The 69,508-nt window shown below is 51.4% G+C and overlaps 3 protein-coding genes across 3 annotated transcripts in view; 2 read left to right on the top strand and 1 right to left on the bottom strand.

Moving 5' to 3' along the window:
• EPS8L1 (EPS8 like 1) overlaps nt 1–2,302 on the bottom strand; it is a 12,255-nt gene extending 9,953 nt beyond the window's left edge. Inside the window, exons 1-2 of the mRNA XM_031659282.1 lie at nt 2,187–2,302; nt 1,302–1,355 (exon numbers count right to left, since the gene is read on the bottom strand). Of these exons, the coding sequence (XP_031515142.1) occupies nt 1,302–1,318 (17 nt within the window). The 5' untranslated portion in view covers nt 1,319–1,355; nt 2,187–2,302. The remainder of the gene's footprint in view (nt 1–1,301; nt 1,356–2,186) is intronic.
• Nucleotides 2,303–18,352: 16,050 nt separating this feature from the next.
• Nucleotides 18,353–40,736, top strand: RDH13 (retinol dehydrogenase 13). Its single transcript, XM_031659281.1, has 7 exons — nt 18,353–18,551; nt 22,494–22,612; nt 25,912–26,067; nt 35,333–35,437; nt 35,556–35,768; nt 36,604–36,705; nt 39,353–40,736. Exons 1-7 carry the CDS (start codon nt 18,487–18,489, stop codon nt 39,586–39,588), a joined length of 996 nt encoding a protein of 331 aa, XP_031515141.1. The 5' UTR covers nt 18,353–18,486; the 3' UTR covers nt 39,589–40,736.
• A 5,762-nt stretch (nt 40,737–46,498) lies between these two features.
• GP6 (glycoprotein VI platelet) lies at nt 46,499–64,881 on the top strand. The gene is made up of 7 exons (XM_003916105.5): nt 46,499–46,635; nt 52,068–52,100; nt 52,213–52,470; nt 56,053–56,337; nt 60,146–60,205; nt 62,870–62,920; nt 63,439–64,881. Exons 1-7 carry the CDS (start codon nt 46,602–46,604, stop codon nt 63,672–63,674), a joined length of 957 nt encoding a protein of 318 aa, XP_003916154.2. The 5' UTR covers nt 46,499–46,601; the 3' UTR covers nt 63,675–64,881.
• Nucleotides 64,882–69,508: the final 4,627 nt, after the last annotated feature.

Below are 69,508 nucleotides of genomic sequence, written 5' to 3'. Positions count from 1 at the left end.
CACTAGCCGGGCGAGGTGGCGGGCGCCTGTAGTCCCAGCTACGTGAGAGGCTGAGGCAGGAGAATCACTTGAACCTGGGAGGCGGAGGTTGCAGTGAGCTCAGATCGCGCCACTGCACTCCAGCCTGGCAACAGCGTGACCCCATCTCGAAAAAAAGAAGACAGGTCAGGCGGTGGTGCTGGGTGGTAGGGGGAGTGTGGTCTCTACCATGGCATAGTCCTGGATTCAAACCTTCTGTCTACTGCCTCCTTGCCATAAGACCTTGAGAAGGGGACTTAATCTCTCCTGCCTCGGTTTCTTTCTGTAACATAGTAACTATCTGGTAGGGCTGTTGGGCAAATTCAGTCAGATGATGCAGGTGAAGTATTTTGAAGCCTCAATAACTGTTATTATCATTCTTAAGATGCTGCCAGGGCTTAGCACACAGAAGTTGCTCAATAAATGGGGATTGTTACAATAGCATTAGTAGCATCTGAAGTAGACAGGGAATTATCTGTTTCCCCTCCCACCCCCATGGGCCAGGCGCTTCCCAGCCGCATCCCTCTCTGTCTCCTCTTGTCCTCGATTTCTTCCTAAGGTTACCTTTCCTAAGAATTCTTGGATCCCCACTTCCACGCACATAACAGAAGCTCAGAGATCAGGTGGCGTCAGGGGAACTGATAAACCCTTTTTCCCAAACTCCTGTTCCTCATCCCGCTCCTGCCAGTCTGATGTCACCAATTTGATTACCTCTGGGCCAGCGAACTCACTACCTACCATGCAGGTATTTTGACTCATCGCTCATTGTTTTTCTCCCTGCTTACTCTGGGGGACTTGAGTCTTCATTATGAACAGTCCTGATTTTCTAGCAAAGGGTTACTATTTACTAACAAGATAACAATCCCAACAGAGGCTCCTGTGAGCTGAGCACCGGCTGTCAGTGAGGTGGCCGGCTAAGTCCTGTAATGCACTATCCCACCAATGTTTCAAAATTGTCCCTGTGTCACAGAGGAGGGGCTGAGGCTCCAAGAGGTGATGTCCTTTGACCGGGGTTACATCAGCACGGAGTGTGAGGGCCGAGCTGGAGCTCAGGCCTGTCTGCTCTACAGTGGGGGCCCCTAACCCCAGGCTGGGCAGGGAGGAGAGTGGCTCTGGCTTCCTCCTGAGTGTCCGGGCTTGGGCCAGAGTCTGGGCTGCCAGAAACAGGATCTACGGGTGTGGGTGAGGAGGCGAGGGGAGGCGGGAGGCGAGGGGAGGCGGGAGGCGTGCTGGGGCTGGGGCTAGGGGCTGGGGCCTGGGGCCTGGGGGCCAGGGGCACTTACCCGGTGGCGGTGCTCATGGTGCTGAGTGGGAGCTCCTGCCCACCTGGAGGTGCCCTGGGAGCCAGCAAAGATGTGAGGGTCTGGCCAGTAGGCACCTCTAATTCCTACCCCAGCCTCACTCCCCCTCCCGGGCATCCAGGCCCAGTCCCTCCTCCAGACCCAGGGTCCAGGCCCCAGCCCCAGGTCAGGCCCCTCCCTGGTCCGGTCCAGGCCCCAGCCTTCCTCCCTCAGACCCAGGGTCGGGGACCCCTCCCTCAGACCCAGGGGTCCCGGGCCCCCAGCCCCACTCCTCCCTGGGCTTGGGGTCCGGCCCCTCCCTCAGACCCGTTGCCCCAGCCCCTCCTCCCTCAGACCCCAGGGTCCAGGCCCCCCAGCCCCTCCTCCCTCAGACCCAGGGTCAGGCCCCCAGCCCTCCACTCCCTCCAGACCCCAGGGTCAGGCCCCAGCCCTTCCTCCCTCCAGACCCCAGGGCCCCCAGTCCCCATTCCTGGAGCCCAGGGGTGGTCCAGGCCCCAGCCCCACTCCTCCCTCAGACCCGGGTCCAGGCCCCAGCCCTCCTCCCCTCGGGCCATTCCAGGCTTCCCCTCCTCCCCTCCATTCCATTCCACCACCCTCCATCCCACTCCCTCCCTCCAGACCCGCCCCCATCCCTCCTACCTCCAGACTCCCATTTCAACCCCTCCCTCCAGACCAGGGTCCAGACCCCAGTCCCCTCCTCCTTCAGACCCAGGAGTCCAGACCCCCAGCCCCTCCTCCCTCAGACCCAGGAGTCCAGACGCCAGTCCCTCCTCCCTCAGACCCAGGAGTCCAGACCCCAGTCCCCTTCTCCCTCAGACCCATTGGTCAAATCCCGGCCTCCTTCTCTCTGAACCCGGATCTCCTCACCTGCCTGCTCAGGCTCTGCCCTGCTCTCCGCTGTCCTTTCCGTTCCAGGCTGCCGGCCCCTCCTCCTGCTCCCTCCCAGGGCCGTCCTGCCTCCGCCTCCGCATACCTGAGCGTTCACCTGGCACAGCCTGGCTGGAGTGACCCAGGGGCGGGGCTGGCAGACAGATCCAGGAGGGGCTGACTGCAGGGGAGCCGGGAAACTAACTCTCTGCCTTGTAACAACAGAATAATAACAAACAGTAAATTTGATGTCACACTTGTTCACAGGTCAGAGTTGAAAGCTCTGTCTTTAAAACTCCCTTGAAATTCTAGCAACGGGAGGAAGTTCGAGGTTTGATTTCTGCTTGACAGATGAGGAAGCCGAAGGCTAGAGAGGTTCAACAACTAGTCCATTTCAGCACTTGGCTAAGGGAGGATTTGAACCCGGGGCTGACCTTCTGTCTCCAGGGCCAGTGGCAGTCCCCGTTCTGTGGACACCTCCTGTCCGTGGTCACTGCCTCTGCCTATGCCCTCAACACCCCCACCCCCACCCATCCCCTTCCCCCTTCCTTTGGAAATTTTCCTCCATGACTTCCCCCTGCCATTCTGACAAAAATTAGACTTAGCTCGATAAGTGCCTGGCCCAGCTCCAAGGATATCACAAAAATGAACAGGCTTCCCAGGCATAAACACCTTTCTAAAATCGCTTTTTGAGAACTCCCTCCATGCCGTAGAGGTTACTAGCAAAGCTTTCCACAGTATTTCTCCCCAGAGCCACGTGAGGGAAGTGTGTCTTGGTGGGAGGCTGTCTTAGTCTTACACATGAGAAAATGAGGCAGAGAAGGGTTAAGAAACTTGCGTGGGTGCTGTAATCCTAGCACTTTGGGAGGCCGAGGCGGGTGGATCATCTGAGGTCAGGAGTTCGAGACTGGCCCGGCCAACATGGCAAAACCCCATCTCTGATAGAAACACAAAAATTAGGCCGGGCGCGGTGGCTCAAGCCTGTAATCCCAGCACTTTGGGAGGCCGAGACGGGTGGATCACGAGGTCAGGAGATCGAGACCATCCTGGCTAACACGGTGAAACCCCGTCTCTACTAAAAATACAAAAACAGCAGGCGAGGTGGCGGGCACTGTAGTCCCATCTACTGGGAGGCTGAGGCAGGAGAATGAAGTGAACCTGGGGGCCCGAGGAGCTTGCAGTGAGCGAGATCCCGGCCACCACCTCCAGCCCTGGGTGACAGAGGCGAGACTCTGTCTCAAAAAAAAAAAAAAAAAAAAAAAAGAAACACAAAAATTAGCCAGTCGTGGTGGTGGGCACCTGTAATCCCAGCTAGTGAGGAGGCTGAGGCAGGAGAATCACTTGAACCCCGGAGGTGGAGGTTGCAATGAGCCAATATTGTACCATTGCACTCCAGCCTGGGTAACAAAGCCAGGCTCCATCTCAAAAAACAAAAAAACAGGCCGGGCGCGGTGGCTTACGCCTGTAATCTCAGCACTTTGGGAGGTCGAGGCAGGCGGATCACTTGAGGCCAGGAGTTCGAGACCAGCCCAGACAACATGACGAAACCCCATCTCTACTAAAAACACAAAAATTAGCCGGCCGTGGTGGCGGGCGCTTGTAATCCAGCTATTCAGGAGGCTGAGGCAGGAAAATCACTTGAATCCGGGAGGCGGAGGTTGCGGTGAGCCGATAATCGCACCACTGCACTCCAGCCTGGGCAACAGAGCAAGGTCCACCTCAAAAAACAGAGCCAAGCGTGGTAGCTCACGCCTGTAATCCCAGCACTGGGAGGTGGGCAGATCATGAGGTCAGGAGATCAAGACTATGGTGAAACCTTGTCTCTACTAAAAACACACACAAAAAAAATGAGCTGGGTGAGGTGACAGGCACCTGTAGTCCCAGCTACTCGGGAGGCTGAGGCAGGAGAATTGCATGAACCCAGGAGGCGGAGCTTGCAGTGAGCTGAGATCTCGCCACTGCACTCCAGCCTGGGCGACAAAGCAAGACTCCGTCTCAAAAACAAACAAACAAAACAGACTGGGCACGGTGGCTCACGCCTGTAATCCCAGCACTTTGGGAGGCCAAGGCGGGCAGCTTACAAGGTCAGGAGTTCGAGACCAGCCTGGCCAATATGGTGAAACCTCATGTCTACTAAAAATACAAAAATTAGCCGGGTGTGGTGGTGCGTGCCTGTAGTCCCAGCTACTCAGGAGGCTGAGGCAGGAGAATCGCTTGAACCCGGGAGGCGGAGGTTGCAGTGAGCCGAGATCATGCCATTGCACTCCAGCCTGGGCGACAGAGTGAGACGCTGTCTCAAAAAACAAAACAAAACCCCCCCCAAAAAACAAAAAACTACTTGCCCAAGATTACCTATGCAGTGAGTGGATGATGAGACTGTCAGACTCCAACACCCAGATTGCAGAGAGCAGAGAGCAGGGCACGGGACGGACCTGCCCATTCTTAGCCTTTTGCATGATCAGTGATTCCCACCTGGTTCCTGCCACCGCTGCCTCGCACCTGGACCATTGCAGTAGCCTTCTAACTAGTCTCCCCACTCCCTGCGAAGTCCAGTCTCCGTTCAGGGATCCTGTAGAAACCGAAGTCGGCTCATGTCATTCCTGTTTAGAATCTTCTATGGCTCCCTATTTCTCTGTGTATAAAAGCTGACATCTTGCAAGGCCTTAAGGGATGTGATTCTGATCTCATCTCTTCCTTCTGTGTGTCAGCACACCGGCCTCCTTGCTGCTCTTGGAACACCAAGACCCGGTTCTGCCTTCAGGGCTTTGCACTTGCTGTTCTCTCTGCCTGGAATGCTCTTCTTGCCAGATACCCTCATGCCTCACTTCCTTGCCTCCTTCGGTCTTTGCCTGAATGTCACCTTCTCAGGACTGGGTGACCACCCTGTTTCAAATGGCGGCATCCCTTACCTGACTTTTGTTTTTGATTTTTTTTTCTTTTTGAGACAGAGTTTCGCTCTTGTTGGCCACGCTGTAGTGCAGTGGTGTGATCTCAGCTCACCACAACCTCCGCCTCCCGGGTTCAAGCCATTCTTCTGCCTCAGCCTCCTGAGTAGCTGAGACTACAGGTGCGCACTACCACGCCCGGCTAATTTTGTATTTTTAGCAGAGATGGGGTTTCACCAGGATGGTCTCGATCTCTTGACCTCATGATCTGCCTGTCTCAGCCTCCCAAAGTGCTGAGATTACAGGCATGAGCCACCGTGCCTGGCAACCCAACTTCTTTGTAGTCTCTTTCCTCTCTCCCTACTTTATTTTTGTGTGGAGCACTTTTCACCTTCTTACCCATTGTATTCCTGGTTCATTTTGTCTGTGTCTCCTCTGTTAGAATGCAAGCTTCACAGGCCGGGCACGGTGGCATATGCCTGTAATCCCAGCACTTTGGGAAGCTGAGGTGGGTGGATCACTCAAGGTTGGGAGTTCGAGACCAACCTGGCCAACATGGTGAAACCCTGTCTCTACTAAAAATACAAAAATTAGCCGGAGGTGGTGGTGCACACCTGTAATCCCAGCTTCTTGGGGGGCTGAGACAAGAAAATCACTTGAACCCAGGAGGTGGACGTTGCAGTCACCTGAGATCACACCATGTCACCAACATGATAAAACCCAATTTCTACTAAAAATACAAACAATTAGCCGGAGTTGGTGGTGCACACCTGTAATCCCAGCTTCTTGGGAGACCAAGGCAAGAGAGTCGCTTGAACCTGGGAGGTGGAGGTTGTAGTGAGCCGAGATGATCATGCCACTGCACTCCAGCCTGGGTGACAGAGCAAGATTCCATCAAAAAAAAAAAATGCAGGCTTCACAAGGGCAAAGATTTTTGTGTGGTCAGTCCCCTACTTAATCTGCAGCACATGGAATTGGGTCTAGCACACAGGAATGTTGGAGAGATACTTGTTGAGTGAATGAGCTTTTGGCATTTGGTGCATTCATGTGCATTATTGCTTCATTGCTTCATTCAAGATATGTTGCCTCCACAGTCTATGCTGAGTGAGGCTGGAAATCAGAGAAGGCATGTTTTTTGCCTTGGATTGATGGCAATGAAGGAACAGAGAGAAAGAGATATAGTGTGGTCTGACGGCAGAGAGCCTTGGGCAGGTGTGGGTCTGAATCCTGGCTTTGCCACTGCATAATTTTGGAGATACTTATTGTGTGCTTATATCTTCTTCTCAGTACATCATAAATGTGTGTGTGCGTGTGTGTGTGTGTGTGTGTGTGCGTGCATAATCCTCACCATATCCTATGGAATGGGTCCTCTTATCCCCATTTTACAGATAAGGAAACAAAGGCACAAACAAGCTAAGTAATGTATTCACAGCCCCACAACAAATGCATGGAGGAGACGGTTGAACCCATGCCATACAGTTTAGACCTTTGCATCCTTTGATGCTACCCTATGCTGCCACCTTGGGATCCTGCTTTTTTCTAGCTGTGTGACCCTGGGCAAATTACTTAACCTCTCTGTGCCTCAGTCCTTCAACTGTAAAATGGGAATAACAATGTTGGAAGAATTTTTTTCTTTTTCTTTTTTTCTTTTCTTTCTTTCTTTTTTCTTTTCTTTTCTTTTTCTTTTCTTTCTTTTTTTTTTTTTTTTTTGAGGTGGAGTCTCCCTCTATTGCCCAGGCTGGAGTGCAGTGCCATAATCTCGGTTCACTGCAACCTCCGCCTCTCAAGTGATCCTCCTGCTTCAACCTCCCAAAGTGCTGGGATGACAGGCATGAGCCACCGCGCCCAGCTTATTAGGAGGATGAAGTGAGGTTGTAGAGAGTTGTCAATACAGTACCTGGCAAAGAGGAAACGCAAGGCCGGTGTTAGCAATGGCGAGGATGATGGCCTTTCTTCCCGTGCATGCTGCAAGGGAGGATACGAAGGGCTCTGCCACGGCCGGGAGAGGCTGCTGAGGGTCAGGACAGGCTGCCTCGAGGAGGAGGGCAGGCCAGGAATCACTTTGAAGGACGAGTTTGACAGCCAGTGTCAAATCCTAGAGGATGAGGAGTGTTCCAGGCCATGAAACTGCCTGAATGAAGGAGGGGGCTGCAGGGGTGGCCAGCGGGGCGAGACTGTGAGCTCCTGGCTACCTGGCAGGTGGTCCCGGTGTGTGAAGCAGCGGGTGGGGGAGGTAGGGGTGGAAGGAGGGCCCTTATGCTTCTCTTTCTTTGGCTTCTGCAATTCTGTGTCCTCATCACATTCATGCCACAAGTATTTCCTGTGCTTGACCCTACCTGGGTTGGGGTTTGAGGGAAGGAGCAGACCCTTTGCCCCATGGACAGAAGAGAAAACAGAGGCTCAGAGGGGGAAGTCAGTAGCTGAAGGTTACAGTGGCCCTGGGCTGTGACACAGATACAGATCTGACTGGGCCTGGGCTCATTTCTTCATGGGCAAGTGGAGAAAACTGTCTCATAGAAGCATTCGGTGTGGGTCTGAGGCCTCTTGGGTCTGAGGGAGGAGGGGCTGGGGGCCTGGACTCCTGGGTCTGAGGGAGGAGGGGCTGGGGGCCTGGACTCCTGGGTCTGAGGGAGGAGGGACAGCGCCTATCTCCTTGCTTTGGGGGTGGCGCAGGCGGCCCTCCAGGCCATGGTCTGGAGCAGCAGGTAAGACCGAAACCCGAGCCTCCACCCTAGTCCCAGGGCCCAGGGCCTCTTTCCTCCTTCTCTGGCCGCAAAGCAGGCCCCTCCCTCTCTGTAACCCACAGCAAATGCCTCCCAAATACCAGTCAAAGTGTCCACCCCTGCACAGTCTGACTCAGCCAGTCCAGGGCGGAGGCAGTAAAGCCCTGTCTTGGCAACTCACCAGGGAAATCCATCACCAAAGCACCTCTCTTCCCCCCTCGGCCTGGCTATTCTGTCATTGGCACCTGTTCTTGGGTGAGTGACAGGGCCCTGTGGTCAGGGTAGGGAAAGAGACCACTACTACTCCTGCTGCTCTCCTCCCCCCACCTTGCCTAGTTCACAAGACAGGAGGAAAGAGAGAAAGAAACAAAAGTAAGATAAATAGCCAGACAACCTTGGCACCACCACCCAGCCCTAGGAGTTAAAAAAAGTAATAATAATAACATCAACCCCTGGCCTAAGCTACTTGTGTTATCTGTAAATCCCAGACACTGTATGAAAAAAGCATTGTAAAACTTTTTGTTCTGTTAGCTGATGCATGTAGCCCCCAGTCACGTTTCCCACGCTTGCTTGATTTATCACGACCCTTTCACGTGGACCCCTTAAAGTTGTAAGTCTTTAAAAAGGCCAAGTATTTCTTTTTCAGGGAGCTTGGCTCTTAAGACGCACATCTGCCAATGCTCCCGGCCGAATAAAAACCCTCTTCCTTCTTTAATCCGGTGTCTGAGGAGTTTTGTCTGCGGCTCGTCCGCCTACAAGGGTTTGCCTCTATGCCCAGTCTGGGATAGCTGTCTTGGGGGGCTGGACTTTCTTCCCTGTCACCTAGGATGTCCCAGGAATGGAACAGACTTCTCCCCTGGGGCTTGAAGAGTTCACCCCTCCCCCATCTCCTCCATTATCCCCACCCCTACACCACCCCACGCGTAACCTCCAGTCTGTAGGATTTGCTGACAAATTCCTATGACAGCCAGGTGCGGTGCCTCGCACCTGCTACCCAGCATTTTGGGAGGCCATCACTTGAGATCAGGAATTCAAGACCAGCTTAGCCAACACGGTGAAATTCTATCTCTACAAAAGTAGCCGGGTGTGGTGGCGTGCGCACTTGTAGTCCCAGCTACTAGGGAGACTGAGGCAGGAGAATCACTTGAACCTGGGAAGCAGAGGTTGCAGCGAGTCATCGTGCCATGCACTCCAGGCTGGGTGACTGACTGAGATTCTGACTCAAAAAAAAAAAAAAAAAAAAAAAAAAATTCCTATGACAAGGAGAAAGGTCAGATTCCCTGCCAATGGGAGCTGAGGCATGTTCTTGAGAAGGGGGGAGGTTATAAATTAGATGGGGGCTGGGTCTCAGAGAGATATAGCTACTTACATATTAAATAATGACGCAGAGTGTGATGTCTCACACCTATAGTCCCGGTACTTTGGGAAGCGGAGGCAGGAGGATCCCTTGAGCCTAGGAGTTTGAAACCAGCCTGGGCAACATAGGAAGATTCCATCCCTACAAAAATAATTTTAAAATTAGCCAGGTGTAGTGGCATGCACTTGTGGTCCTAACTGCTTGGGAGGCTGAGGTGGGAGGATTGCTTGAGCCTGGGAATTCAAGGCTACAGTGAGCCATGATTGCACCACTGCACTCCAGCCTGGGCGACAGAGCAAGACCTTGTCTCAAAAAAAGTAATTAGGCCGGGCGCGGTGGCTCAAGCCTATAATCCCAGCACTTTGGGAGGCCGAGAGGGGCGGATCACGAGGTCAGGAGATCGAGACCATCCTGGCTAACATGGTGAAACCCCGTCTCTACTAAAAAATATAAAAAACTAGCCGGGCGTGGTGGCGGGCGCCTGTAGTCCCAGCTACTCGGGAGGCTGAGGCAGGAGAATGGCGTAAACCCGGGAGGCAGAGCTTGCAGTGAGCTGAGATCTGGCCACTGCACTCCAGCCTGGGTGACTCCAGAGCGAGACTCCGTCTCAGAAAAAAAAAAAAAAAGGTAATTAATTAATTCATTCAATACGTAGTTCCTGAGACAAAATGTGTGCTTTACTCTAGACCCTGCTGGTGTGCACAATTCATGGGGGATATGTGCACTAATGGAAGTGTGTCACAGGGCATGTGTGTCCCCAGAGAAAGCCCTAATCCAGCTTTATGGGTGGATGTATGAGACACAGAAGCCTTTCTTGGTTAAGGGATAAATGGATGGGGTTTTAAAGGATGAATAGGAGTTTGCCAAGGACAATGAAGCAACAATTGACATTCTAAGCACTGGGAGTGTCCTATGCAAAATCCCAAAGTGACGTAGTAGCAAATACTTAAGCACCTACAGTGTGCCAAGCATGTTTTATGTGCTGGAGATACAGAGGAGGAGGAGACAGATGAAACCCCAGCCCTTGTGATATTGTCATCCTAGTGGGTGTGGTGGGGAGATAAACAAGTAGACACCTATGTGAATAAGACTTTCAGATTGTAGTAAACGCTGTAGAGGAAACGAAACAGAGGTGAAGGGACGGAGTGACTACGAGTAGGCAGGTGCGGCTGCTTCAGATAGGGTGGTCAGGGAAGGAGGCGGTTTTGACCTCAATTTCGAGAATGAGCCAGGAATGCAGAGAGGATTTCAGGCAGAGGAAACCTTAGGGAGGCTGGCGGCTTAAATGTGCAGGGGCGTGGCTGGCCGGAGGACGTGAGGTGTGAGACGGTCACGTTGATGGTGACAGCAGTGACCGTAGCAGCTGAGACGGTGGCTGAATGCTTAAGCTAATGGGCTGGCCCAAGCCTGAGTCCCTAGACTTCCCAGCCCGCTTGAGGAAGGAAGGAAAACATAGGCAGCTCTAAGCGTGCGATGAGGGAGGTCTCATTGGCAGTGAGGAAGCCCAGGCGGGTCCCCTTCCCAGCGGAAAGGGGTTCGGGTAGGTTTTTCCTGGGCGTTCCTCTGAGACCAGCCAGCCCTGGTGAGGGTGCGGGGAGAGGCGCTTATGGCACAGGGAGGGTGGGTCTGGGAACCGGCCTGGCAGGAAGAGGAGGGAGACCGCGCGTCGGCTGGGTTTTGCTCTCTGGGAGGGATCGTGGAGGGGCGGTTTGTGCCGCCCTTTCCTGAAACTGAGAGCGAGTCGCTTTTGATTCCCGATTTGATCCGAGTGATGATTCTTTGAGCCCTGATTGACGGAGCGCTGCCGCTGCCGCCGCCATGCAATGCATGCGTTTGCCTGGAAGCGTAATGGCTGGGTTTGCGTTTGCCGCAGTAAGCGGGTTGCCGGTTTTGCATGTTTTGATTGATTGAAATCCAGCGCGAGCGTTTTCCTTCCTCCCTTCCTTCCTTTCCTTCCTTTCTTTTTCAGGACAGGATTTCTCTCTATTGCCTAGGCTGGAGTGCAGTGGAAAAATTCATCTCAAATCACCGTAAGTTCACTCTCCCTGGTTCACACCATTCTCCTGCCTCAGCCTCCCAAGTAGCTTTCAAGGCTGGGACTACAGGCTCGGCCACCACACCTACAATTTTTGTATTTTTAATAGAGACAGGGAGCCTCACCAAGCCAGGATGGTCTCGATCTCCTGACCTCGTGATCCACCTGCCTCGGCCTCCCAAAGTCCTGGGATTACAGGTGTGAGCCACCAGCCTCCTCTGACTTTTTCTGAGACAGAATCTCGCTCTGTCGCCCAGGCTGGAGTGCAGAGGTGGCGATCTCTGCTCACTGCAACCTCTGACTCCCGGGTTCAAGCGATTCTCCTGCCTCAGCCTTCCGAGTAGCTGGGACTACAGGTGTGAGCCACTATGCCCGGCTAATTTTTTGGTACTTGTAGTAGAGACAGGGTTTCATGTTGGCTAGGCTGGTTTCAAACTCCTGATCTCAAGTGATCCGCCTGCCTCGGCCTCCCAAAGTGTTAGGATTACAGGCGTGCCCCACCATGCCCAGCCATGGGGGAGTTAAACTTACCTTACGCTGCTGAGGCCTCTCAAGATGTGTGTAGGGAGAGAAAGTTGGGGGGAGAGGGAGAGACAAAGGAAAAGAGGAAGAGAGAGAGAGGGAGAAAGAGGAAGAGAGAGAGGAACAGAGAGGAAGAGAGAGAGTAAGGGGGAGAGAGAGAGATAGAGAGAGAGAGAAGGAGACACAGAGCGGGGAGAGAAAGAGGGAGAGAGAGATGAGAGAGAAAGAGAGAGGAGACACAGAGGAGGGGGAGAGAAAGAGGGGGGAGAGAGAGAGAGAGAGATTGATAGCACCCAGCTGTCAATCAGTGGCTCTAGTGCCGTGAGCCGGAAGGGAGGAATGGATACTGGGGAAGTTACTTGACTTTCCTTAGTGAGACAGTTCCTCCTTCTAGAACTGCCCTTCCTATGTCCCCTGTGCTCCTCTCCAGTCCATACTCTACATCTCAGCCAGAAAAAACAGCAATTCTAAAGCACGTATCTGCCCACGACCCTCTGTGGCTTAACACTCTTCAGTGGTACCCAGCACCCTCTGAGTCTACGCCAAGCTTCCTACCATGGCATTGGAGCCACGCTCTGGGTCCTTTACTCATCTGGCTCCTGCCTCATCCCTTCCACCCCCTCCCATACCCTGCATGCCAGCCCAGGCAGCCCCTCCCCTCTCCCACAATAGCTCTCCTGCATTCCTGTCTCCTGCCTTCTGCTTAAGCTGTTCCCACAGCCTGGAGTCTCCCTCCTGGCTGGAGGAAATCCTACCGGCTCACAGGGGTGATCCCCATCATTTCTCACAGAAAGCTTGCCCAGTTCTCCAACACAGGGGCCTTCTGCCCCTCCTGAGCCCTGAGTCCCCTCCATCTTAACTGGGAGGTCACCTGTTTGCGTGGTGTCTGCTCAGTTTGCAGGCAAGGCCACCAACACGCTCCTTTCCTGTCTTGTTTCCTTCCTCCCATCCTCTCCTGTCCACCCTCTGCCCCTCCCTCCCTTCTTCTCTTCTTTCCTTCTAGTTACTGAGCCATGCCACGTGCTGCATGCAGCGAGGATGAATAAAATAAATAAACCTAGAGCAATCATTCCAGTTACTGCAGCCATATAACAAATTATTCTAAAACTCAGTGGCTTCAGACAAGGACCATATCTATTTTGCTCAAAAACCTACCATCTGCACAGGCCCTGGTGGAGGCAGCTTATCTGTGTGCCCTTTGGTGATGGCTGGGGTTGGCAAGAAGCTGGGGAGGTGCTTGGGCTGGAAAGACTCAAACGGCTGGAGTCTGGGACAAGTGGAGCTCGTTGGCCCCTGTGATTGTCTCTGCACAGCTTCAGGGCAGCTAAGCTTACCTTACACTGCTGAGGCTTCTCAAGATGTATGTAGGTAGAGAGAGCTGGGGGGAGAGGGAGAGAGGGAAAGAGAGGGAGAAGAAGAGAGAGGGGAGAGAGACAAGAAGAGAGAGAGGAAGAAAAAAGGAGAGAGAGGAAGAGAGAAGGAGAGAGGAAGACAGAGAGAAGGAGGGAGAGGGAGAGAGAGAGGAAGAGAGAGAGGAAAGAGAAAGAGAAAGGAAGGGAAAGACGTGTGTGTGTGAGAGAGGGAGAAAAGAGAGGAGACAGAGAGAAAACAGAGGAGAGAGAGATAAAACAGAGGAGAGAGAGAAGAAGAGAAAAAGGAGGGGGGGGAGAGAGAGGAGAGTTAGAGAAGAACAAGAAAGGAGAGAGAGAGAATGAGAATGAGAATTGGGTGCCATAAACCCTCTGATGGGGAAAGCAAAGGGCATTGTGGGAGAATCCTCTCAGCACCTGGGACAGCACCCGATGCTGACCAGGAACTTAACAACCAGGAAAATGGTAAAGGGGTGCACAGCCCACCTGGAGTCCAAATAGATGTTCTAACTCTCTTGGGTGTGTCTGGGAATCAGGTAGGAGGTCTTCAGAGGAGGAATTTGCATGCGTTGTTCTCTTTATAATAACCATACTAACGGCCAGCAATGTTCTGGCACTTACTATGGATTAAGTCCTTGTTATGAATGACTTCATGTCATCCTTCCAAATTCAATGACAGGTAGCCGGGCGCGGTGGCTCACACTTTGCAATCCCAGCACTTTGGGAGGCTGAGGCAGGTGGATCACCTGAGGTCCGGAGTTCGAAACCAGCCTGGCCAACACGGCAAAACCGCATCTCTACTAAAAATACAAAAATTAGCCAGGCGTGTTGACGAGCACCTGTAATCCCAGCTACTCAGGAGGCTGAGGCAGGAGAATCGCTTGAACCCAAGAGGCAGAGGTTGCAGTGAGCTGAGATTGCGTCACTGTACTCCAGCCTGGGCATCAGAGCGAGACTCTCAAACAGGAGCTGGCAGACTATGGCCCACTGCTTGTTTTTGAAAATAAAGTTTTATGGGAACACAGCTATGCTCACTTGTTTTCATATCATCTACGATTGCTTCCCAGTTACTATGGCAGAGGAGGTGCAAGAGCCACTGTATGGGTCACAAGTCTGAGATTATTTACTATCTGGCTGTTCGTAGAAAAAGTTTGCTGATACCTGTCCTGGAGGTCAGTGATATTAGGATTTCAGTTTACAGAAAAGGAGAAAAAGATATAGAGAAAAACAGTTTTTTTTTTCAAGGTTGAGAAAATGAGCATCTGAACCAATTGCCCGTGTTATTAAATTTAAACATTTATTATTATTTTTGAGACAGGGTCTTGCTGTGTCATCCAGGCTGGGGTGCAGTGGCACAATCACAGCTCATCATAGCCTTGACCTCCTGGGCTCAAGCAATCCTCCCACCTCAGCCTCCCAAGTAGCTGAGGCCGCAGATGCATGCCACCAAGCCTGCTAATTTTTGTTTTTTTTGTAGAGATAAGGTTTTGCCATGTTGTCCAGGCTGGTCTCAAACTTCTGGGCTCATGCTATTCTCCACTTTGGCCTCCGAAAGTGCTGGGATTACTGCCACCATGCCCAGCCTAAAATTTTTACTTTTAGTTGTGGTAAAATATGCATAAAGTAAAATTTACCATCTTAACCATTTTAAGTGTGCAATTCAGTAGTGTTGAGTATATTCACATTGTTGTGCAACCATGTTGCACAAAAGACCTTCAGGTCTTTTATTTATTTTGCAAAACAAACTCTGTATCTATTAAAAAACAGCCTCCCCTGGCCGGGTGCAGTGGCTCAAGCCTGTAATCCCAGCACTTTGGGAGGCCGAGACGGGCGGATCACGAGGTCAGGAGATCGAGACCATCCTGGCTAACACGGTGAAACCCCGTCTCTACTAAAAAATACAAAAAACTAGCCGAGCGAGGTGGTGGGCGCCTGTAGTCCCAGCTACTCAGGAGGCTGAGGCAGGAGAATGGCGTAAACCCCGGAGATGGAGCTTCCAGTGAGCTGAGATCTGGCCACTGCACTCCAGCCTGGGCGACAGAGCGAGACTCTGTCTCAAAAAAACAAACAAACAAAAAACAAACAAACAAAAAACAGCTTCCCGGCCAGGTGTAGTGGCTCACGCCTGCAATCCCAGCACTTTGGGAGGCCCAGGCAGGTGGATCACCTGAAGACAGGAGCTTGAGACTAGCCTGGCCAACATGGTGAAACCTCGTCTCTACTAAAAATACAAAAATTAGCTGGGCTTAGTGGCGGGCACCTGTAATCCCAGCAACTTGGGAGGCTGAGGCAGGAGAATGGCCTGAACCCGAGAGGCGGAGGTTGCAGTGAGCCAAGATCACGCCACTGCACTCCAGCCTGGGGACAGAGTAAGACTCCGTCTCAACAACAACAACAACAACAACAGCAACAACAGCTTTCGGGCTGGTGCAGTGACTCATGCCTATAATCCCAGCACTTTGGGAGGGTGAGTCAGGTGGATCACCTGAGGTCAGGAGTTTGAGACCATCCTGGCCAACATGGTGAAACCTCATCTCTACTAAAAATACAAAAATTAGCTGGGTGTGGTGGTGCACGCCTGTAGCCCCAGCTACTTGGGAGGCTGAGGCAGGAGAATTGCTTGAACCCAGGAGGTGGAGGTTGTAGTGAGCCGAGATCACGCCACTGCACTCCAGCCTGGGCGACGCAGTGAGACTCTGTCTCTCAAAAAACAAAACAAAACAAAACAAAACAAGAAAAACAGCAGGCGAGGCGGTGGCTCAAGCCTGTAATCCCAGCACTTTGGGAGGCGAGGCGAGAGGATCCGCGAGGTCAGGAGGGTCGAGACCAACCTGGCTGTGGTGAAACCCGTCTCTACTAAAATACAAAGAAAAATTAGCCGGGCCGAGGTGGTGAGCCTGTAGTCCCAGCTACTTGGGAGGCTGAGGCAGGAGGAATAAGTGAACCGAGTGGGAGCTTGCAGTGAGCGAGGTCAGCCACTGCCTCCAGCCTGGGGCACAGAGCAAGACTCCCGTCTCAAAAAATACGAAACTTGAGGTGGGGTACCTGTAGTCCCAGCTACCGGGAGGGCTGAGGCAGGGAGAATGGCGTAAACCGGGAGGGTGGAGCTTGCAGTGAGAGCTGAGATCCGGCCACTGCTCCAGCCTGGGTGACAGGCCGAGACTCCGTCTCAAACAAGCCAACAACAACAAAAACAAACAAACAAAAAAGAAACAAAATGGAAATCCTGGAGCTTCCCAATCTCATCTCCTCCAGCCCCTGGCAGCCACCACTCTTATTTTCTGTCTCTATGAATTTGACTCCTCCAAGTGCCTCATGTAAGAATTGAAATTATACAGCATTTGTCACTGTGTGAAAACTGGTTTAATATGTTTGAGATGGTGAGAGCTTAAGGTCTACAGGACCCCAAAGGTGTTTTTTTTTTTTTTGTCTTTTTCTATTTTATTTTTATTTTTATTTTTTATTTTTTTTGAGGCGGGTCTGGCTCTGCCGCCCAGGCTGGAGTGCGGTGGCGGATCTCAGCTCGCGCAGCTCCCTTCCGAGTTCACGCCGATACTCCCTGCCTCAGCTCCAGTAACTGGGACCCTGGCGCCCGCCCTACGCCCGGCGCTAATTTGTATTTTTAAAGTAGAGAGCGAGGGGTTTCACCGTGTCAGCTCAGGACTCAGTCTCGATCTCGACCTCTCCGTCTCGGCTCAAGATGCTGAGACCAGGCTTGACCCGCTGGCCTTTTTGACAGAGTTTCACTCTGTGCAGCCAGGCTCACAGAGAATGCAGTAGGGTGATGCCAGGCTCACTGCAGCCTCTGCCTCCTGAGTTCAAGTGATTCTCCTCAGCCTCCTGAATAGCTGGGACTACGGGTGAGTGCCACCACAACCCATTTATTTTTGTATTTTAGTAGGGGAACCGGGTTCACCATGTGTGTTGGCCAGGATGGTCTCGATCTCCTGACCTGCGTGATCCGTCCCACCTCCCGCCTCCCCAAAGTGCTGGGTTACAGGCGTGAGCCACCCAGCCGACCATGGACTAAGGTCTTAAAATAGCTCTTCCCTGCGAGGCGGTGGCTCAGCCTGTAATCCCAGCACTTTGGGAGGCGAGGTGGGTGGATCACGAGGTCAGGAGTCGAGACCATCCCTGGCTATGGTGAAACCCGTCTCTACTAAAAATACAAAAACTAGCGGGCGTGGCCGGCGCCTGTAGTCTCAGCTACCTGGGAGGCTGGTGAGGGAGAATGGCGTGAACCGGGGAGGCCGGAGGCTGCAGTGAGCGAGATACGTGCCACTGCACTCCAGCCTGGGCGACACAGCCCGAGACTCCGTCTCAAAAAAAAAAAAAAAAATAGCTCTTCCTGTCTGTGTAATCTCCATTATGGCGGGACTCACATAAGAAGATGACAGTTCATCTGATGCGGAAGAAAACTTACTCCTAGAGTGACTTGGATTGAATTCTTCCCTGTTCCCAGCCGGTGTCTGCTTCTGGAGTCTCAGGCACTGTCAGGGGTAGGAGGTGATCAGATATGCTCTCTGAGCAGTGCAAGGGGAAGCAGCATTCCAGTTTGGTGGGGGTGATAAACATGGACAGGTAAGTGCAGGACTGTCTGCAATACTCAATCTAAGAAAGGTAGTTCCGGCAGAGTTCAGGGAAGGCATCTCTGTGCAGAGCCAGACATAGGGATGAGATTCTGAGAATTTGGAAATCAATCAGGCCACCAGCCCCTCCTCCCTCAGACCTAGGAGTCCAGGCCCCTGTCCCTCCTCCCTGGGACCTAGAAGTCCATGTCCCCGGCCCCTCCTCCCTTGGACCCAGGAGTCCAGGCCCCGAGCCCCTCCTCCCTCAGACCCAGGAGTCCAGGCCCCCAGCTGCCTTCTCCCGCAGGACCCCAGGAGCTTGGGTACCCGCAGGCTACTAGATCCTTGTTTCTGTGCATGGAAATTCTCAAATTATCCCCAAAAGTCTATGAAGAAGGTAAACACACATTTCCAGATGAAGGAATAGGCTGATATATTTGAAAGACACACAGAGGGTCACAGTCTGGAATTGACAGTGGTGGGATTCGAACCTGTTTCACGCCAGAGCTGTGTCGCGCCTTACATGGCGCGGCAAGTATGACGTCATCCCAACAAACCATAGGCCCCGCCCCCTGACGTAGCCACGCCCATAGGCTCCTGAAACCACTTCTCCCAGCTGTGACAGCGCTCAGGACCATGCTCATAGGTCCCGCCCCTGGGATCCCCGCCCCCTCCGCCCGCGGCCCGCCCCTCGCAGCCCAGTTCCGGAACCCGCGGGCCCCGCCGCGCCTGCGCCTCCGCACGTGGGTGGCTGCGCCGCGCGCTCTTCCTCCGAGGGGCCGGGGCGGCTGGTGTGCAGCCAGCTCCGCTTCGACCCCCGACCCGTGTGCCCGGCCCGGCATGAGCCGCTACCTGCTGCCGCTGTCGGCGCTGGGCACACTAGCAGGCGCCGCCGTGCTGCTCAGGTGAGTACCTTCTAGCCCCGCGTGCACGGTCAAGGCAGGCCTCCCGCGCAGGGGCAGGGAAGGCGGCGGAGACCCCCGCCCCTCGCACCCGGGTCCGGCCCCCGCAGCTCCCGACCGGCAGTGTCCGCCCCAAGTGGGGCAAACCTGCGCTCTGGCCGGCCAGGTCACCGGCCCAAGGTCACTCGGAGGGAAGGGCGAACCTGGGCCCTTGTAAATGTTGCTTTCCTTCCAGACTTTTAAACTCTTTATTTTATTGTATTATTTATTTGTTCGTTTATTTTTAAAGGCAGAATCTGGCTCTGTTGCCCAGCCTGGAGTGCAGTGGCGCGCTCGTGGCTCACTGCAGCCTTAACCTCCTGGGCTCAGGTGATCCTCCCACCTGAGAGTCCCCAGGAGCTGAGACTACAGGTGCGCCACCACGCCCGGCTAATTTTTGTTTTTTTTTTTAGAGACGGGGTTTTGCCATGTTTGCCAGGCTTGTCTCAAACACCTGCGCCTCAGGTGATCCGCCCGCCTCGGCCTCCCAAAGTGCAGGGATTACAGACGTGAGCCACCTCGCCCGGCCTTCTTAATTTAAACTTACTTAAAAAAAAACTAATTTTTTTTACTTAAAAAATTAGTGGCTGGTGGACACTGTATTGCATGGTGCCCTTCTGTCCTGTGGGTGCAGTGCTGTGTTACCTGCTCAGCCTCCTGTTGCTGGATGGCTTGTTTCCAGCATTAGCCTCTGTGGGACATGGGTGTGGTGGGCAGAGTCATGGCTCCACTGAGGGGTCCACGTCCTAATCCTCGGAACCTGTGACTACATTACCTCAGGTGTCAGAGGTTCTTGCTGATGTGTTAAGTGAAGGATCTTTTTTTTTTGAGACGGAGTTTTGCTCTTGTTGCCCAGGCTGGAGCGCGGTAGCCCGACCTTGGCTCACCACAGACTCCGCCTCCCGGGTTCAAGCAATTCTCCGCCCTCAACCTCCCAAGTAGCTGGGATTACAGGCATATGCCACCACGCCTGGCTAATTTCTTTTTTTTTTTTTTTTTGAGATGGAGTCTCGCTCTGTCCCCCAGGCTGGAGTGCAGTGGGGGCAATCTCGGCTCACTGCAAGCTCCACCTCTCGGGTTCATGCCATTCTTCTGCCTCAGCCTCCTGAGTGGCTGGGACTACAGGCGCCCGCCACTACGCCCAGCTAATTTTTTGTATTTTTAGTAGAGACAGGGTTTCATCGTGTTAGCCAGGATGGTCTGGATCTCCTGACCTCGTGATCAGCCCGCCTTGGCCTCCCAAAGTGCTGGGACTACAGGTATGAGCCACCGTGCCCAGCGCCTGGCTAATTTTGTATTTTGCATGAGATTTCTCCATGTTGGTCAGGCTGTTGGTCTTGAACTCCTGACCACAGGTGATCTGCCCATCTCGGCCTCCCAAAGTGCTGGGGTTACAGGCATGAGCCACCGTGGTCAGCCAAGTGAAGTATCTTATGATTATCATGTAGTCTTTTTTTTTTTTTTTTTTTGAGACAGGGTCTCTCTGTCCCCCAGGCTGCAGTGCAGTCACGCTGTCACAGCTCACTGCAGCCTCAGCCTCCCTGGGCTCACGTGATCCTCCCACCTCAGCTTCCTGAGTAGCTGAGTCTATAGGCGCGCACCACCAAACCCTGCTAATTTTTGTATTTTTAGTAGAGATGGGATGTCAGCATGTTGGCCATGGCTGGTCTTGAACTCCTTACCTCAAGTGATCCTCCTGCCTTCGCCTCCCAAGGTGCTGGGATTACATGTGTGAGGCAGTGTGCCGGGCCTGCCTTGTAGTCTTATAGGGTCCTTATAAGAGGGAGCAGGAGGCTCAGTCAGAGGGGAGATGGAAGATAGGAGAGGTTGTCAGGTGTGGTGGCTCACACCTGTAATCACAGCACTTTGGGAGGCCAAGGCAGGCGGATTACAAGGTCAGGAGTTCGAGACCAGCCTGACCAACGTGGTAAAAGTCAGCCTCTACTAAAAATACAAAATAAATTAGCTGGGCGTGGTGGCACTTGCCTGTAATCCCAGCCACTCAGGAGGCTGAGGCAGGAGAATCGCTTGAACCTGGGAGGCGGAGGTTATAGTGAGCTGAGATCATACCACTGCACTCCAGCCTGGGCGACAGAGTGAGACTCTGCCTCAAAAAAATAAAAATAAAGGCCGGGTGCGGTGGCTCACGCCTGTAATCCCAGCACTTTGGGAGGCTGAGGTGGGCGGATCACAAGGTCAGGAGTTCGAGACCAGCCTGGCCAATATGGTGAAACCCCGTCTCTACTAAAAATACAAAAATTAGCGGGGAGTGGTGGTGGACGCCTGTAGTCCCAGCTACTCAGGAGGCTGAGGCAGGAGAATCGCTTGAACCCGGGAGGCAGAGGTTGTAGTGAGTCGAGATCAGGCCACTGCATTCCAGCCTGGGAGACAGAGTGAGACTTTGTCTCAAAAAAATAAATAAATAAATAAATAAAATAAAAATAAAAATAAAAAAATAAATAAAAATAAATAAAGGAGAGGTTCCAGTGATTATGTGGTTTGAAAATGGAGGCGGGGCCAGGAGTGGAGGAATGTGGCGATCTGTAGGAGCTGGAAATGGATTCTCCCCTAGAGCCTCCAGAAGGAACCTGACTCTGCCAATACCTTGATTTATTCCAGTGAGACATATTTTGGACTCTTGACCTAAAGAACTGTAGGAGGATGTACTTACGTGGTTTTAAGCCACTAAGTTTGTGAGTTTGTGGTAATGTGTACAGTAGCCACGGAAATCTCATTCAGTGGGCATTTTAAATTTAAATTAGGCCGGGCGCGGTGGCTCACGCCTGTAATCCCAGCACTTTGGGAGGCCGAGGCGGGTGGATCACAAGGTCAGGAGATCGAGACCATGGTGAAACCCCGTCTCTACTAAAAATAGAAAAAATTAGCCGGGCGCAGCGGCGGGCGCCTGTAGTCCCAGCTACTCGGGAGGCTGAGGCAGGAGAATGGCGTGAACCCGGGAGGCGGAGCTTGCAGTGAGCCGAGATTGCGCCACTGCACTCCAGCCTGGGCAACAGAGCAAGACTCCGTCTCAAAAAAAAAAAAAAAAAAAAATTTAAATTAAAATTTTTCTGAGACAGCGTCTTACCCTGTTGCCCAGGCTGGCGCCATTTTGACTCACTGCAACCCCCGCGTTCCAGGTTCAAGCAGTTCTCGTGCCTCAGTCCCCCTAGTAGCTGGATTACAGGTGTGCGCCACCACGCCTGGCTAATTTTTGTATTTTTAGTAGAGATGGGGGTCTCCCCATGTTTACCAGGCTGGACTGGAACTCCTGACCTCAAGTGACCTGCCCCCCCGCCCCCGACTTTGGCCTCCCAAAGTGCTAGGATTACAGGTGTGAGCCACCTCGCCCAGCTGGGAATCTCATGCAGTGGGCATTTATAAAATAACGACTGTTGCCAGGTGCGGTGGCTCACACCTGTAATCCCAGCACTTTGGGAGGCTGAGGCGGGTGGATCACGAGGTCAGGAGATCGAGACCATCCTGGCTAACACGGTGAAACCCCGTCTCTACTAAAAATACAAAAAATTAGCCGGGCGCGGTGGCGACGCCTGTAGTCCCAGCTTCTCGGGAGGCTGAGGCAGGAGAATGGCGTGAACCCGGGAGGCGGAGCTTGCAGTGAGCTGAGATCGAGCCACTGCACTCCAGCCTGGGTGACAGTGAGACTCCGTCTCAAAAAAAAAAAAAAAAAAAAAGGCTGTCACTTGCGGAAGGCGTTCCACACACCAGACACTGGGTGGAGTCATCATGGAGAACAGGGCGGAGATCCTGTGGTGTGATGTGATGATGTCCGTGTTTCAGTTGGGGGACGTGAGTGAGCTCAGACGGCTTTGCCTGAGATCACTCAGTCAGCGGCACGTGGAGTGAGAGTTGGCAGACAGGACTGACCATGCCGCTTCTCACCGTCAGGGACTATGTCACTGGTGGGGCTTGTCCCAGCAAGGCCACCATCCCTGGGAAGACGGTCATCGTGACGGGCGCCAACACAGGCATCGGGAAGCAGACCGCCTTGGAATTGGCCAAGAGAGGTAAAATCTCCCCTGCTTTGGCTCTCAGAGAGAGATTTGCACATCCATGCTCACTGCAGCGTTATTCACAAGCCAGGCACCCATCCACAGATGAACAGAGAAACAGAGTGTGGCCTCTGTAGACAGTGGTATATGATTCAGCCTTAAAAACGAAGGGCATTGGCCAGGCGCAGTGGCTCACACCTGTAATCCCAGCACTTCGGGAGGCCGAGACGGGCAGATCCTCAGGTCAGGAGATCGAGACCATCCTGGCTAACACGGTGAAACCCCGTCTCTACTAAAAAATACAAAAAACTAGCCGGGCGCGGTGGCGGGCGCCTGCAGTCCCAGCTACTCGGGAGGCTGAGGCGGGAGAATGGCGTGAACCCGGGAGGCGGAGCTTGCAGTGAGCTGAGATCCGGCCACTGCACTCCAGCCTGGGCAACAGAGCGAGACTCCGTCTCAAAAAAAAAAAAGAAACGAAAGGCATTCTGGCTGGGCATGGTGGCTCACACCTCTAATCTCAGCACTTTGGGAGGCTAAGGCGAATGGATCACCAGGTCAGGAGTTCGAGACCAGCCTAACCAACATGGTGAAACCCCATCTCTACTAAAAATACAAAAATTAGCCAGGCATTGTAGTGGGTGCCTGTAATCCCAAGCTACCCGAGAGGCTGAGGCAGGAGAATCGCTTGAACCCGGGAGGCAGAGGTTGCAGTGAGCCGAGATCGCACCACTGCACTCCAGCCTGGCGACAGAGCAAGACTCCATCTTCAAAACAAAGCAAAACAAAAAGTAAGGTCATTGAAACAGATGAACCTGGAGGACATTCTACGAAGTGAAATCAGTCAGTCGACAGAAGAGCAAATACTGTATGATTCCACTTATAGGAGCTACCTAGAGTTCAGTTCATAGAGAAGTTTGAATAATGGCTTGCCAGGGGTTGGGAGGGGAGGGGAGAATGGGGAGTTAATTGTTTAATGGGCACAGAAGTTTAGTTTGGGAAGACGACACAGTTTGAGAAATAGGTGGTTGTGATGGTTGCACAATATTAGAAATTATTACTACTGGTTTTTTTTTGAGAGGGAGTTTTGCTCTTGTCGCCCAGGCTGGAGTGCAGCTCACTGCAACCTCCACCTCCTGCAACGCTCAGCTCACTGCAACGCTCAGCTCACTGCAACCTCCACCTCCTGGGTTCAAGTGATCCTCCTGCCTCAGTCTCCCGAGTGGCTGGGACTACAGGCATGTGGCACCACAACCAGCTAATTTTGTATTTTTAGTAGAGATGGGGTTTCTCCATGTTGGCCTCATCTTGAACTCCTGACCTCAAGTGATCCACCTGCCTCGGCCTCCCAAAATGCTGGGATTACAGGTGTGAGCCACCATGAATGTTTTTAATACCAATGAACTGGACGCTTAAAAATGGTTAAGAGGGCTGGTCTCGGTTCACATCTATAATTCCAGCACTTTTGGAGGCTAAGGCAGGGATCACTTGAGGCCAGGGTTTCCAGACCAGCCTGGACACCGTAGCAAGACCCACATCTATACCAAAATTAGCCAGGCATGCTGGCACAGGTGGTGCCTGTAGTCCCAGGTCACTTGAGCCCAGGACTTCAAGGCTGAGGTGAGCTATGATGGTGCCAGCACCCAGCCAGGGCAGCAGAGTGAGACTCTGACTTAAAAAAAAAAAAAAAAAAAGAAAGAAAGAAAAGGGGGTTAAGATGGTAAATTTTAAGTGATTTGTATTTTACCACAACAAAAAAATTGGAGGCCAGGCATTGTGGCTTATTTGTAATTCCAGTACTTTGGGAGGCTGCGGAGTGGATCACCTGAGGTCAGAAGTTCAAGACTAGCTTGGCTAACATGGTGAAACCCTTGTCTCTACTAAAAATACAAAAAAAAAAAAAAAAAAATTAGCTAGGTGTGGTGGCAGGCACCTGTAATCCCAGCTACTCGGGAGGCTGAGGCAGGAGAATCGCTTGAACCTGGGAGGTGGAGGTTGCAGTGAGCTGAGATTGCGCCACTGCACTCCAGCCTCGGTGACAGAGTGAGACTCCAACTACAAAAAAAAAAAAAACAGGAAAAAAAGAAAAAAAGTCCTAATGCCCTCCCCAAGTGCTGGGATTATAGGTGTGAGCCACCATGCCTGATGAATTCCATGATGTTTAGTATAGTCAGAGTGCAGAGTGATGCAACCATCTTTAAAGTCAATCTTAGAACATTTCTGTTACCCTAGAAAGAAACCTTGCTCACTTTTAACTATCAAGCTGTAATTCCCTCTCCTCGCAGCCCTAGAAAACCAATAATCTATTTTCTTTCTTTTTTTTTTTTTTTTTTTTTAGACTGAGTCTGGCTCTGTTGCCCAGGCTGGAGTGCAGTGGCCGGATCTCAGCTCACTGCAAGCTCCGCCTCCTGGGTTTACGCCATTCTCCTGCCTCAGCCTCCCGAGTAGCTGGGACCACAGGCGCCCGCCACCTCGCCCGGCTAGTTTTTTGTATTTTTTAGTAGAGACGGGGTTTCACCGTGTTAGCCAGGATGGTCTCGATCTCCTGACCTTGTGATCCGCCCGTCTCAGCCTCCCAAAGTGCTGGGATTACAGGCTTGAGCCACCGCGCCCGGCTCTCTATTTTCTTTCTCTATGGATTTGCCCATTCTGGGCATTTCATAGGTGTGAAATCATACACATAGCATTCATGTAAATGGGACTGGACACTGTGTGGTCTTTCGTGTCTGGTTTCTTTCCCTGAGCACAGTATTTCTGAGGGTCATCCTTGCTGTAGCGTGAGCCAGTGCTTCACTCCTTTTCATGGCTAATATTCCATCTCTATGGATGGACCACATTTTGTTAGCCCTTCATTCACGGATGGACATTTGGTTGTTTCTACCTTTTGGCTCTTGTGAAGAATGCTGCAGTGAACACTGGTGCACGTGTTTTTGTGTAGACATATGTTTTCATTTCTCTGGGATCAGTACCTAGGACGGGATTATTATTATTGAGACGGAGTCTCGCTCGTCGCCCAGGCTGGAGTGCAGTGGCGTGATCACGGCTTACTGCAAGCTCCGCCTCCCAGGTTCATGCCATTCTCCTGCCTCAGCCTCCCCAGTAGGTGGGACTACAGGTGCCCACCACCTCGCCCGGCTAATTTTTTGTATTTTTAGTAGAGACAGGGTTTCACCGTGTTAGCCAGGATGGTCTCGATCTCCTGACCTCGTGATCCGCCCGCCTCGGCCTCCCAAAGTGCTGGGATTACAGGCGTGAGCCACCGCGCCCGGCCAGGCGTGGATTATTAATTTAAATCTTTTTCCATCCTGGGTTTTCAGGAGGCAACATCATCCTGGCCTGCCGAGACATGGAGAAGTGTGAGGCGGCGGCAAAGGACATCCGCGGGGAGACTCTCAATCACCACGTCAACGCCCGGCACCTGGACTTGGCTTCCCTCAAGTCCATCCGAGAGTTTGCAGCGAAGATCATTGAAGGTAGGAGGAGAATGCTGGCCGTGTGGGATGAGGACTGGCAGAGGCGGCTCCCAGGGCCAGGCTCTGAGGAGTGAATGGAGCAAGCAAACTTCAGAGCAGAGTTTTGGCAAACCATGGGCTAGGGGCCAAATCCAGCTGCTGCCTTTTTTTGTACAGCCTGCAAGCAATGACTTTATTTATTCATTTATTTATTATTATTATTTTTTGAGACAGAGTCTCACTCTGTCGGCCAGGCTGGAGTGCAGTGGCGTGATCTCGGCTCACTGCAAGCTCCGCCTCCCGGGTTCACGCCATTCTTCTGCCTCAGCCTCCCGAGTAGCTGGGACTACAGGCGCCCGCCACCTTGCCGGGCTAGTTTTTTGTATTTTTTAGTAGAGACGGGGTTTCACCGGGTTAGCCAGGATGGTCTCTATCTCCTGACCTTGTCATCCACCCGTCTCGGCCTCCCAAAGTGCTGGGATTACAGGCTTGAGCCACTGCGCCTGGCCAAATTTTTTATTTTTAGTAGAGACGGGGTTTCACCACGTTAGCCACGCTGGTCTCGAACTCCTGACCTCAGGTGATCCATCTGCCTTAGCCTCCCAAAGTGCTGGGATTACAGGCGTGAGCCACTGCACCCCGCTGACTTTATGTTTTGTTTGTTTGTTTTGAGACAGACGAAGTCTCGCTGTGTTGCCCAGGCTGGAGTGCCATGGTGTCACTGCAACCGCCATCTCCTGGTTTCAAATGATTCTCCTGCCTCAGCCTCCTGAGTAGCTGGGATTACAGGCACCCGCCACCATGCCTGGCTAATTTTTTGTGTTTTAGATAGAGACAGTTTCACCATGTTGGTCAGGCTGGTCTCGAACTCCTGACCTCAAGTGATCCTCCTGCCTCTGCCTCTCAAAGTGCTGGGATTACAGGCGTGAGCCACCACGCCCGGCCTGAATAATTAGTTTGTTTGAGACAGGGTCTGTCGGCCGGGCGTGGTGGCTCACGCCTATAATCCCAGCACTTTGGGAGGCCGAGACGGGTGGATCACGAGGTCAGGAGATCGAGACCAGCCTGACCAACACGGTGAAACCCCGTCTCTACTAAAAAATACAAAAAACTAGCCGGGCGCGGTGGCGGGCGCCTGTAGTCCCGGCTACTCGGGAGGCTGAGGCAGGAGAATGGCGTAAACCCGGGAGGCGGAGCTTGCAGTGAGCTGAGATCTGGCCACTGCACTCCAGCCTGGGCGACAGAGCCAGACTCCGTCTCAAAAAAAAAAAAAAAGAGACAGGGTCTGTCTCTGTCACCCAGGCTGGAGTGCAGTGGCGCAAACACAGCTCCCTGCAGCCTTGACCTCCTGGGCTCAAGTGATCCTCCTGCCTCAGACTCCTGAGTAGCTGGGGCTATGGAAGCACACCACCGCATCTGGCTAATTTTTTCTTTTTTTTTTTTTTTGAGACAGGGTCTTGCTCTGTCACCGAGGCTGGAGTGCAGTGGTGCAGTCATGGCTCATTGCAGTCTCAACCTCCTGGGCTCAAGTGATCCTCCCACTTCCAAGTAGCTGGGAGTATAGGCTTATGCCACCACACAGAGTAATTATTTCATATAGATATATATATATATAAAATTCTTTTTTTTTGTAGAGCTAGGGTTTCACCATGTTGCTCAAGCTGGTCTCAAACTCCTGGGCTCAAGTGATCCACCCGCCTTGGCCTCCCACAGTGCTGGGATTACAGGCTTGAGCCACCATGCCTGGCCTTATTAAGTATTTATTGATCAATTGCTTTCCCCACCATGGTTAAATAAATATGTGTTAGTTATGGGACATTTATAAAATACTGCAGTGTAAAGAAGACAGAACTGGCTGGGTGCGGTGGCTCATGCCTATAATCCCAGCACTTTGGAAAGGCTTTGAAAGCAGTGAATCACTTATCAGGAGATTTGAACTCCTTATTTCTTTATGGTGAAACCTATTTCTAAAATACAAGAATTAGCCAGTGGTGGTGCACACCTGTAATCCCAGCTGCTTGGGAAGACTGGGCAGGAGAATGGCGTGAAGCTGGGAGGCAGAGGTTGCAGCGAGCTGGCTGTGCCACTGTAGTAGTCCAGCCTGGAGTGTTGAAACGAAACTCCATCAAAGACAGAACTAAACACCTTTGATCTGCACCAACCCCAGGAGAATCACTGTTAAAGTTTTGATGGATTTCTTTCCAGTCTTGTTTCTAATTGGTTTGTGTGTGTGAATTTATATATTTTCATGTAAAACTGGGACCATACTCTAGCTTTTTCTCTTCTTGTTCATCTTTAAATAGACTCAAGAATACATTAAAATTATTTATTGTTTAGTTGACCACTTGGGTACACTTGTATATATTTTTTTTTTTTTTTTTTTTTTTTTTTTTTTTTGAGGAGGAGTCTTGCTCTGTAAGCCCAGGCTGAGATGCGGTGGCCGAGATCTCAGCTCACTTCAGCTCCGCCTCCCGGGTTTACGCCATTCTCCTGCCTCAGCCTCAGTAGCTGGGACTACAGAGCGCCGCCACCTCGCCCGGCTAGTTATTTTTGTATTTTTTAGTTGAGATGGGGTTTCACCTTGTTAGCCAGGATGGTCTGATCTCCTGACCTCGTGATCCTCCGTCACCGACTCCCAAAGTGCTGGGATTGCAAGGCAGAGAGCCACAGCGTCCGGCCTACACTTGTATATGTGCATTACATGATGTACATTGTATACGTTGTAGAATTACTAAATCCAAGCTAATTAACATATGTGCATGGCGGTAGCGGTGGCTCAAACCTAATCAACACTGGAAGGCAAACGGCGGATCCGAAGGTCGAAAGATCGAATCTAACTGAAACCGTCTCTAAAACCACAAAAACCGGTGATGTGGCGCCTGGTCGCTACTCGGGCAGAAGATAGTGAGTGTTGGCTTTGAATGACTGAGATCGACCATCACTTGCCAGCCTGGTGATAAACGAACTCAGTCTCAAAAAAGCTATATCTTTATTACCTCAAATACTTATTTTGTTTTGTGGTGACCACATTTACAATCTCTTCTCTTAGGATTGCTTGAGCTCAGGAGTTAGAGACCAGCGTAGGAGGCATAGTGAGACCTTGTGTGTACCAAAGATTAAAAAAAAAAGGCCAGGTGCAATGGCTCAAGCCTGTAGTCCCAGCACTTTGGGGAGGCCAAGGCAGGCCCGGATCCGCGAGGTCAGTCGAGACCATCACAGCTAACACGGTGAAAACCCGTCTCTACTAAAAAATACAAAAAACTAGCCAGGGGTGGCCGGCGCCTGTAGTCCCAGCACCGGGGCTGGGGAGCAAGAAGAATGGCGTAAACCCAGGGCGGAGCTTGCAGTGAAGTTGAGATCCGGCCACTGCACTCCAGCTGGGCAGCAGAGCAAGACTCTGTCTCAAAAAAAAAAAAAAAAAAAATTAGCGGGCCTCCTGCGTGTGCCTATAGCCCAGCTACTCAGGAGGCTGAGGCAGGAGGATCGCTTGAGCACAGGAGTTCAAGGCTGCAGTGAGCCGTGTTTGTGCCACTGCACACTAAGGTGGACTACAGAGCAAGACCTGGCCTCCCTACCAATTTTTGAATGAGTCTTGTTCACCAGGCACGGAGTGCAGTGGCATATCTGGTTCACTGCAACCTCGCCCTCCCGAATTCAAAAAGCGATTCTCCTGCTTCAGCCTCGAGGGACTATGAAGCGATGATGCCACCATGGCTGGCTGTTTTTGTATTTTCAGTAGAGATGAGTTTCACTATGTTGGCCAGGCTGGTCTTGAACTCCTGACCTTGATCCCCTGCCTGCGGCCTCCTGCGAAGTGCTGGGATTACAGGTGTGAGCCACTGTGCCCGGCTACTTTGTGTTTTCTAGTCTGGCACTGAAAGGGCCAAAGCTTTCTTGTTTGGAGTCAATGTGCCCCACTCAGCTAACGGGTACTCAGGAAATGAACAAGGAAAGGGGGAGTTGTGGGACCTCATTTATTTAGCAAAGGCGATCTGAGACCTGACCAGGTGCTGGAGGTGTGAGGTGAACCAGAGCTGTCCTTGTGCCACTCATAGCCATAGGGAGGCAGGTGCAGGTGCAGGTGCAGGTGCAGGTTTGCTCATTCATTCATTCATTCATATTGAGCCCCTGCTGTGCCCTTGGGGATCAAGAAAGAGCTGGCACTGTTGTGGGGTAGGTGAGAGGCGCTATGGTGAGATCACAAAGAACAGTGAGAACAGTCTCAGAGGTGGATGAATATTTATTAAGCACCTGCTGTGTACCAGGTACAGCACTGTTGCCTTCATGCACACTGTCCGAGGTAATCCCGTGCGGCGCCTCTCATCCTGTCTCTGGCTTGTGGAGACAGGTCTCCGGAGCATGATGAGGTCCCTGAGACAGTGCAGGGCCTTGTGGGCATCAAGGACCCAGGCTGGATGCACCTGGGCAGGTGATGCCTCCTTTCTTTTTTTTTGAGGCCCAGTCACCGGCTCTGTCACGCCCAGGCTGGAGTGCAGTGGCGGGATCTCAGCTCACTGCAAGCTCCGCCTCCCGGGTCCGCCATTCTCCTGCCTCAGCCTCCCGGTAGCTGGGACTACAGGCGCCGCCACCTCGCCCGGCTAGTTTTTGTATTTTTAGTAGAGGCGAGTTTCCGTGTTAGCCAGGATGGTCTCGATCTCCCCGACCTCGTGATCCGCCCGTCTTGGCCTCGAAAGTGCTGGGATTACAGGCTTGAGCCACCGCGCCCGGCCTGATGCCTCCTTTCTTTTTTTTTTTTTTTTTTTTTTTTTTTTTTTGAGGCGGAGTCTCGCTCTGTCGCCCAGGCTAGAGTGCAGTGGCGGATCTCAGCTCACTGCAAGCTCCATGCCTCCCACAGCGTTCACGCCATTCTCCCTGCCTCCAGCCTCCCGGTAGCTGGGACTACGAAGCCGCCACCTCGCCCGGCTAGTTTTTTGTATTTTTGAGGGTTTCACCGCATTAGCCAGGGATGGTCACCGATCTCCTGACCTCGTGATCAGCCACGTCGGCCTCCAGTGCTGGGATTACGAAGGCTTGACCACAGCGCCCGGCGTGCCTCCTTTCCTTAGCCACACGTTTCTCTTCCAGGAAATGGAATAATAATTCCTTCTATTTTCTGATATTCTCTAGAGGATGAAGTAAAGCTGTGTCTGTGACATTTTTAGCAAATCAAGTACCAGCTTTTTGGTGTTTTCCTAAGATCAACAGCCAGGCGTGAAGACATCAGTGGATTTAAAAATAGTGAAGATGGTGCATTTTATGTCATGTGTATTCTGCCACATTTGGGCAGGCCAGGTGCAAGGGTTCACGCCTGTGATCCCGGCACTTTGGGAAACAGAAGTTTTGGGAAGATCACAGTTTGTGAGTGACACTCTGACAAAGCTGGAAGCCGTGGCTCTTTCCAGCGCCAGACTAGAAAGAACGCAAAGCAAAGAGCCCCAGGAAGTGCCCACAGCCTTGTTTATCAGGGAGTTTGAGATCAGCCTGGGCAACATAGCAAGACCTCATCTCCACAAAAAGTACAAAACAATTAGGCAGGCGTGATGGGTGTGGTGGCTCACGCGTGTAATCCCAGCACTTTGGGAGGCCGAGGTGGGTGGATCACAAGGTCAGGAGATCGAGACCATCCTGGCTAACACGGTGAAACCCCGTCTCTACTAAAAATACAAAAAAATTAGCCAGTCGTGGTGGCGGGTTCCTGTAGTTCCAGCTACTCAGGAGGCTGAGGCAGGAGAATGGCCTGAACCAGGGAGGCGGAGCTTGCAGTGAGCTGAGATCGCGCCACTGCACTCCAGCCTGGGTGACAGAGCGAGGCTCCGTCTCAAAAAACAAAACAAAAAAACAAAAAACAATTAGGCAGACATGATGGTGTGCACCTGTAGTCCCACCTACTTGGGAGGCTGAGGTGGGAGGATTGCTTGAGCCTGGGAGGTTGAGGCTGCAGTGAGGTTTTTTTTTTTGAGACGGAGTTTTGCTCTTGTTTCCCAGGCTGGTGCAATGCCAGGATCTCGGCTCACTACAACCTCCGCCTCCTGGGTTCAAGTGATTCTCCTGCCTCAACCTTCCGAGTAACTGGGATTACAGGCATGCGCCACCATACCTGGCTAATTTTGTATTTTTAATAGAGATGGCGTTTCTTCATGTTGGTCAGGCTGGTCTGAACTCCTGACCTCCAGGTGATCCGCCGCCTGCGGCCCTCCCACAGTGCTGAGTACAGGCGTGAGCCACCTGGCCTGCAGTGAGCTTTGATTGTACCACTGCACTCAGGGGTGAGACCCTGTGTTAAAAAAAAAAAGGTTAGAGGCAGTTCCTAAGATAAGCAAGACAACAGGCCGATTGCTGGTCCATGCACCACTAATCCAGCACTTTGGGAGGCCGAGGTGGGTGGATTGCTTGGCTCGAGGTGAGATCAGCCTGCGCAGCTTACAGCAAACCCATTTCTGCAAAATTTTTTTTTTTTTTTTTTGAGGCAGTCTTGCTCTGTCGCCCAGGCTGGAGTGCAATGGCGGGATCTCCGCTGCTGCAAGCTCCTGCCCCGAGGGTTTTTACATGTTCTCCTGCCTCAGCCTCCCGGTAGCTGGGACTACAGGCCTGCCACCTCGCCCGGCTAGTTTTTTTGTATTTTAGTATTAGAGGCGGGGTTTCATAGTGCCCAGCCAGGATAGTCTCGATCTCCTGATGACCTCGTGATCCGTAGTCTGCGACCTCCCAAAGTCACTGGGATTACAGGCTTGAGGCTACAGCCCGGCCTCTACCAAAATTTTTAGAGTGGCTGTTAAAAGTGATGTGTCAGTTGCCTGTGGTTTCAGCCTTTGTCTTGAGAGCTGAGGTGGAAAGGAAGAATTTGAACCCCTGGCAGTGCAGGTTTGATGGCCGGAGATCGCGCCACTGCACTCCAGCCTGGGCCACTGAGTGAGATTCCCTCTCATAAAAGGAAAAAAAAAACAGGCTGGGTGCAGTGGCTCACACCTGTAATCCCAGCACTTTGGGAGGCGGAGGTGGGTGGATCACGAGGTTCAGAATTCGAGACCAGCCTGACTGAGATGGTGAAACCCCGTCTCTACTAAAAATGCAAAAATTAGCCAGGCACAGTGGCAGGCACCTGTAATCCCAGTACTCAGGAGGCTGAGGCAGGAGAACCACTTGAACCCAGGCTGTAGAGGTTGCAGTGAGCCAAGATGACACCATGGCACTCCAGCCTGGGCGACAGAGTGAGACTCCGTCTCAAAAAAACCCCAAAAAAACAAAAAAAGAAAACCACTTTGGGAGCATTATGAATTCCATCGTGTCCGCCACCCTCAAAGATAGGTTGGGGTCCTGACCCCCCCGTCCCTCAGCATGTGACTTCATTTAGATGTGGGTGTTGACAGAGGTCCTCAAGTTAAAATGAGGTCATTAGGGTGGGCCCTAATCCAGTGACTGGTGTCCTTATTAAAAGGGGAAATTTCCACCCAGAAACAGACGTGCCAGCCGGGCACGGTGGCGTGTGCCTGTGGCCCCAACTACTTGGGAGGCTGAGGCAAGAAGATTGCTTGAGCCTGGGAGGTTGAGGCTGCAGTGAGCAGTGATTACGCCACTGTACTCCAGCCTGGGTGTCAGAGAAAGACCCTGTCTCAAAGAAATATAAAAAATAGACCGAGTGGACCGAGTGCGGTGGCTCACGCCTGCAATCCCAGCACTTTGGGAGGCCGAGGCAGGTGGATAACAAGGTCGGGAGTTTGAGACTAGCCTGGCCAACATGGTGAAACCCCGTCTCTACTAAAGATACAAAAAATTAGCCGGGCATGGTGGCGGATGCCTGTAGTCCCAGCTACTCGGGAGGCTGAGGCAGGAGAATTGTTTGAACCTGGGAGGTGAAAGTTGCGGTGAGCTGAGATCGCGCCATTGCACTCCAGCCTGGGCGAAAAGAATGAAACTCCACCTCCAAAAAAAAAAAAAAAAATAGGCCGTGGTGAAATCACAGCACTTTGGGAGGGCAAAGCAGGAGGATTGCTTGAGGCCAAAAGTTTGAGACCAGCCTGGGCAACATAGTGAGACCATGTCTGAAAAAAAGTATATATATGCATATAAAATTTAAAAAGAAAAAAAAAAGAGAGAGACAGCTCCAAAGGGAAGAGGAAGGGAGAAGGGAGAGAGGAGACGGTCACCTGTGAGCCAAGGAGAGAGGCCAGAGCAGATTCTCCCTGAGGGCCCTCAGAGGGAACCAGCCCTGCCCACACCTTGATCTGGGACATCGAGCTTCTGGGACTGTGATTGATTGATTGATTGAGATGGAGTCTCGCTCTTGTTGCCCAGGCTGGAGTGTAATGGTGCGATCTCTTCTCACTGCAGCCCCTGCCTCCCGGTTTCAAGCGATTCTCTTGCCTCAGCCTCCTGAGTAGCTGGCATTACAGGTGCCCGCCACCACGCCTGGCTAATTTTGTATTTTTAGTAGAGACGCCGTTTCTTCATGTGGGTCAGGCTAGTCTCAAACTCCTGACCTCAGGTGATCCGCTTACCTCGGTCTCCCAAAGTGCTGGGATTACAGACGTGAGCCACTGCGCCCGGCCAGGTCTGTGAGGTTTTAAACCACCTGTCTGTGGCACTTTGTTATGGAACCTGAGCCGAGCGATATAGGGAGGAAGGCCCTATGGTTCAGCGCATTTTACAGCTGAGGAAACTGAGGCTGCAGTCTCCATCTGTGTGCCCTTTGGTTGTCTGTGTGAGTGAGGTGGCAGGCTTCGGAATGAAACCGCACCTGCAAACCTGCGGTGCCAGTGCTCGCACCGGTAACCCTGTTTGGCCTCAGGGCTCCTGCAGGAAAGAGTCCCAAGGCTTAGAAGGAGAGGGTGTGAGTGTCCTGGGCCTGCTGTAACGAGGTACCTCAAACCCAGTGGCTTTACACCCTCAGACATGCATTCCCTCACGGGTCCGGAAACCGGCAGCCTGAATCACGGTGTCCCTGTGGCTGTGATCCTGTGAGACGGGCGGTAATCCTCCCAGCCTCTTTCACTTCCAGCGGGGGCGCCCACACTCATCTTGGAGCTGCGCCTCTCCGGTCTCCGCTTCCGTCCACATGTGGCCTTCTCCCTGTGTGTCTCTGTCTCTGTTTTCCCTTCCTATAAGGACACCAGTCACTGGATTGGGCTCACCCTAATGACCTCTTCCTGACGTGGCCACTTCAGCACGGACCCTGTTTCCGGCACAGGCCATGTTCACGGGTTCTGGGAGTACAGGAACGTTTCTACTGCTGCCTCGGGCTGGGGTCTGTCCTCTCCCTGATGTCTCCTTCCCCACCCCTCCCTTCCAGAGGAGGAGCGAGTGGACATTCTAATCAACAACGCGGGCGTGATGCGGTGCCCCCACTGGACCACCGAGGACGGCTTCGAGATGCAGTTTGGCGTTAACCACCTGGGTGAGGCCTGGGCAGGCGGCTGCCCCGTGGGCTCAAGCGATCCTCCCCCGTCGTCCTCCCAAAGTGCTGGGATTTTAGGCGTGAGCCAAAAGTGACCTTTTTGTCATCCTTAATCCAGGTCACTTTCTCTTGACGAACTTGCTGCTGGACAAGCTGAAAGCCTCAGCCCCTTCGCGGATCATCAACCTTTCGTCCTTGGCCCATGTTGCTGGGCACATAGACTTTGATGACTTGAACTGGCAGACGAGGAAGTATGACACCAAAGCCGCCTACTGCCAGAGCAAGCTGGCCATCGTCCTCTTCACCAAGGAGCTGAGCCGGCGGCTGCAAGGTATGGGGCGCTAGGCTCAGCCTCCCTCTTGCTTTACTCTGAGCCTAGAGCAGCCCTTCCATGATCCTAGGCTGATGGGAGGCCAAGCTGTGGCTCCACAACAGAATCCGCAAAAGTAGAGCACACGGACCACCCTGCCCCCTTCTGGTGCCTGAAGCAGACATCACTAATCGATTGTTCTTCTGCTGATTGTCTGTTCATCCCAGGTGGTCTAGTCTGCCTGGATCAGGTGTCCTTCCCTGCTGCTGCTGGGCAGGCAGCTCAGCCTTTTGGCTCCAGCCAGTGAGTCTCAACCAGGGGCAGTTCTGGCCCACAGTTGTCAATGCCTGGAAACACAGTGATCACATCTGGGTGGGGGAGAGATTGCTCTGGGCATCTGGAGTGTAAAGGCCCGGATGCTGCTCCAGGTCCTACAGCACACAGGACGGCCCCTCACTCCTCCCGATCCACAGCGTCCATAGTGCTGAGGTTGAGGAATCTGTGCTGGGCCTTTGCTTCTGAAAGACCGTCTGTGGACCAGCGGTGCCAGCCCCAGTGGGAGCTGGTCAGAGTTACAGTATCTCAGATCCCACCGTCACCCACCGATTTGGATTCCTGGGGTGAGCTCAGCGTTCTGGGTTTATCAAGTGCTCCAGGACAGCTCGGCTCCCAGCAGCCATGTGGCAGAGCCGCCTGCAAGATAAGACCACTTCACTAAGATTTCAGAGCAAGAGGAACGACGGGGTTTGAGTGTAGGAAGCAGCCTGGCGCCCGGAAGCCCCACAGCTGGGTGTGGGCTGCCACAGCCTTCCAGGTGAGGCTGGACCTCTCCCTCAGTCTTCTCTTTCTTCCCCAGGCTCTGGTGTGACTGTCAACGCCCTGCACCCCGGCGTGGCCAGGACAGAGCTGGGCAGACACACGGGCATCCATGGCTCCACCTTCTCCAGCACCACGCTCGGTGAGTCCCTCCCAGCCTGGGGTCTGCACGCTGAGCCCTCCACCCCTGCTTTCTCAGCCCGGGGCCCAGGACCCTCCCTCAGAGACGGTCCCTGGGGCCGCATGCCTGCTCCTCGCCTGTGTCTTCTGAGGCACAGGACGGGTCCCTTTCCTCTGTCGACCTGGCCTGCCAGCCTCTAACAGCCTCAGGAAGCAGGCAGAGCCCCACTGGCCGATGAGAAAACCGTGTCTCAGAGGAAGAGGCCGTGGAGCTGACTCCTGGAGTCAGGCTGTGCTCAGGGTAACTCCAGCTTCACCCCAAACCAGCCGCGCCTCCTGGGGAAGTGCTGTTACCCCTCTGAGCCTGTTTCTTCATCTGCAGAGTGGAGGCCATAACAGGACTCACCTCACAGGCACTGGGAGGGTTAGACAAGACCTTCCTTAAAAGGGCCAGCACAGTGCCCCGCCCAGAGAACAGGCGGAATGAACAGTTGGAGCTTTATTTATTTTTATATATATATATATATATATATATATATTTTGGAATGATCTTGCTCTGTCCCCAGGCCCTGGAGTGCAGTGAGCCGAGATCGCGCCACTGCAAGCTCCGCCTCCCGGGTTCCTGCCATTCTCCTGCCTCAGCCTCCCGAGTAGCTGGGACTACAGGCGCCCGCCACCTCGCCCGACTAGTTTTTTGTATTTTTTAGTAGAGACGGGGTTTCACCGTGTTAGTCAGGATGGTCTCGATCTCCTGACCTTGTGATCCGCCCGTCTCCGCCTCCCAAAGTGCTGGGATTACAGGCTTGAGCCACCGCGCCCGGCCTTATTTATATATTTTTAAGATGAAGTCTTGCTCTGTCACCCAGGCTTGACTACAATGGCACGATGTTGACTCATTGCAACTTCCACCTCCTAGGTTCAAGCGATTCTCCTGTCTCCAAGTAGCTGGGGTTACAGGTGCACACCACCATGCCCAGCTAATTTTGGTATTTTTAGTAGAGGTGGGGTTTCACCATATTGGTCAGGCTGGTCTCAAACTCCTGACCTCAGGTGATCCACCTGCCTCAGCCTCCCAAAGTGCTGAGATTACAGGCCTGAGCCACCACCCCCAGCCAGTTGAAGCTTTATAACTAGTGTTTATAATCCTGAAAAACATGGAGTGGGTGAGTGGTTGGCATCAAGAATCTTAACTTGGCCAGGCTAATAGCCATGCCTGTAATCCCAGCACTGCGGGAGGCTGTGGCAGGCGGATTACCTCAGGTCAGGAGTTCGAGACCAGCCTGGCCACCATGGTGAAACCCCATCTCTATTAATACAAAAATTAAGGCTGGGCGTGATGGCTCACATCTGTAATCTCAGCACTTTGGGAGGCCGAGGCGGGCAGATCACCTGAGGTCGGGAGTTTGAGACCAGCCTGACCAACATGGAGAAACCCCGTCTCTACTAAAAATACAAAATTAGCTGGGTGTGGTGGTGCATGCCTGTAATCCCAGCTACTCGGGAGGCTGAGGCGGGAGAATTGCTTGAACCTGGGAGGTGGAGGTTGTGGTGAGCCGAGATCGTGCCATTGCACTCCAGCCTGGGTAACAAGAGCAAAACTCTGTCTCAAAAAAAAAAAAAAAAAAAAAAAAAAATTAGCCAGGCGTGGTGGCGGGTGCCTGAAGTCCAAGTTACTCGGGAGGCTGAGGCAGGAGAATTGCTTGAACCTGGGAGGCAGAGATTACAGTGAACTAAGATTGCGCCACTCTACTCCAGCCTGGGTGACGGTGACAGACACCAGGTCTCCAAAAATAAATTATATATAAATTATTTTTTTTGAGATGGAGTTTTGCTCTTGTCACCCAGGCTGGAGTGCAATGGTGCGACCTTGGCTCACTGCAACCTCCGCCTCCTGGGTTCAAGGGATTCTCCTGCCTCAGCCTCCCAAACAGCTGGGCTTACAGGCACCCACCACCACGCCCAGCTAATTTTTGTATTTTTAGTAGAAATGGGGTTTCATCATGTTGACCAGGCTGGTCTGGAAGTCCTGACCCCAGGCGATCCGCCTGCCTCGGCCTCCCAATGTGCTGTGATTACAGGCCTGAGCCACCTTGCCTGGCCAAAAAAAAAAAAATTATTAACCTGAGGCTGGTGCTAGGTGCATTTAGTAAGTTATTTAAGGAGAAATGGGGTAGGGTGAGGACTGGGGCTAAGAGGAGGAGAGCTTCCATTTTCCTGGACAAAGCCAGGAGGGCTCCTTGGGGGAGGCAGCTTCTGGTCTGATCCCTGGTCTGGAGGGATTAGCCTGGGCAGTGCCAGGGAAGGGAACTGCAGATGGAGGGAGCCAAGGGGAAGGGGCTGGAGGAGGGCTCTGTGGGACTCCAGGGGCCCGGAGCTCCCTGACGGGGGAGTGGGGCTTCCTTGCTTCTCTGAGTGTGTGCAGACTGAGCGCCCTGTGGGCTGATTGCAGGGCCCATCTTCTCGCTTCTCTGAGCGTGTGTGGACTGAGCGCCCTGTGCGCTGATTCTGAGCGTGTGTGGACCGAGTGCCCTGTGGGCTGATTCTGAGCGTGTGTGGACCGAGTGCCCTGTGGCTTCCTCGCTTCTCTGAGTGTGTGTGGACCGAGTGCCCTGTGGCTTCCTTGCTTCTCTGAGCGTGTGTGGACTGAGTGCCCTGTGCGCTGATTGCAGGGCCCATCTTCTGGCTGTTGGTCAAGGGCCCCGAGCTGGCCGCCCAACCCAGCACATACCTGGCCGTGGCAGAGGAACTGGCAGATGTTTCCGGAAAGTACTTCGATGGACTCAAACAGAAGGCCCCAGCCCCCGAGGCTGAGGATGAGGAGGTGGCCCGGAGGCTTTGGGCTGAAAGCGCCCGCCTGGTGGGCTTAGAGGCTCCCTCGGTGAGGGAGCAGCCCCTTCCCAGATAACTTCTGGAGCAGATTTGAAAGCCAGGATGGAGCCGCAAGACCGAGGGCCGCTGTCTGCCATGCCCGCAGCTTCCTGGCACCACCTGAGCCGGGAGACCCAGGACTGCCAGCCCCCATGCCCGCAGCTTCCTCTAGGGGGCGGTGTTGGTACCACCTGAGCTGGGAGACCCAGGACTGCCAGCCTCCATGCCCGCAGCTTCCTGGCACCACCTGAGCCAGGAGACCCAGGACTGCTGGCCCCCATGCCCGCAGCTTCCTCTAGGGGGCGATGCTGGCACCACCTGAGCCAGGAGACTGAGAACTGCCAGCCCCCATGCCCGCAGCTTCCTGGCACCACCTGAGCCAGGAGACCCAGGACTGCCGGCCCCCATGCCCGCAGCTTCCTCTAGGGGGCGGTGTTGGCACCACCTGAGCCGGGAGACCCAGGACTGCCGGCCCCCATGCCCGCAGCATCCTCTAGGGGGCGGTGTTGGCACCACCTGAGCTGGGAGACTGAGAACCGCTGGCCCCCATGCCCGCAGCATCCTCTAGGGGGCGGTGCTGGCCGCAGTGGACTGGCCTGCGGGTGACCACTGGGCTCAGGCTGATCCCATGTGCTCTGCTGCCAGCACGGGAGCGGGGCCATCTGATGCTTCCCCTGGGAATCTAAACTGGCAATGGCCGAGGAGGCACAGGCTCCATGTACTTGTGGGCCATGTCAGGAGAGCCAGCGGTGCCTGTGGGGGAGGGCTCCAGGGTGCTCCGCAAAGAGCATGGGCAAGCTGTCTGACACTCGGGTTCTTGGGTACCCGTGGGACCTTGTGCATACAAGGGTCTTCTCTGAGCCTTGGTTTCTTCAACGGTTTCTTCAGAATAACCGCTGTCTCCCGTGACAGTGTGGTGCGGCGAGCTGTTGTCTGTTCACTGTGGCTGTGCACAGCCCTTGCCAGGGGCGTTTGCTGAGGGCTTCCTGTGCCAGAGCCAGGCCAGAAAGCAGGTGCAGGTGTCATCCCGAGTTCAGGCTCTGCACGGCTTGGAGTGGGAACCCCACCAGCTGCTGCTACAGGACCTGGGATTGCCTGGGGCTCCCACCTTCCTATCAATTCTCATGGTAGTCCAAACTGCAGACTCTCAAACTTGCTCACTAAAAAAAAAGAAAAGAAAATGTACTTGAGTCGTAGGTTTTACTTTTTCCTCTGTGCATGGGTGAATGCCCATGAGCTGAACAAAGGCAACTCCTGGATTTCTTCCTTTTAGTTTATCACCAGGGCAACAGGCCATGCAGAAGTTCAGACGTTTTAGAGATGAAAGCTCCCTTCACCCCTTTCACAGGCCATAACTGTTTCAGTCTGGGCATCTTACAAGACGGCTTGTTAGAAACTGGGTAGAGATCAGGGTGAGAGGAAGGGGCTCTCAGCTTAGGTGCAGAACCGAAGGAGACACTGAAAAGCTCAGTAATCGAGATATAAAACATGTTTTCATATTTGAGATACTGGGGAGGCCAGGGATGCTGCTCAATATCCTACAGTATGCAAAACAGCCACCCAGTCTCGCTCTGTTGCCCAGGCTGGAGTGCAATGGCATGATCTCGGCTCACTGCAACCTCTGCCTCCCGGGTTCAAGCGATTCTCATGCCTCAGCCTCTCGAGTAGCTGGGATTACAGGCGTCTTCCACCACACCTGGCTAATTGAAGACGGGGCATCACCATGTTGGCCAGGCCTGGTCTTGAACTCCTGACCTCAGGTGATCCACCCGTCTTGGCCTCCCAAAGTGCAGGAATTACAGGTGTGAGCCAGTGCACCCAGCCCTTTTTGCTTTTTAGAGACAAGGTCTCACTCTTGCTAAGGCTGGAGTGCAGTGCCATCACAGCTCACTACAGCCTCGACCTCCTGTGATTCTCCTGCCTCAGCCTCCTGAGTAGCTGGGACTACAGGTGCACGCCACCACACTTGGCTAATTATTTGTAGAGGTGGGGTCTTGCTATGTTGCCCAGGCTGGTCTCAAACTCCTGGGCTCAAGTGATCCTTCTGCCATGGCCTCCCAAATTGTTGGGATTACAGGTATGAGCCACTGTACCTGGCCGTAGTTTTCTTTTTGATGCCATACCCAACGGCTGGAGGGTGTATTTGGGATGACCTGACTCTGGTAGGCAACTTCCAGTGGACCCCACAGTGAGACCACCTCCCTTTGACTGTGGGGAGATGTAGCGACTTTTTTATTTTTATTTTTTTGAGACAGAGTCTTGCTCTGTTGTCCAGGCTGGAGTGCAGTGGCGTGATCTCCCGCTCACTGCAAGCTCTGCTTCCTGGATTCATGCCATTCTCCTGCCTCAGGCTCCCGAGTAGCTGGGACTAAGGGCGCCCGCCACCGTGCCTGGCTAATTTTTTTATATTTTTAGTAGAGACGGGGTTTCATAGTGTTAACCAGGATGGTCTCGATCTCCTGACCTCGTGATTCATCCACCTCAGCCTCCCAAAGTGCTGGGATTACAGGTGTGAGCCACCGCGCCCGGCGCAGCGACTGGTTTCTAGCAGTAGGTTAGGGCAGAGGTGATAGTTGGTTAGTCTTGTGGTTAGGCTACAAAACCCACCTCTGTGGTGGTAGCATCCCTCCTGCCAGCCCTCTGTCTTGCTGTGGTGGAGCCAGCTGTCATGGTGAGTGGCCCTGTGGAGAAGCCAGGGAGGAACGGAGACTCCAACAACCGGGAGAAACTGAATCACACCAACAACCACGTGTGTGCGTGAGCTTGCTGTATGCTCTTGCTTGGGGGCAAGTTACAGACTCAGCCCAAGAGGAGTGGACCCCTCCAGGGCGTGATACCAGGAGGGGGAATCGGAAGCACGCCGACAGGAGTGTGTGTGTGTGTAGGACGTTATTTCTCACTGGGAGAAAAGCAAGTTTGAAAAACACTCCCGGCCGGGTGCGGTGGCTCAAGCCTGTAATCCCAGCACTTTGGGAGGCCGAGACGGGTGGATCACGAGGTCAGGAGATCGAGACCATCCTGGCTAACACGGTGAAACCCCATCTCTACTAAAAAATACAAAAAACTAGCCGGGCGAGGTGGCGGGCGCCTGTAGTCCCAGCTACTCAGGAGGCTGAGGCAGGAGAATGGCGTGAACCCGGGAGGCGGAGTTTGCAGTGAGCTGGAGATCCGCCACTGCACTCCAGCCTGGCGACAGAGCTGCGACCCGTCTCAAAAAAACCACCCCATGAGATGGGTGGGCTGAGGATAACCTCAAAGCCTCTGGTTCTCTGAATAGGTGCGTAGGACTCACCCAGGCACTCTTTCCTTTTTTAAATTGTGATAAAAAGTACACAACGCTGGCCAGGCGTGATGGTGCACTCCTGTAATCCCAGCTACTAGGGAGGCTGAGGCAGAAGAACTGCTTGAACCAAGGGGGCACCGCTCCCGGCTGTAACAAGTTTCCAACATCCCCCCTCTTCGGTGGCACAGGGGCTGGCCCCACATACATATGCGATGGCAACTGACCAGGTCCCTGATAGACCAGAGTACTCCAGAAACACTTCGTTGCCTGGGATGGAGGATGATGTTATGTGGCCCTCCGAGGGTTTGAGTTTGATAAATGGGCAAAGGAAGTGGTTTTTAGTAGAAAGCCAGGCTTCCTTTTTTTTTTTTTTTTTTTTTTTCCAGCCAGCAAACCCCAAACAAGAACCTATGGTTGGTGATGGATGTGCGTTCAGAAAGCGGGGAGGAAGCGGGAGTCAGAGGTGAGGGCAGTCATCAGTCATAGCTGTTCGCTGCATCACCCTCTCACTATCTCCAGAAAGTTTTCTGGACTTCTGTTGTGCAGTGTAGAAGTGCCCCATCTTCATTCATATCGAGTAAAGTCAAAGGACAAACTCTAAAGATGGCAGCATCTTCCTGCCTTCCTAGTCAGGTTGCCGCTGTAGCGGAGTGCCACCCTGATTTCCAGCCCTGCAGCACACAGTCGCACAGGGAGAACCTGCCTGGCGTGATCCAGAGGCAACGTATCTCCCAAGGTGATTGTGAAGGTACCAGAGGGATAAACACAGCCCGTGAACCGCGAGCCAGAAGACGGGTCCAGCTGGCTGCTGTTGACTCATCAGGGCGTGTTGAGTCCGAGCACTTCTCCAAACCACCCAAGGGGCACCCAGGGTGACATGTACATCACCTTGAGTACAATTCCCTCAAGGAAAAACCGAGTCCAGCATCTTCTGCGATGGCAACCCTGGCTTGGAGCCTCATAGGAGAGAAGGCCTTAAGAATACCATTTTCTTTCTCTAAGTTGCTCTTATGGGAAACAAGTGATAATATTTTTTTTTTTTTTTTTTTTTTGAGAAGGAGTCTCGCTCTGTCGCCCAGGCTGGAGTGCAGTGGCGCGATCTCCACTCACTGCAAGCTCCGCCTCCCGGGTTCACGACACTCTCCTGGGACTACAGGCACCCGCCACCACACTCAGCTAATTTTTTTGTATTTTTAGTAGAGACGGGGTTTCACTGTGTTAGCCAGGATGGGCTCGATCTCCTGACCTCGTGATCCGCCCGTCTCGGCCTCCCCAAGTGCTGGGATTACAGGCGTGAGCCACCACGCCCGGCGTGATAATATTCTTTCTAAATGCCATCAATCACACCTACATGTGTCACCGAGGGCCGGATCATTCTCTGCCGCGGTGGGGCTGTCCTGTGCATTGAAGAATGCTGAGCAGTGTCCTTGGCTTCAACTGACCAGATGCCAGAGGCACCCCAATTTCTGCCATCGGGGGACTGACTTACCTTCACTGTTGCGTTTGATTCTTTTCATGTATCTTTAAGAAAGGACCCAGTGGGGCCAGGCGCAGTAGCTCACACCTGCAGTCCCAGCACTTTGGGAGGCTGAGGTCAGCGGATTGCTTGAGCCTAGGAGTTCCAAGACCAGCCTGGGCAACATAGTGAAAACCAACTCTACAAAAAAACAATTTTTTTTTTTTTAGATGGAGTTTTGCTCTTGTTGCCCAGGCTGGAGTGCAGTGGCGCAATCTCGGCTCACTGCAACCTCCGCCTCCCGGGTTCAAGCGATTCTCCTGCCTCAGCCTCCTGAGTAGCTGGGATTACAGTCACGCACCACCATGCCCAGCTAATTTTGCATTTTTGGTAGAGATGGGATTTCTCCATGTTAGTCAGGCTGGTCTCGAACTCCCAACCTCAGGTGATCCGCCCACCTCAGCCTCCCAAAGTGTTGGGATTACAGGCGTGAGCCACTGTGCCCGGCTGAGTTTATAGTTTTATAACCCTTATGGCAAATCTCATAGTATTCTGCAGGGATAAGCACAAAACCACTTGTTCAATAAATGCAAACAGAAACGCTAACAATTCTTAAGACATTTCTAATCTTATTTTACCAATAATTTTAAAGTCAGCTTTTGTATTGAAGATTTATAACCACTATTATTAACGTTTAAAATTCTATGCAGCTTAAAGCATTTATAATTGATAAAACTGCCGATACCGAGTGCCTGACCTAATATTTGAAAGGTGGCAGGCATTCAGCCACGGTCGCTGAGTTAATCGGAGATGTAGAGAAGATGATGTCAGGGAGGGTTTTAGATATAAACACCCTGATATTTATCATTTTAACCACTTGGAAGTGCACATACGAGTCAATGGCATTGGCCAGGTGCGGTGGCTCACACCTGTAATCCCAGCACTTTGGGAGGCCGAATCACAAGGTCAGGGTAGATCGAGACCATCCTACCTAACACGGTGAAACCCCATCTCTACTAAAAATACAAAAAACTAGCCAGGCATGGTGGCGGGAGCCTGTAGTCCCAGCTACTCAGGGACTCATGCCTCCATCTCCCAAGTAGCTGGGATTACAGGCGTGTGCCACCATGCCCGGCTAATTTAATGCCCAGCTAATTTTTGTATTTTTAGTAGAGATGGGGTTTCACCATGTTAACCAGGCTGGTCTCGAACTCCTGACCTCAAGTGATCCACCCGCCTCAGCCTCCCAAAGTGCTGGGATTACAGGCGTGAGCCACCGCGCCTGGCTGATTTTTATTCTTTTAATGAAGGCTGGTTGATATTACCTTGTCTGTATATACCGCATGTTGTTTATCCATTGTTGTTGATGGATATTTGGCTGGTTTCACCTCTTGGCTATTGTGAATAAAGCTGCTATGAACACTGGTGTGCAAATATGTTCGAGATCCTGTTTTCAATTCTTTTAGGTGTATACCCAGAAGTGGAATTGCTGGATTTTATGGCAATCCCACGTTTAACTTTTGGAGGAGCTGCTAAAACTGTTTTCCACAGCAGTGGCACCATGTTATGTCCCCGCCAGCAAGGCACGCGCAGTCCAACTTCTCTGCATACTCACCAACGTTTGCTATTTTCCATTAAAAAAAAATTATAGCTGGTCGGGCGCAGTGGCTCATGCCTGTAATCCCAGCCCTTTGGGAGGCCGATGTGGGCAGATCACCTGAAGTTCGGAGTTCAAGACCAGCCTGGCCAATGTGGTGAAACCCCATCTCTACTAAAAATACAAAAATTAGCCCGGCGTGGTGGTGGTACATACCTATAACGCCAGCCATTTGGGAGGCTGAGGCTGCAGAATCACTTGAACCCAGGAGGTGGAGGTTGTAGTGGGCCGAGATGGCGCCACTGCACTCCAGCCTGGGCAAAAAGAGCGAGACTCTGTCTGGAAAAAAAAAAAAAAAAATTATAGCCATCCCAGAAGTTGTGAAGTCATATCTCACTGTGGTTTTGATGAGTATTTTCCTAGCGACATCAGGGAGTTTATGGGAGCACGGGAACACAGGCCAGGCCCCAGCAGGCAGACGAACGGTGCAACGCCAGGCTGGCCAGAGGAGATAAGCGCGGCTCCTTGGAGCTTGTGTGCAAGTCACTGTCCTGGGGAGCCGGCTACGGCTCGATGAGTCTCAATTAGGAAAGGCCGGGGCTGGCGGAGGAAGGGAGGAGAGCATTCTTCATCCTCATCACATCCTGAGCCCGTGCCCCAGGCTCCCCCCACTTCCCTCCCTGGCCACAGAGCTCAGGACAGGGCTGAGGAACCATGTCTCCATCCCTGACTGCCCTCTTCTGTCTTGGTGAGTCCTGAGGGTCGATCTGGGAAGTGCTGAAAGACAGGCCTGGACTGCCAGACAAAGGATTTTTTAAGAAATTTGCATCGGTGATGAATTTCAGGACAAAAAGGGACCTATGAGAGCCCCTTCATTGGTTGGGTGGGAAGTGGAGGGCTAGCGAGGTGGTGTGTTTTGCCTGAGTTATTCCAGCGTATTCGTGGCTGGGTCAGGAAATGAACAGAGGTGTCCTAGCATTGGTCACAACTTTGTTCTATGACACTGCAGTTGCCCCTTTTTAAATAACTGTGGGCCAGGCACGGTGGCTCATGCCTGTAATCTCAACTTTGGGAGGCCAAGGTGGGTGGATCACCTGAGGTCAGGAGTTCAAGACCAGCCTGGCCAACATGGCAAAACCCCGTCTCTACAAAAATTAGCCGGGCATGATGGGGGGTGCCTGTAATCCCAGCTACTCGGGAGGCTGAGGTGGGAGAATTGCTTGAAACCGGGAGGCAGAAGTTGCAGTGAGCTGATGTCAGGCATTGCACTCCAGCCTGGGCAACAGAGAGAGTCTGTCTCAAAAAAACGCTGAGTGCCGTGGCTCACGCACTTTGGGAGACCGAGGCGGATGGATCATCTGAGGTTGGGAGTTGGAGACCAGCCTGACCAACATGGAGAAACCCCATCTCTACTGCAAATACAAAATTATCTGGGTGTGGTGGTGCATGCCTGTAATCCCAGCTACTCTGGAGGCTGAGGCAGGAGAATTGCTTGAATCCGGGAGGCGGAGGTTGCGGTGAGCCGAGATCACACCATTACGCTCCGGCCTGGGCAACAAGAGCAAAACTCCGTCTCAAAAAAAAAAAAAAAAAAAAAAATTGTGGACTTCATGATATCTGGACTAGGTTATGGATTTGTCAGTATCCCCTACAGCAGTGGAGTAAATAAGAGTCTCCTGACCGATGGGTGGCAGGTCGAATGCATTATTTCCTGATTTCTTCAGGAGAATTTGACCACTAAAAGGACAGCATCTCCAAAAGGCTAAGCAGGAAGGAGATGGTTGTGTTACTGGAGATGAGAGGGTTAACTGTGAATATAAACAACCTCCATGGGTGTATTCTTTGTTTTAAATTTTTTTTTTTTTTTTTGAGACGGAGTCTCACTCTGTCGGTCGCTCAGGCTGGAATGCAGTGGCACGATCTTGGCTCACTGCAAACTCAGCCTCCTGGGTCCAAGTGATTCTCCTGCTTCAGCCTCCGAAGTAGCTGGGATTACAGGCATCTACCACCAGGTCCTGCTAATTTTTATATTTTTAGTAGAGACAGGGTTTCAACATGTTGGCCAGGCTGGACTTGAACTCCTGACTTCAGGTGATCCACCTGCCTCGGCCTCCCAAAGTGCTGGGGTTACAGGCGTGAGCCACCGCGTCTGGCCTGTTTTAACTTTAATTTTACTTGAGACAGGGCCTCACTTCTGTCACCCAGGCTGGAGTGCAGTGGCATGATCATGGCTCACTGCAGCCTCAACCTCCCAGGCTCAACCAATCCTTCCCCATGAGCCTCCTGAGTAGCTGGAACCACAGTTGCACACCATCATGCCTGGCTCATTTTTGTAATTTTTGTAGTTATGGGGTCTTGCTATGCTGCCCAGGCTGGTCTCGAACTCTTGGGTTCAAGCGATCCACCCACCTCGGCCTCCCAAAGCGTTGGGGTTACAGGTGTGACCTGTACAGGTTACTGCCTCTGGCTTAATTTTTGCTTCAATTGCTTTTGGGATACAAGTGGTTATTGATTACATGGATGAACTATATAGTGGTGAATTCTGAGATTTTAGTGCCCCTGTCACCTGAGTAGTATACCTTGTACCTAATGTGTAGTTTTTCATCCCTACCCCCCTTCTGCCTTTCCCTTCTGAGTCTCTGAAGTCCATTACATCACCCCGTATGCCTTTGCATACCCACAGCTTAGCTCTCACTTGTAAGTGAGAACATAGATTTTTGTTTTCCACTCCTGTGTTACTTTACTTAGAATAATGCCTCCAGCTACATCCAAGTTGCTGCAAGACTTTTTTTTTTTTTTGAGATGGAATCTGGCTGTTGCTGAGACTGGAGTACAGCAGCGTGATCTTGGCTCACTGCAACCTCCTCCTCCCGGGTTCAAGCAATTCTCCTGCCTCAGCCTCCCGAGTAGCTGGGACTACAGGCGCCTGCCACCACGCCCAGCTAATTTTTGTATTTTTAGTAGAGACGGGGTTTCACCATGTTGAGGAGGATGGTCTTGATCTCTTGACCTCATGATCCACCCGCCTCGGCCTCCCAGAGTGCTGGCATTACAGGCGTGAGCCACTGTGCCTGGCCAAAGGACATTATTTTGTTCCTTTTAATGGCTGAGTAGTATTTCACACTCATTTATTTTTACTGATTTTTTGACACAGAGTCTCACTCTGTCGCCCAGGCTGGAGTGCAGTGGCATGATGTCAACTCACTGCAACCTCCATCTCCCAGGTTCAAGTGATTCTCCTGCCTCTGCCTCCTGAGTAGCTGGGATTACAGGCTCCTGCCACTACGCCCATCTTATTTTTGTACTTTTAGTAGAGACAGGGTTTCACCATGTTGGTCAGGCTGGTCTTGAACTCCTGACTTCAGGTGATCCACCCGCCTTGGCTTCCCAAAATGCTGAGATTACAGGTGTGAGCCACCGCGCCTGGCCAGTGAGAACTTTAAAATCTACTCTCAGTGATATGCGAGTGTGCAATATGTTGTTATTAACTACAGTCACCACGATGTGCAATAGATCTCCAAGATACACTCCTCCTGTCCAACTAAAACTGTGTCTCCTTCGACCAACATCTCCCCAAACCTTACCCCACCACCCCGGTAACCACCTCTGCTCCTGTAAATTCCCAGGTCCACACTCTTTACCACTAAACGGTGCTGCTAGGGTTTGAACTCCCCTCCTGCCAGGTGTAGGACTGTGGATAAGATTCTGTCTCACTAGCCTGATGTGTAAGAGGGGACTGATAACGTTAGCTAACCCGTGCGATTACGGCGACTTGGAGTCCACGCACAGGAGGCGCTCGGCCCGGCACCTGGAAGGTTCCCAGCCATGGTACAGGGTTGCTACAAAGAGGCTGAGGTGGGCTGTGATGGGGCAGGAGGAGGGGGACAGAGAAGCGGCCGGAGCTTGGGTTGGGGTGCAGAGGGAGCCTGTGGTCGACAATGGGTGGTGGCCACTGGGGAGCTGGTGACCAGTTGTCATTTTCTGAGCTCAGAGTCAAGAGATGATCTGGGTTCACCCACTTCTTGCTATGTGAGCTACGGAAGGTTGCTCAGCCTCTGCCTAGTTTCCTTGTTTGCAGTGGGAATGACAACTATCCCGCCTCTGTGTGTGTGTGTGTGTGTGTGTGTGTGTGTGTAAGAATGAGGGTTACCAGATAAAACACTGGATGCTTGGTTAAATTTGAATTTCAGATAATTAGTACCTTTTTTTTTGTCTTATTTTACTGAGACAGGGTCTTGCTCTGTTGCCCAGTCCTGAGTGCAGTGGTGCAATCTCAATTTTTTTTTTCTTGAGATGGAGTCTTGCGTGTTGCCCAGGCTGGAATGCAGTGGTACGATCTCAGCTCACTGCAACCTCCACCTCCCGGGTTCAAGTAATTCTCCTGACTCAGCCTCCCAAGTAGCTGGGATTATAGGCATGTGCCACTATGCCCAGCTAATTTTTTATATTTTTAGTAGAGATGGTGTTTCACCATGTTGACCAGGCTGGTCTCGAACTCCTGACCTTGTGATCCACCCACCTTGGCCTCCCAAAGTGCTGGGATTATAGGCATGAGCCACCGCGCCCGGCCAGTGGTGCAATCTTATCTCACGGCAGCCTTGACCTCCTGGGCTCAAGCAATCCCAGGAGGGGATCACTTATATACATGTATTTATATACATACATACACATGCATATACACAGATGTATACACACATATACATATATGTGTGCGTATACATATGTGCACACACATATGTCCACATATGTATATGCACATATACATGTACGCACAGATGTATGTTTACATATATGCACTATATGTGTATATACATACAGTGATCAGATCAGGGTAAGCAGCACACCCATGTTCTCAAACATGCATCCTTTCTCTGTGTTGGGAACTTTCACCATCCTCCTTAAGGCTACTTGAAACGATATATTATCATATGTATTACATCCTACCATGTAATCACGGAATATTGATTCAACCAAACGTTGCAAATACTGTGAAACCCATGGCCAGTACACGCTGAGATGACCTGACTTACACACTGGGGCTCCATCCTGCTCCATCCTTGCAGTCCAATGCATCCCATTAGTGTGGGGTTTTACTGCATGTATTACATATGCAATAAAATACAACAATATACAATATGCAATAGTATTTACAATACTTGTCTATACAATTGCATACTATTGGAATGCCCTTGGATATTATTTCATATTGGAGACCGAAGGGAGGAAACGAAGGGACAGCAATATCTGAGGTCCCATTCCTCACATCCACTGAGGAAGTCAACGGGCAATGTCTAACATGAAGGAATCCACAGATAGCAGCATGCGTACTTTTTCCTAGAACGATGAAGATATAAAAATGCCAGAAGGAACAAGAGAAATAGTAAAAAATGTATGCGGGGCGGGGACAGTGGCGGGAGCTGGACAGGGTTGGTCAAGGAATCTCTGCTTGACTTTCAAAAGATCTATTTTTTTGAGACAGGGGTCTCACAATGCTGTCCAGGCTGGAGCGCAGAGGGCACCATCTTGGCTCACTGCAGGCTTGACCAGGAATCCTGGGCTCAAGGAATCCTCCCAACCTCAGCCACCCCAAGTAGCTTGGACCACAGGCGCATACCACCATGCCTGCCTAATTTTTTTTTTTTTTTGGTAGAAATGAGGTCTCACTATGTTGGCCAGGCTGGTCTCCAACTCCTGACCTGAGATGATCCACCCTCCTTGGCCTCCCAAAGTGCTGGGATTATAGTGTGAGCCACCATGCCTGGCCTTAAAATAGTTGTCATTGTGGTAAAATACATAGAAAAGTCTGCTATAGCTGGCATTTGGTACATTCAATGTTGTGCAACCATCAGACATTTCGGGACCCTCCGAGGGAACCCCACGCCCGTTCCGCCGCCACGTCTCGCCCTCCTCTCCCCCCACCCCCAGCCATGGATCTGTTTTCTTCTCCGTCTTCTATAGATTTACCTCTTCTGGATATTTCATGTAAACGACCTCATAGGCTATATGGCTTTTTCTGACTGGCTTCTCTCACTTAAATTACATGCACATGTATCTTTTGAAGAAATAAATAATTAGCACAGAATAAAGCATATGCGTGCAAATGTCTTATCACCGCGCCCAGCAGGCGGGAATGTCCATACAAGCGCGTCCTGGCATCTGGTCCCTTTCTTCTTTCCTCAGGGCTGTGTCTGGGGCATGTGCCAGCGCAGAGAGGTGAGTCCTTCCCCCAGACCCCTTCCCTCCTGCGGGATCCGCCAGCGTGCCAGGGCAGCGGGGCCCAGGCGGCGTCTGCGGGGAGGCTGACCCAGCTCTGCTCCTCTTCCAGGCCCACTGCCTAAGCCCTCCCTCCAGGCTCTGCCCAGCTCCCTGGTGCCCCTGGAGAAGCCAGTGACCCTCCGGTGCCAGGGACCTCCGGGCGTGGACCTGTACCGCCTGGAGAAGCTGAGTTCCAGCAGTTACCAGGATCAGGCGGTGCTCTTCATCCCGGCCATGAAGAAACGTCTGGCCGGACGCTACCGCTGCTCCTACCAGAACGGAAGCCTCTGGTCCCCGCCCAGCGACCAGCTGGAGCTCGTTGCCACCGGTAAAGGAAGGGGGATCGGAGCCTGGGACTGCCTGGTCCTCCGTTCAGGGCACAAACATGGGGGACACTGAGAGCAGGGATTAGGGCCAGAATTAGGGCGAGGCAAACCAGGCACTGGCCTAGCGGGTGGTGGTGCCACAACATTTATGGATCAATGTGAATAATATTTTGTTTTGTTTTTTGGACACAGGGCCTTGCTGCGTCACCCACGCTGGAGTGCGGTGGTGCGATCTTGGCTCACTGCAGCCTCCACCTCCTAAGTTCAAGTGATTCTCCTGCCTCAGCCCTCCGAGTAGCTGGGACTACAGGTGTGCACCACCATGCCCAGCTCATTTTTAATTTTTTTTGTGGAGATGGGGTCTCTTGACAGTTTTCACAAAAGGCATTAAAATAAAAGAGAGAGAGAGGGTCTCGCTATGTTGCTTAGACTGGTCTCAAACTCCTGGGCTCAAGCAATCCTTCCACTTTGGCCTCCCAAAGTGTTGGGATTACAGGCCTGAGCCACTGCATCTGGGTGTGAATAACATTTTAATGCAATTTTTTAAAAAATCAAAAGAAATCGCAAACCATCCACGATGAAAAAAAAATCAGAATTTCACATAAAGGCAGAATCAGGCAGTGCCTGTGCCAAAACGAAAGACAGGCACTCCTTTATCTGTGTTTTAATGCACTTAAAAAAATTAGAGATGGGCTCTTGCTATGTGGCCCAGGCTGGAGTGCAGTGGCTGTTCACAGGAGCAATCATAGCTCACGGCAGCCTGGAACTCCTTGCCTTAAGCAATCCTCCTGCCTCAGCCTCATGAGTAGCAGGGACTACAGTCACAGGCCACCATGCTTGGCTCAGGATTCTTTTTAATTAAAAACTTGGTTTTGGAATCATTTTTAGACTGACAGAAAAGTTGCAAAGATAATATTAATGAAAATATTTCACCCAGGATCCCCTCATGTTAACATCTTACATTTGTTACAACTAAAAAATAAACATAGCACTGGTCCCAGTGGCTCACACCTGTAATCCCAGCACTTTGGGAGGCTGAGGCAGGAGGACCACTTGAGCCAGGGAGGCTGAGGCTGCAGAGAGCTGTGATCGTGCCTCTGCACTCCAGCTTGGGTGACAGAGTAAGATCCTGTATCAACAAACAAACAAACAAACAAAAAACTAACCATAGGCCAGATGCGGTGGCTCACGCCTGTAATCCCAGCACTTTGGGAGGCCGAGGTGGGCGGATCACAAGGCCAAGAGATGGAGACCATCCTGGCTAACACAGTGAAACCCCGTCTCTACTAAAAATACAAAATAATTAGCCGGACGCGGTGGCGGGCACCTGTAGTCCCAGCTACTCAGGAGGCTGAGGCAGGAGAATGGCGTGGACCCGGGAGGCGGAGCTTGCAGTGAGCCAAGATCGTGCCACTGCACTCCAGCCTGGGCGACAGAGCGAGACTCCGTCTCAAAAAAAAAAAAAAACATAATAAATCTTTCTTTCACGGGAATAAGTATTCAAATAGAATAATGTGAGTTTTAATGACCTACTCTTCAAATTTGCAAACATTTTTTCAAATATGTTAATTGTTTGGGAATAATTACATTTTACATACCAGGAGAGTGCCTCACTCATGCCAGCCTAATTCCTGGCCCGCTGCACTGTGGTCTATTCCGCGTTGTAAATTCTGCCTACCTCCCCTCTTTCCTCCCTCACTCCTCTCTGCTGCTAGGATGGACCAGCCTGGCCGCCTCATTACTTCTTTTGGGGTCAGACTCAAATGCCATCTTCTTATTAAGTATTTACCCCACCACCCTAGTCAAAATGGTCCTCCTCACTATCTGGTATGTCAAGTATACCTTTATTTTTACCTTGGTGATGGTTGTCTATTTTTAATTCCTGATGGGATTTTTTTTTTGTTGTTAGAATCCAGGGCTGGGAGCGGGTGGTTCATGCCTGTAATCCCAGCACTTTGGGAGGCCAAGGCGGGTGGATCACCTGAGGTCAGAGGTTCAAGACCAGACTGGCCAACATAGTGAAACTCTACAAAATACAAAAATTAGCTGGGCATGATGGCGAGTGCCTGTAATCCCAGCTGCTCTCTAGGCTGAGGCAGAAGAATTGCTTCAACCTGGGAGGCGGAGGTTGCAGTGAGCCGAGATCATGCCATTGCACTCCAGCCTGGGCGACAGAGCGAAACAAAACAAAACAGAACCAAACAAAACAAAACAACAAAAAAAGAATACAGACAGACACTTAATAGTTGCTTAAGAGAAAATTTCCTGAGTGAATGTTACAATTATCAGGCAGCTTATATCCTTCCTTCCTTCCACCCTCTCTTCCTCCCTCTCTCCCTTCCTTCCTCTCTTTTTTCTTCTTGTTGAGTGAATGCCAAAATTATCAGGCAGCTTATATTTTTCTCTTCCTTACTTCCTTTCTTTTGTTTTCTCTCTTTGTCTTTTTCTGAGACAAGGTCTCACTCTGTCACCCAGGCTAGAGTACAGTGATCATGGCTCACTGCAGCCTCGACTTCCTAGGCTCAAGCAGTCCTCCCACATTGGCCTCCCAAAGTGCTGGGATGACTGGTGTGAGCCACCGCACCCGGCCTCAACCTTTATCTTACTGACTCCTGTGTGCGAGCATGCATCACCACACCGGACTACAATACCTTCACGTCAGAGTAGTGTAGGTTCGTGCTGAGGAGTGGAGACCCTAGAATCAAACTCCGTGAGTGCAAATTTCAGCTCTGCCCCTTATGATCTTGGACAAGTTATTTATTTATTTTTAATTTAAAATTTTCCAGGTTTGTTGAGTTATAATTGAAAAACAAAAATGGAACATATCCAAGGCGTACATGTTTTGATGTACGTATCCACTGTGAGATAGTTACCACGAGCAAGCTAATTAACATACATCACCTCGCACAGTTAACTTTTCTTTTGCGTGTGAGAACACTTATAATCTACCCTCTTAGCAAATTTCAAGTACGCACTGCCGTCTTGTTACCTGGGGTTGGACAAATTCTTTAACGCCATATGCCTTAGTTTCATTTATAAAATAGGGATGTTAAGAGTGAGGATTCCACAGGTCTCTGAGGATTCACTGAACTGATGTACGTCATGAGTTTGGAAGGCACCCAGAGCTGGCACCGTCAGCCACGTTTCCAACGTAACGATTGTATGTGGCAATGCAAGCTTACGGCATGGTATAAGCTTAAGCTGTTTACTTACTCCCATCTCATTTCAAGCGCTTGCTAGGCAACAGGCACTCTGCTAAATGCTTACTGTGTACTGTCTCGTTCGATCATCCCCGTTTTAGCAGAACAAGGCACTGAGGCTCAGACACAGAGGGAGATTTGTCTCCGGGGCCACTTAAAGGCAGAACCAGGATTTGCACCCAGGCACTAGGATGTGAGCGCACAGCCCCGCTTCCTCAACCACTCGGTGACTTGACCTCTCTGTGAGCTTGGGTGGGGGAGTGTGCGGTCTGGGAGGGATACAGCCAGAAAGCTCCCCAGCTCTCAGGCAGGTGTGGGCACCTCCCCAGTCTCAGCTGAGATGCTGGCTGCTGCCTTTAACATCAGACTTTCCTTTTCTCCCAGGAGTTTTTGCCAAGCCGTCGCTCTCAGCCCAGCCCGGCCCGGCGGTGTCCTCAGGAGGGGACGTGACCCTACAGTGTCAGACCCGGTATGGCTTTGACCAATTTGCTCTGTACAAGGAAGGGGACCCTGCGCCCTACAAGAATCCCGAGAGATGGTACCGGGCTAGTTTCCCCATCATCACGGTGACCGCTGCCCACAGCGGAACCTACCGGTGCTACAGCTTCTCCAGCAGGGACCCATACCTGTGGTCGGCTCCCAGCGACCCCCTGGAGCTCATGGTCACAGGTAGGGGTGGTGCAGACCAAACCTTTCTTCCTCAGCCTTTGTAGGTCCTGAGGGCCATTCCGAGGGGAGGGGCCATAGGTGGGGAGGACGTGGGAGGGCAGGAAGCCCTGGGTTGCAGGCAGCTGGGAGGATGGAGGTTTCTTTTCTTTTTTTTTTTTTTTTTTTGATGAAGTCTCACTCTGTCACCCAGGCTGGAGTGCTGTGGGGCGATCTCAGCTCACTGCAACCTCCGCCTCCCGGGTTCAAGCGATTCTCCTGCCTCAGCCTCCCGAGTAGCTGGGATTACAGGTGCATGCCACCATGCCCGGCTAATTTTTGTATTTTTAGTAGAGACGGGGTTTCACTCTGTGGGTCAGGCTGGTCTCGAACTCCTGACCTCATGATCTGCCTGTCTCAGCCTCCCAAAGTGCTGGGATTACAGGCGTGAACCACCGTGCCAGCCTTGGCTACCATTCTTAAAGGGGGTTTCTTTCAAAAGAGAGCAGCATACCTCATATATATGTGGTTATACACATACCACATGTATATAACAATGTGGTTATATACATGCAATGGAATATTACGCAGCCTTAAAAAAGAAGGAAATTCTGACACATACTACAACATGGATATACCTTGAGAACATTATGCTAAGTAAAATAAGTCAGTCATAAAAGGACAACTACTATATGATTCTACTCAAAGGAGGTATCTAATGTCAAAATTGTAGAAACACAAAGTACAACGGTGGTTGTTAAGGGCCAGAAAGAGGGGAGAGCAGGAATGAGTGTTTAATGGGCATAGAGTTTCAGTTTTGCAAGAAAAATAGCTTCTAGAGGTCAACATATTGTACCACAATGTGAACATACCCAATGCCACTGGTCAGTACACTTAACAACGTCATATTAAATCAAACAAAATACATCATTTAGTTTTTTGGTAGAAAAAGTCTGTTTTGCCCCCAGGGTCACAGTGAGGGGTAGGACCCAGGAATCCAGAAGAAGAAACAGAACTGAGGTTCAAAAAGGAGGGACAGGAGTTACATGCATTTCCTTGTTAAATATCCCAGAATGTGCCAGGTGTGCTTTACAAATGCTGCCTTTGTTTTTTTTTTGAGAGTCTTGCTCTGTCACCCAGACTGGAGTGTAGTGGTGTGATCTCAGCTCACTGCAACCTGCACCTCCCGGGTTTAAGCGATTCTGCTGCCTCAGCCTCCCGAGTAGCTGGGATTACAGGCACCTGCCATCATGCCCAGCTAATTTTTGTATTTTTGTAGATATGGGGTTTCACCATGTTGGTCAGGCTGGTCTTGAACTCTTGGCCTCAGGTGATCTGCCCGCCTCGGCAAAGTGCTGGGATTACAGGTGTGAGCCACCACGCCTGGCTAAGCCTTCTTTTTTTTTTCTTTTTTTTTTGAGATGGAGTCTTACTGCATCGCCCAGGCTGGAGTGCAGTGGTGAGATCTTGGCTCACTGCAACCTCTGCCTCCCAGGTTCAAGTGATTCTCCTGCCTCAGCCTCCCAAGTAGGTGGGACTACAGGTGCATGCCACAATGCCTGGCTAATTTTTGTATTTTCGATAGAGACGGGTTTCACCACCTTGGCCAGGCTGGTCTTGAACTCCTGACCTCAGGCGGTCTGCCCACCTCGGCCTCCCAGAGTGCTGGGATTACAGGTGTGAGCCACTGCACCCGGTCAGAAATACCATTTGACCCAGCAATCCCATTACTGGTTATATATCCAAAAGCATATAAATCATTGTATTATAAAGATAACATGCACACATATGTTCATTGCAGCACTATTCACAATAGCAAAGACATAGAATCAACCCAAATGCCCATCAATGACAGACTGCATAAAGAAAATATGGTACATACACAGCATGGAATACTATGCAGCTATAAAAAGGAATGAGGTCATGTCCTTTGCAGGGACATGGATGGAGCTGGAAGCCATTATCCTCAGCAAACTAACGCAAGAACAGAAAAGCAAATACCACACTTTCTCACTTGTAAGTGGGAGCTGAACAATGAGAACACATGGACACAGGGAGGGGAACAACACACACTGGGGCCTGTAGGGGGGAGTCAGGGGAGGGAGAGGATCAGGAAAAATAGCTAACGCGTGTGGGGTTTAATACCTAGGTGATGGTTGATGGGTGCAGCAAACCACACGTTTACCTGTGTAACAAACCTGCACCTCCTGCACATGGATCCTGGAACTTAAAATAAATTTTAATTAAAAAAAAAAAAGAAACAAGGCTTATTAATGCATCTCACAGGAAGTAACAAAGACCAAATAATACCCACACTCTCATTATGCCACAGAGAGCTGAGCATAAACTAGGTTTTGCAGAGCTAGGTCCACCATAAAAAGACTCCCAGGATGGTACCCACCACAAGAGCTTCATATTTATCAGCCGAGGCAGTTCAGGAAACATTTTGGTGGCCACAGGAGGTCCCTGGTTAAGAAAATGGCCTAAGTAGGAAGGTGGAGATCCCATGTTCTGAGGCTAACACAAGCTCATTCTTTTTTTTTTTTTTTTTTTTTTGAGACAAAGTCTCACTCTGTCGCCCAGGCTGGAGTGCAGTGGTGCGATCTTGGCTCACTGCAACCTGCGCCTCTTGGGTTCACGCCATTCTCCTGCCTCAGCCTCCCAAGTAGCTGGGACTACAGGCGCCTGCCACCACGCTCGGCTAATTTTTTGTATTTTTAATAGAGACGGGGTTTCACCATGTTAGCCAGGATGGTCTCGATCTCCTGACCTTGTGATCCACCTGCCTCAGCCTCCCAAAGTGCTGGGATTACAGGTGTGAGCCACCGCGCCCGGCTAACACAAGCTCATTCTTCTTCTGAGGCTAACACGAGCTCATTCTTCCTAACATGAGCTCATGAAGATGCGGATCCACTTATTCTTCTTCAAATTGAGATATAATCCACATACCATAAAATGTACCTACCATGCTAACTAGGATGGCTGTGATTATTAAAATAAAACAAACGGACAAGAAGTACTGGTGAGGATTTGGAAGAACCTTCCTGTATTGCTGGTGGGAATATAAAATGGTGCAGCTGCCTTGAAAAACAGTCTGTGGCCAGGCACAGCCTGTAATCCCAGCACTTTGAGAGGCTGAGGAGGGTGGATCACAAGGTCAGGAGATCGAGACCATCCTGGCCGACATGTTGAAACCCAATCTCTACTAAAGTACAAAAAAAAAGTTGGCCAGGCATGGTGGCGGGCACCTGTAATCCCAGCTACTCAGGAGGCTGAGGCAGGAGAATCGCTTGAACCCGGGAGGTGGAGGTTGCAGCGAGCTGAGATCGCGCCACTGCACTCCAGCCTGGGCAACAGAACGAGACTCCGTCTCAAAAAAAAAAAAAAACAAAGAAAAAGAAAAAGAAAAAAAAAAAAAGAAAAGAAAGAAAAACAGTCTGGTAGTTTTTCAAAAAGTAAAAAGTAAAACACAGAGTTACTCTATGACCCAGTGATTCAATCAGCCCTGGGTGTGTACCCAAGAGAACAGAAAACTTATGATCACACAAAAACTTGTATGTGAATGTTCACAGCAGCAATATTCATAATAGCAAAATGTGGGAAAAACCCAAGTGCCCATCAACTGATGAACGGATCTGCTTCTTACTCAGCCGGCGATGGAAGATAAGTCTTACACCTTTCGAATCTGTCTGTATTCAGCGTCTGCGCTGTGTGTGTCAGAGAAAGGGGTTTCAGGGAGCCTAGACATCTCAGAAGAGGAATGGAGGTATCTAGAGGATATAGAGAACCACGGGGAAGACTTCACATTGTTTTGCTTTCTTATAATTCTTAGAATTCCCAGAAGCCACCACTGAACTGACCGTTTCACTCACAAACAAAGTCTTCACAACTGGTGAGTCACCAGGCATTTCATGCTCAGCAGAAAGGAGTGTGAGGACGGAGCTCTCTCTTCCACTATCTAAGCCTATAGGCTTTTAATCGCTTCACGGAACTGTCTGTCTCTTCCCAGGAAAGTCCTTGGTGTGAGGATAGAGCATGGGCGCAGAGGGGAGCTCTGGGGTTCAGGAGGAGGAGCATTTTGGGTAATGGGGCCATTTCAAAGACGGCGGGGCCAAGGCTGTGGTGGGAACACCGCCAGCTATCCCTACGCACTGCTCCCAGGATAAAGTCCTAGGCCTTTGGACTGGGCTGTGATCCGAGTATTTAATCTTGCTCCCCACTGTGTCCAGGTAGAGCCCGTGCTCGGACGCACAGACCGTAGGTAGAGCCCGTGCTCGGACGCACAGACCGTAGGTAGAGCCCGTGCTCGGACGCACAGACCGTAGGCGCCTGGACCTAGAACATCTTCTAACCACTCCAGGCCTCTGCAGATACGCTTTCCTCAGTCTCTTTCCCCTTGCCTTTCCTGGAAAATCCCCATTTCCTTCTAGACTAAACGCCTTCACGGATTCCCTGATAACAGGTGAGGTATCTCCATTGGGCCCACGGGACTCTTGCTTTCATGAGGTACCTGATCCGAGAGTTCTATTTTTATTTTTTAGAGGTGGTGTCTTGCTCTGTCACCCAGGCTGTAGTGCAGTGGCGAGATCTTGGCTCACTGTAACCTCTGCTGCCCGGGTTCAAGCGATTCTCCTGCCCCAGCCTCCAAGTAGCTGAGATTACAGGTGCGTGCCACCACGCCTGGCTAATTTTTGTATTTTTAGTAGAGACGGGGTTTCGGCATCTTGGCCAGGCTGGTCTTGAACTCCTGACCTTGGGATCCACCCGTCTTGGCCTCCCAAAGTGCTGGGATTACAGGCATGAGCCACTGCGCCCGGCATATCCCAGAGAGTTCTAACCCTGTGATGGGGTCCTTCCCTATCTTTAGTTCAGAACTTCCCAGTCACCCTCAGGATGCAGTTCCAATTCGTCAGCTTGCTATTCCATGAGCTTAGATATCCAGCCACTGTTGATCCCTCCAATCTTGTCTGCACACCTTCCATTCATTCCCACGCTGTTCTCAGCCCCACACGGTCACTTTAATCTCTTCGGGAGGCTTCCTAACCTCTCCTGACTCTGCATCCAATCTACTTGCTCTGCCTTTTCTTCCATTTCCCCATGGCCTCAATTCCTCATGAAAGCCTTGGCCGTCCAGGTTTGATTCGTGGCTTCCTCTGCTCTCGCTCAGTGTCTTGTGGGCTGTCTATTACAGCAATTTTCACAGTGTATTAAAATTGTCGCTTTGCTGTCATCCCCGCACTTTGGGAGGCCAAGGCGGGTGGATCACCTGAGGTCGGGAGACCAGCCTGGCCAACATGGTGAAACCCTGTCTCTACTGAAAATACAAAAATTAGCCGGGCGTGGTGGCGGGCACCTGTAATTCCAGCTACTTGCAAGGCTGAGGCAGGAGAATCCCTTGAACCCAGGAGTTGGAGATTGCAGTGAGCTGAGATCACTCCAGCCTGGGCAACAGAGTGAGACTCCATATTAAAAAAAAAAAAAAAAATCAATTTACTTCTGTCTCCTCCAATAGTCTGGGAACCGCAGATGGACAATGTCTTATGTTTTTGTTGTTGTTGTTTTGAGACGGAGTCTCACTCTGCTCACTCTGGGATCTGTGACTTCGGCTCACTCTGCGATCTCGGCTCACTGCAACCTCCGACTCCTGAGTAGCTGGGACTACAGGCGTGCGCCACCACGCTCAGGCTAATTTTCGTATTTTTAGAAGAGACGGGGTTTCACCTTGTTGGCCAGGATGGTCTGCATTTCTTGACCTCAGGTGATCCGCCTGCCTCGGCCTCCCAAAGTGCTGGGATTACAGGCGTTCAGCCAGTGCCATGCTTGGCCTGACAATGTCTTATTAATATGTGGGTTCCCATGGCCCAGCACATGGCTGAGTACCTGGCAAGTCTCAGGAGAAACTCGAGAAATAAGAGAGCTGGCACGTATGAGGTGCCCGTATGTCAAGCACCGTGCTTTATATTACTACCGTTATTATTATCTTGACTTTCACATCAACCTATGAGGGATCTCGTTAATTTTATTGGACACATGGGGAAACCGGTTCACAGATGCTGAGTCACTTGCCAGATAACTCACATCTAACAGGTGATAGAGTTGGGGTTCAAATCTGGAGGACAGCCTGACTCTATAGTTCATGCTTTTTTTTTTTTTGGGCAGGGTCTTGCTCTGTTTCCCAGGCTAGAGTACAGTGGTGCAATCCTGGCTCACTGCAGCCTCGACCTCCCAGGGCTCAGGTGATCTTCCTGCCTCAGCCCCCACTGAGTAGCTGGGATTACTGGCACGTGCCACCACGCCTGGCTAATTTTTGTATTTTTTGTAGAGATAGGGTTTTTCCATGTTGCTGAGGTGGGTCTTCAATGCCTGGACTCAAGCCAGCCTCCCACCTCAGACTCCCAAAGTGTTGGGATTACAGGCATGAGGCACCATGCCCGGCCCATGCTCTTCTTAAATGCTGTGGAATTCGACCTCCCCACGTGTGTGTGTTCGGAGTAGGCACAGTGACGGGGGAGGGAATATGGTTTCATTTCACACTTAGCCTTTTTTTGGTTCCCAGAGACTTCTAGGAGTATCACCGCCAGTCCAAAGGAGCCAGGCTCTCCAGCTGGTGAGTAAGTCGTCCCCTCCAGACCCCCTTCCTTCTCACCCATCTCCACCCAAAGCCAAGTCCTTTGTCTACACAGGGGCTGCAGCTCTCAGCTCTTGGGTTCCAGTGTGTAGAGTGAAGGCAGAATATCAGCGTATGGGGTTCAGAATTGCGCATTAAGATCAGGCAGGAAGGTTGAGATTTTAAAAAGGGTCAGAGAAAGAGAGATTCCATCTCTTCCCCACCCTTATAACTGTCTTCCCTTTTGCAATACATCAGATAAGGAGGCAGCATCGGTGTCTGGGGTGGAGTTAGTTGTCTCAGAGTCCTGTGACAGCACACGAGGGAGAGATGCTACTTAGAGAATTGGGGTCATCTGGCCCTGACACCTCCTCAGGAGGGGACGAACCCTCCAGGAAAGAGAATGGCATCCCAGCTAGTGGAGAATAACAGGATCTCTGAGAAGCCCAGGATGTGGCTCGGAGAGCGTCCTGGAGGTGGGCTTTTTGACCCGCTCCTGCCTGTCCTCATTCCTCCAGGTCCCGCCCGCCAGCACTACACCAAGGGCAACCTGGTCCGCATATGCCTCGGGGCTGTGATCCTAATACTCCTGGCAGGGTTTCTGGCAGAGGACTGGCACAGCCGGAGGAAGCGCCTGCGGCACAGGGTCAGGGCTGTGCAGAGGCCGCTCCCGCCCCTCCCGCCGACCCGGAAATCACACGGGGATCAGGATGGAGGCCGACCGGATGTTCACAGCCGCGGGTTATGTTCATGACCACTGAACCCCAGGCATGGTCGTATCCAAGGGACGGATCATGGCATGGGAGGCGACTCAAAGACTGTGGTGTGTGTGGAGCATGGGAGCAGGAGGGCAGAGGCTACAGGGTGGAAAGGAGGCCATGCTGCCTCCTCCTGGTGTTCCATCAAGGAGCCGTTCAGCCGGTGTCTGTCTGTCTGTCTGGCTCTCTGTCTGAGGGCACCTCCGTTTGGGATGGAAGGAATCTGTGGAGACCCCATCCTCCTCCCTGCACACTGTGGATGACACGGGACCCTGGCTGGACCACATACCGTCCTCTTTCTTCAAGCTTCTCTAATACGGGCTCCACATGGACCTCTAACGTTCCCAGCTCTCAGGGCTGACTGTTCCCTCCTCTGTGCAGAACCCTCCTGTGAGTCCCCTTGGCCGTCTGTGCTCTTGTCTCGTGTTCCCCCAGAAACTCTCACCCTCACTCCATCTTCCACTGCAGTCTAACAAATCTCCCTTTCGGCTCTCAGAACGGGCCGTGCAGGCAGTTTGGGTACGTCATTCGTTTTCCTTAGTATAAAACTAGCACGTTGCCCTCTTCCCTTCACATCAGAAAACAACATCGGCCTGTGCAACATGGTGAAACCCCATCTCTACCAAAACAACAAACATTAGCCAGGTGTGGGGGTGCATCCCTATTCTCCCAGCACCTCAGGGGGCAGAGGTGGGAGAACGGCTTGAGCCTGGGAGGCAGAGGTTGCAGTGAGCTGAGATCACACCACTGCACTCCAGCCCGGGTGACAAAGCCCGACCATGTCTCAAAATAACAAAGTGATGAATATGCTAATTACCCTGATTTGATCAAAACACATTGTACACATGTATTGAAATATTGCTGCCTACCCCATAAATATGTACAATTATGTATACATTTTAAAAATAATAAAAATAAAATAAGATAATGCACCATCTCCACCCCTCTCATATTTACTTTCTGAAGGAAATGTTAGGTCTTCTCAAAGTAAAGTTCTATACTTATTATCGCATTAGGCATTTCTTGACCATCTAATGCGTGTAAAACTGTACCACTGGGTTGGGTGCAGTGGATCATGTCTGTAATCCTAGCACTTTGGGAGGCCAAGGCAGGAGGATCACTTGAGCCCAGGAGTTCAAGACCAGCCTGGGCAACATAGTGAGATCCCATCTCTACTTAAAGAAGATAAAAATTTTTTTAAAAAAGGAAAAGAATGGCCAGGCGCAGTGGCTCAAGCCTGTAATCCCAGCACTTTGGGAGGCCGAGAAGGGGGGATCACGAGGTCAGGAGATCAAGACCATCCTGGCTAACACAGTGAAACCCCATCTCTACTAAAGAATATGGAAAAAAGGCCGGGCGCGGTGGCTCAAGCCTGTAATCCCGGCACTAGTCCCAGCTACTCCGGGGGCTGAGGCAGGAGAATGGCGTAAACCCAGGAGGCGGAGCTTGCAGTGAGCTGAGATCCGGCCACTGCACTCCAGCCTGGGCGGCAGAGCGAGACTCCGTCTCAAAAAAAAAAGGAAAAGAATGACTGGCCACGATGGCTCATGCCTGTAATCCCAGCACTTTGGGAGGTTGAGGTGGGGGTCACTTGGGAAAAGACAGAAGGATGGCAGAAAGAAGCTCCAGGACGACGGCTGTGAATCAGGGCTAGTGAGCACACAGCTTGGGTGAAGGGGGAACGGGAAGGGTGCTCAGAGAAACCTCCAAATGTAAGAATGGGTCAATTATTTGTCTTAACATAGTGGAAAATCATACTGAGATGCTATCAGAAGACAGATGAAAAATAATTACAGAGGTCAAGTAAACTAAGTAGATTTTAAAAAGACAAGTATAGCCTAGGCAGAGTGGCTCACACCTGTAATCCCAGCACTCTGAGAGAATGAGGCAGGATTGCTGGAGCCTAAGAGTTCAAGACCAGCCTGGGCAACATGGTGAAACCTCGTCTCATATACAAAAAATACAAAAAATTAGCTGGGTGTGGTACCACATGCCTACTCTCAGATACTCAGGAGGCTGAGGTTGGGGATCACCTGAGCCCGGGGAGGTTGAGGCTGCAGTGAGTCATGATTGCACCACTGCTCTCAAGCCTGAGACCCTGCCTCAAAAGAAAACAAAAATAAAGAGCAAATATAAACGTTAGGGGAACAACAACAACAAAAATAAAAGAAGCAAGTTATATTACCTGAAAATTCTCAGCTGTGAATATCTGTGGGTATAAAAATGTGATACTGGCCAGGCATGGTGGCTCACGCCTATAATCCCAGTGCTTTGGGAAGCTGAGGCGGGCGGATCACCAGGTCAGAAGATCGAGATCAGCCTGGCCAACATGGAGAAACCCCGTCTCTACTAAAAATACAAAAATTAGCCAGTCGTGGTGGCACACGCCTGTAGTCCCAGGTACTCAGGAGGCCGAGGCAGGAGAATCACTTGAACCCAGGAGGTGGAGGCTGCAGTGAGCTGAGATTGTGCCGCTGCACTCCAGTCTGGGTGACAGAGTAAGACGCTGTCTCAAAAAAAAAAAAAAAAAAAAAAAGTGATACTGAATATTGATGTGCAGACGTAGACATAAACATTGGAAAAGAAAAAACAGTAAGAACAACACTGTAGAAGAACGAAGTCCCTGCCTATTATGATAGGAATCCAGTAAGTGTAAGCTCATTCACATGGTTACACATTTTTAGAAATCTAATATTAACAAGTTCCTAAAGAAAACAGCTAAAAGTGGGTGTCTCTTAGGCGGAGCAATGGAAGAGACGGTTGGTTAGCCATTGCATTTTGTACAAACCCTTTTAGTGCTATTGGAATTTTTTAAGCAGGTGTGTGTATATTTTTGTAACACAATAAATAATAATAGTATACATCTTTTCTTTTAGAAGTATGCTGTTAAACAGAATTAAGAACAGGAAGTCTCAAAATTGTTTCCTTCAGGAGAGAAGATTTACTGATGGGAGAGAGTTCTGAAACACCTGCTTTGCATACTGCTGCCTGAAGGGGTGGCCTACCCCTCCACACCTGTGGGCGTTTCTCGTTAGGTGGCACGAGAGACTTGAGAAAAGAAATGAGACACAGAGACAAAGTATTAAGAAAAAGTGGGCCCAGGGGACGGGCGCTCAGCATACAGAGGACCCACGCCCGCACTGGTCTCTGAGTTCCCTTAGTATTTATTGATAATTATCTTTACCATCGTAAAGAAAAGCAAGTGGCAGGATAATAGGATCATTGTAGGGAGAAAGTCAGCAGTAAGACATATGAATAAAGTTCTCTGTGACATGAATAAGTTTAAGGAAAAGTGCTGTGCCTTGATATGCATATGTAAACATCTCCATAAACCTTTTTAGTGCATAAAGAGCAGCATTGCGCTAGCAAGTCCCCCCTTTCGCCCTAAGGCGGTTTTCTCCTTTCTCAGTAAACAGAACATACAATCGGGTTTTATACCGAGATGTTCCATTGCCCAGGGAAGGGCAGGAGACAGATGCTTTTCTCTATCTCAACGGCCAACAACCGCCAAGAGGCCTTCTTCCCTCTTACACTAGTCCTCCTCAGCACAGACCCTTCACGGGTGTCAGGCTGGGGGACAATCAGGTCTTTCCCTTCCCACGAGGCCATATTTCCGACTATCACATGGGGAGAAACCTTGGACAATACCTAGCTTTCCTAGGCAGAGGTCCCTGCGACCTTTGGCAGTGTGCGTGTCCCTGGGTACTTGAGATTAAGAGAATGGTGATAACTTTTAACCAGCACCTTCAGGCACTTGTTTAACAAAGCACACCCTGCACAGCCCAAAATCCTCTGAACCTTGAGTCACCACAGCACATGTCTCTTGCAAGGACAAGGTTAGGGGTAGGGTCACAGATTAACAGCATCTCAAATACAGAACAAAATGGAGTCCCTTATGTCTACTTCTTTCTATATAGACACAGTAACAGTCTGATCTTTCTTTCTTTTCCCCACAGCTGCTTAGTTAAAAAATCGCATTTTAACTTCAAAATATCCAAACTAATAACACAGTTTTAAAATAACAAATTATTACAAATACTACAAAATAATAAAAATACAAGTAGTGCAGAGTGGAAATGCAAAGCTATGTGTGCTAGAAGGCTAACATTCAATTAGTCATAACAAACAACAACAAAATTAAAGAACAAGATAGTTGTGACTTACCTTGGTCAATCACTTTCCATGGTAATTCAAGCCATTCAATCTAGGACCTCATCTCGGAAAATGAAGGAAAAAAGCAACAGAAAATAGTGCAGAGGTCTCTGGTGTTCAAAGAATAGGCGCTGGAGGGAGATGTGGGTGCCTGAGCTGTGCCCAGTCACTCAAAGGGCACACCTGACGCTACCTGTTCACTTGGGGCTTCGGAGGAGAGGGGAAAGACAAGTTCCTCCCGGCCACTTTCTGTCTCCTGACTTCACTTCTTGCTTACCTTCGACTGCACTTCCTGGATTGACATCACTTCCTGTCTTCTGACTTTGCCTCCTGTATGACCTCACTTCCTGTCTTCTACCTTCACTTCCTGTCTTCTGACTTTACTTCCTATATGACATCATTTCTAGTCTTCTACCTCTACTTGGTGTCTTCCGACTTTCCTTCCTATCTTGACTTCACCTCTTGTTTTTTTTGTTTTTTGTTCTTTTTTTCTTGACAGGGTCTCGCTGTGTCGCCCAGGGTGGAGTGCAGTTGTGTCAGCTTGAAACCACCTTTGCAAAATTATGACTGAGACAGTGAAAGAGATTTAACTTAACTGACTTCATTTTGCTTGTAACCTCCAAGCTGTCCTTTTTCATTCCTGGGTGTAGGCTGAACTTTGGGAGAAACTTAGTTTATGGTTTAAACAAAGACGATAGCCCTTTCCCAAAGCAGACCTCTTTGTTGCCTGGGGACTAGATTGGCTCTGTAGGACTAACATTAGCCACGAGATTAGAAATTATGATTTAGGACATGCAGCTGGAGGCTATAAGATTGTGACCCTCCCTAAACTGCTTCTAAGGTAAGTGCTTGAGATAATTTGCAGAACCTGCACTTGATGGATCAGCTGGCACCACCCATCTCAATAAACTGGCCCATCTTATCTTTTGGCCTCCACTCAGGAACTGACTGAGTTCGAGAAGATAGCTTTGACTCCCATTATTTCATCCCTGACCAATCAGCACTCCTAGCCCACGGGCTTCCCACCCACCAAGTTATCCCTAAAAAAAACTCTTCTCCCTGAATGCTGGGAGACACGGATTTGAGTAATAAAACTCTGGTCTCTGGTAGAGCCAGCTCTGCATGAATTATTTTCTAATGCAACTCCCCTGTCCTGATGAATCAGCTCTGTCTAGGCAGTGGGCAAGGTGAACACCTTGGGTGATTACAATCTTGGCTCACGGCAACCTCCACCTCCTGGGTTCAAGCGATTCTCCTGCCTCAGACTCCCAAGTAGCTGAGATTACAGACGTGCAATACCATGCTCAGCTACATTTTTTTTTCTTTATTTTTTTTGAGATGGAGTCTCATTCTGTCCCCCAGGCTGAAGTGCAATGGCTCACTGCAACCTCCACCTCCGGGGTTTAAGCGATTCTCCTGCCTCAGCCTCCAGAGTAGCTGGGACTACAGGCATGTGTCCCATGCCTGGCTGATTTTTGTATTTTTAGTAGAGACAGGGTTTGATTATGTTGGCCAGGCTGGTCTTGAACTCCTGACCTCATGTGATACACCCGCCTCCACCTCCCGAAGTGCTGGGATTACAGGTGCGATTCACCGTGCCCAGCCCACTCCCTGTCTTCCGACTTTACTTGCACAGAGCACATTTACATGATCTACACTGCTGTGTCTGGGTGAGTAG

This window comes from Papio anubis, chromosome 20 (assembly GCF_008728515.1).
Source record: "Papio anubis isolate 15944 chromosome 20, Panubis1.0, whole genome shotgun sequence".
Lineage (NCBI taxonomy): Eukaryota > Metazoa > Chordata > Mammalia > Primates > Cercopithecidae > Papio > Papio anubis.
Note: the sequence above shows the minus strand (reverse complement) of the source record. Positions and strands in the feature narration are given on the sequence as shown.

What these genes read in the sequence shown, in the direction of transcription:
- RDH13 (XM_031659281.1), top strand. Translation starts at nt 18,487, where the DNA reads ATGAGCCGCTACCTGCTGCCGCTGTCGGCGCTGGGCACACTAGCAGGC. An exon ending in GGCGCCGCCGTGCTGCTCAG is followed by an intron (nt 18,552 to 22,493) that starts GTGAGTACCTTC and finishes TCTCACCGTCAG; the next exon opens with GGACTATGTCACTGGTGGGG. An exon ending in CTTCTCCAGCACCACGCTCG is followed by an intron (nt 36,706 to 39,352) that starts GTGAGTCCCTCC and finishes CGCTGATTGCAG; the next exon opens with GGCCCATCTTCTGGCTGTTG.
- GP6 (XM_003916105.5), top strand. Translation starts at nt 46,602, where the DNA reads ATGTCTCCATCCCTGACTGCCCTCTTCTGTCTTG. An exon ending in CCTGGAGCTCATGGTCACAG is followed by an intron (nt 56,338 to 60,145) that starts GTAGGGGTGGTG and finishes TATAATTCTTAG; the next exon opens with AATTCCCAGAAGCCACCACT. An exon ending in AAACAAAGTCTTCACAACTG is followed by an intron (nt 60,206 to 62,869) that starts GTGAGTCACCAG and finishes TTTGGTTCCCAG; the next exon opens with AGACTTCTAGGAGTATCACC.